A 69,318-nucleotide genomic window follows, 5' to 3' on the forward strand; every position below is an offset into this window, starting at 1 on the left:
CCATTCAGCTGCTAAAGCGATTTTCCTAAAGCACAGGAGTCACTCTCCTACTCAATCAACCCCAATGGCTCCCTACTACCTCCAGTATTCAAATAGAAAATCCTGTTTGGCTTTTAAAGGCCTCCATAACTGGTCCTCCTCCCAGTTTTCCAGTCTTCTCCTACCTGTCTTCCTTGTTATTCCTGGTACATGACACCTAGTCTCCTGCCTGCATTTTCCCTGGTTGTTCCTCAAGTCTGGAACTTTCTTCCCTATTTGTCTCCTACTCCCAGATTGCTTCAATTCTCAGCTAAAATGCCATGTTGTCTTAGAAGCCTTTCCTGATTCCCCTTAATGATGGCACCTTGCCTGTTAATTATCTCTGGTTCATCTTTTCCATAGTTGGTTTGCATGTTGTCTCCCTATTAGACTGTGATTGAGGGCAGGGATTGTTTTTAGCTAGTACTTAGGTACACAGTAGGTGTTTAATAAATGACAATTGACATGAAGTATCTGAAGGACCACGACGACGTGAAGAGAAACGAAATGTCTTATTCTACTTAATAAGGCAGGGATATGACTGTCTTTCAGGTATGTATGAAGCACAACAGGACAACAGGACATGGCCCTGATCTGGCAATTAAGGACAGATCCACTGGGTAGAGGGAACTCCCAGGTGAGGAAATCCCTCTACTAGTACAGGTCAGCACATTCCTGAGATGAGTTGCTTCGAGCACTGATGAATGACTTGCTGAGGGTGACACACTCAGTATGTGTCAGAGACACAGGGATTTGAGGTTGGCTCTCTAGCTTAACTACCAAGCTGCCTGTCTGGGGCCATGAATTAAATTGGAGGACGGTCCCTTGTATGTGCCCTCACAGGGCTCTCTAGCTATTCCTGAACCACTTCTGGGGCTGCCAAATCCACTTCTCCAGGCAGGCAGGCCTAGGGGGCAGTTCCTCTGGAGGGGTCATTACTCTTCAGGAATCTCCACTCAGGAAGTGAGGAGGAGGGTCACTCAGGACAGTGAATATCAAGCTCTATTAACAGCAGGTACAGGCCTTTATTTAGCAGGGTCTCACTGAGGCAGAGGGTGGTGATGGATACAGGGCCGATCCCATCTGGATGAGACACTCAGCCCGTGCTCTCCTTTCAACCAGAGTTTCATCATCCAGGTCACTGCCTGTCCAGTAGTCACCACCCATCTCCCCCGTCCCCGTCCCCCCACCCCCTGCCAGGGCTATCTAACGTGGGAGAAACTTGTTTTGGCAACAATCCTCAAAGCAATCACCCTCCCTTCCTTTGACAGAATGAGAAGGGCAGGATGAAGGTGCAGGGGCCTGATTCTTTTGTTATGCCCCTGTGGTTGCCAGTATCCGGGCTAAGTCCAGGATTAGGGTAGCCAAGGGCTAGGGAAAGGGAGAGAGGAAGTTATTGGGCTACTAGCCACTGCAGGAGAGAAGACCCTCCACCAAGGGGCTGGGGCAACTGTGCTCTGACCCTGACTTCTTAACACCTGCACAACTTTGGGCAAGTCATCGAACCTCTAGGAATTTCTATTTCCTCGGGAAAATCAAGGCTTGGGACTAGATTTGGGGTTCTTAACCTGGGGCCTGTGAACTTTAAAAAATGTTTACTGTTTCCATACAATCGGCTATGGATTTTGTTTTATGTGTTTAAAAAGATTATTCTTTGAGTGGGTCCATAGGCCTCCTTGGGCAGCTGAGGGGGTCTCTGACACATACAAAGAGATGAACCCCCAGACTAGACTATCTCTTAGGTTCTCTCCAAGCAAATAATATGATCCCCGCCCCCCCCCCCACCCAAGGAGAAAGTTGTGGGGCAAATCCTGGAGGCTTTGGAAGAGTCAGGTGTGGCTAAAGACCATAGCTCCCATCTGAATCCCTCCAAGGGAGAGCCCAGGGGCCTTTCTGGACTTCAGGATCCTAACTGAGCCCCATGGTCAGATCTCCACACTCCCCTACCCCTCCCAGCCCCAGTGAGGTTGGTGTCCTCCCGACTCAACTGCCCGATCACACCTGGAATATCCCTCCGCCACATTGGTCCACGTCTCCTCTGGATGAGCTTCTTCCAGCTCGCCTTTTTGGGGATGGGCCCTGGGTGGTTGGGCTTGGTGGTACTTTTGACTCTACTGACCAAACCACCCTCTCCTCCCCTCTTCCCCCCTCTTCTCAAACTCCCTTTTATGTGTACCTTCCCCCACTGAAACGTAAGCTCCCTGAGGGTAGGGACTGAGGTTTGCTTTCTGTTTTTTGCTTGCATTTTGTGCTTAGCAGTGTCTGGCTCAGTGTTACTGTTCAGTTGTGTCTAACTCTTTGTGACCCCAGGGACAGCAATGTGACCCTAAAACACACCAATACTGTCTATGGGGTATTCTTGGCAAAGAATGCTATGGGAGTAGTTTGCTGATTAAGGCAGAGGCTAAGTGACTTGCCCAGGGTCACTCAGCTAGTAAAGTGTATGGAGGATAGATTTGAACTCAGGTTTTCCTGGCTTCAGGTCTAGTGCTCTATCCACTGAGCCGTCCAGCTCTGGCTCATAGAAATGCTTCATAGATGCTTGTCCTGCTTGCCTAGTACAGGAATAGGAAGGAGTGGGGTGAGGGGACTGGACAAAGGAACCAGCTGAGGAGAAGGCTGGGCCAATGCCTACTCCTATTCTGGGTCTGAAGTTGCCAGGTTCCCTCCCTGGGGCAGCCCAGCTTCCCCTCCCCTGCCCCCAACCTGCCTTGCAGTCCCCAGAGCTCCCTCTGAGGGCTCCCACCCTGTGCCCCCCAGCTCCAGTAGGCCAGCTGGCTTGAGAGTGGTCAGCAGGAAACTTACCCCCTCCTCCCCCCAGCTCACTACTGCAGAGGGGCCACAGGCTTCTCCCCAGGAGCAGCTCAGCATTCTCCCAGCCACCATGGAAACCCCCCCCCTGCCCCGCCCCAGCACCCTCAGCAGACAAAGGCCTCGCTTGATACTCAGAAAGCTTGTCCTCACATGGGTCCTTCCCTCCACCTTATTGTTTCTTTGTGGCCTAATTTTAGACAGACAGGCCAGGGGGAAGCTCCTGACATGATTTCCTGAGAAGCCACAGCCCCTGCCAAGTCTCTCCCAGAGGCACAGATCTCCTGAGGGGGAAAAAAAAGATTCAAGGCAAGGAAGGAGGCCCTGCCCCTGGACCCTCCCTCAGCCTACCCTGGGGAGCCTATACCCTGCCTCAGTCATCACCCCCATTAAGACGGGCTTGGGATGGCCTGGAAGGAGGTGGGGAGGAGAGATTGATTTTTACGATTTAAGTAAAGAGAAGCTTCCCAACCAGATGAAATAATGTATGTAAAGTGCTTTGTAAATCTCAGAGTACTATATAAATGTCAACTGGTATTAAAGTACTATCCTCTGATTGATTGAGAAAGTGGTAATATGGCAGAGTCAAGAGTTTGGAGCGACGAGCTGGGACTGAATCTTAATATTTGACATGGGAACTTCTGTGGGTCTCAGTTTCCCTGTCTATAAAAATGGAATGGGTTTGACTAGACTATGAGATCACACAATCACAGATGGTCATGTCCAGAGCCCTCCCAGATCTAGTATTTGATGTCCTTAATAGCCTACATATTTTAAAAGTCAATTAAAGGGATTCTCTTTTTTTGTTTTGTTTTGTTTTGGGGTTTTTTGTAGGGCAATGAAGGTTAAGTGAATCATGACCAGCATGGATTGTAGAAAACACAACCAACATACACAAGGAAATTGTTCAAGGGAATGGATGCCTGAGGGTTGGATGCAATGAGGGTTAAGTGACTTGCCTAGGGTCACGCAGCTAGTAAGTGTCAAATGTCTGAGGCTGGATTTGAACTCAGGTCCTCCTGAATCCAGGGCCAGTGCTTTATCCACTGCTCCACCTAGCTGCCCCAATTAAAGGGATTCTTAATCATTTTTGTGGGTCATGGACCCCTTTGGCAGTCAAGTGAAGTCCATAGGTATACGGACTACTCAGAATAATGCTAATATTTAAAAATACATAAAATCAAATAAATGGGATTATAAAGAAGTAACATTATTCATAACATATAATAATATATAGAAATATCTTTGAAATGGATAGGATTGTTTTCCCACCCACGTTCATAGACATTGTTAAATCCAGGGGGGTCTGGAACCTCAGGTTAAGGATCTTTAGTCTAGGGGGTTATTTACCTTGGTCATCACACTCATTTATCATTAAGATGGGAAAGTGTCGGGGGCAGCTAGGTGGCGAAGTGGATAAAGCACCGGCCCTGGATTCAGGAGGAACTGCGTTCAAATCCAGCCTCAGACACTTGACACTTACTAGCTGTGTGACCCTGGGCAAGTCACTTAACCCCCATTACCCTGCAAAAATGCAAAAAAAAAAAAAAAGATGGGAAAGTGTCTGTCCTGAGTTCCCATCTTGGTCCCAAAGCAAAGCCTGTTGCCATGCCTACCACATCATCTAGAGAGGACCAGGGAAGTCATGTCTCAGGAGGATCTCCCAGTCAGGGGGATAAACACCAGCTTAGGGAGTGTGGCACCATATCACATCTGACTATATCCCTCCTCTCCTCAACTTTGAGATAAAAAGCCTGGTGGTCGCACCTTCCCACAACTGGACTCCAATCTTCCATCTTAAATTTCCTTCACATGGGTAGATTTTAGTGCAACACCCCCTACCCCTGAAACACAGGAGCTCCAAAGCATAGCTGTTCATAGGTTTATTGTGGAGCCTTGAATCATGACCAGCATGGACTGTAGAAAATACGACCAACATACACATGAGAAATTGTTCAAGGGAATGGATGCCTGAGCCAGACATGGATGGAAGCCAATGGGGAAGAATCACTCACACACACACACACACACACACACACACACACACACACACACACACACACCCCTCTGCAGCCTTGGGGACCAGATAAATGCATTTTTTTGCATTGTGTTTTCCCTTCTTAAGTGAGCCCTTTACCCAGAGTGGGGGGGGGGGGAGCAACAGAGAAACATGGAGGTAAAAGCTAAAAAGTAGGGGGGGAATGAGGGAAAAAAAGGTGAGGGTTTTTCCAATCAAACTTCATCATTTCACAGTAAAAGGGGTGTGTATCCAAATGGAGGCAGCCAGAGATGGGGGGGGTGGGAGGAGAGAGAGGGAGAAGGAAGGTTCCTTCTGGGAAAGCCAATTAAAGGGTTGGGGCGGGGGAAGAGGGCCTTGGCTCCCTTCCAGCCCGTGTCTCTCCCACCACAGGCCTGCACCTGCGGGATTCCAAGTGGAACAGTTTTTCCGTCTGCCCTGACTCTATCTCTTCCCCATCCTTGGCTCCCACCCAGGCTGGGTTCTCAGACTGGCTGGGGAAGGCATTTAGCTGGGCCTGAAGAAGCGAGGAGGGGGTCAGGGCCAGCTCTTGTCTTGTTTCCACAGCGAGGCTCTCTCCCGCTCCTAGACTCCGGGTGGGGAAGGGAGCCAGAGGCTGCCCTTTCCCATGGGGAAGGTGAAAAGAACTGAGAATCACACATTCCTTCCCCCCGCTCCTCCTCCTCTCCCCGGGGGTTGGGGTCGGAGAGCGGCCACGGAAGCTCCGAGCTCTCTCACTGGGCCCTTGCACATCTGGGCCCTTTCTGCATTGGTCAGACCCCTCCTGGCCAAACTCAACCTTCAACCCTAGTGCTTCCCTTCTAATACATATGCCTCCCCCATAGGCGGGAGCCAGGAAAGAAACACCTAAAACAAACTTTGGAGGGGAAAAATATTGGCTTTGGAGTCAGAAGTCTTGGGTTCAAGCCCTGCTCTGACACCTGCATCATTGGCAAATTCTTCATTCTGAGTCTCAAGTTTTTCCCCATCTATAAAATGGGTGACAACTACACCACAGGGTTGTCATGAGAACACTTGGTAAACTTCAAATCAAAGTGCTAGAACAATTCAAAGCTAGAATTTTTTTCTTGAAACCCCACCCACCCCCAAATGGAATGGGTGGTAAGGGGGTGGGAAAGGAAAGGGGCCCCATGCTCTGCTCTGGCCACCTGACCTCCAAGGTAGGCCCGTCCAATGAGAATTCAGTGCGAGGCTTCCCCCATCACAAAGCAAGCCACACCTGTTGGAAGCTGTATGTACAATTTAATAAGCTGCGTATTATTTACAGAAATGTACACGGGGCTGTTTAACCCTTCCCATGAAGGATCCCACTGCCTGCTGGGGTAAAGGGCAGAGAGGCGGTCAGTACCCTCCAAAAGGAAACCCTTGGGGGTGGGTGGGGGAGAAGGGGCTGGGCCTCTGTCCTAGGGTTAAAAAGTGGCCAAAATAGAAGGGGAGAAAGACCAGAAGGGGTGGGGGTGGGGTCGAGATTGCCAGGAAAGGATTTTTTATTTGCTGTTTCGAGCTGTGCCCTATTCACTTAATGGTCCCAGGAATGGGGCTAGTGGCCAGCTTCTGCCAAGGCCAACAAAGGAGAGAGGATGGGGAGGGGGCAGCTGGGAGAGAAGACAGCCAGTAGAGAGATCAGAGAGTCCAGCTTCCCAGTACCGTTTCCCACAGTGGCCGGAGACTCTTGTTTACTTTGGAGTGGGGATGTAGGGAGGGGGAGGGGAGCAGATGTAAAGCAGGTCAAAGCAGGAGGAGAGGACCCCCTGGGACTTGGCCCCAATTACTGCGGCCCCTCCCCAGTGTGGCCCTAGCTGCAGGCGGGTGGGAGCCACCAGGCAGAACTCTGGGAGGGAGGGGAGCGGATATAGCAGTTTGGGGTTTCCACTTGGCTCTTCCCATCGCTGGCTGACTGAAGAACTATTTTTCAAGACTTCTTGTGCTCCCTTCCCCTTCTTTCCCCAGTGACCCATTTTCCAGATCCAGCCCCAGAAGCAGGAGCATCCCAATGAGATCACCCCTCTACCTTCCCTGCAGACCCCAGCAGCCTCCCCTCTCATTCCCACGGGCCTGGAGAAGGAGAAGACGGCATAAGGCTGCCAGGTCTAGAGACAGCTTCCTTCTGAGCTGCCACAGCCTGGTGTGACCATTGAAATTGTTTCTGTGGTAGTACCCACTCTGACTGACCTATGAACTCAAACACCGTGGGCAGGGGACCCCAACACCTCTCCTCTCTCCCTGATCACCCTGCCCTGCTACTTCCTGAAGAGATGAAGGAAGACATCTGCAGGGCAGGTAGCCAATGCCTTGGCTCCAAGACTCGGTGCCCAAAGCAACCACCTGCGTGAAGAAAGGGGTGTGTCCACAAAAGGACTGGATAGTCTCAGGCCCAAGCTCCTTCCCTAGATCTGCTCCCACCATGGCTGAGAGGACGTCCAGGAGGGTGGACAGGCCCGAGTAGGCCGGCTTTCAGCTCCTCCCTTGAATTTCTGCTTCAGCCTGGGGTCCAGAGCACCACTTCTCCCAAGTAACCTAGACAGGGAGGGCTCAAGCAAGCTCTCCTCTCAGAGCTGGAGCTGGCCAGAGGACGCTGCTGTCATCGTCCTCATGGAAAGAGAGCCCAGTCTGAGGCATGATGTATCCCTGGGACTGGTGCACACCTTTGGGGTAGGGAATAGAGGGCTTCAACCCTCTTTTGTGCCCTGGAGCCCTCAGGTGGCGGCCTGGTCAAGCCTGTGGACGGGCCCCTTCCCAGAATCCTATTTTTAAAGGCAAAGCCAAGAGTCTGTGAAAAGGAAGGTGTAATTTTTAACCACGGACCCTTTGGGGGTACACGGGCCCCAGGCAGAGAATCCCTGGCAGCAGAAAGAGTGGGCTTGGAATCCTCCCTTGGTTTCTAGCTCTGCAACTCTGTAGTCACCTCCCTTCTGTGTTGTAAGGCGAAGGTATAGGAGTAGACTGCGCTCCTCTAGTACTAAATCTATCCAGATCTGGAATTCTTACACATGGGAAAGTCCCCTGAGAGGTGGGAAAGGCACCCTCAGCGAGGGGGATGGATGAGGGGAAAGGACAATGCTTCCCTAGATAGGGGTGGAGATAGGGTAGTCTTTTGCCTAGGGGTTGTGAACTCTGATAACTAGTCAACCGAATTGGGTTCCTTTGTGATTCTATAGCAGTTTACCTTTTGAATTTAGAACCATGATTCTCAGAAAGGGCCTGTAGGTTTCAGCAGATGGCCTGAGGGGAGGGGCTTGTGACATCCAAAAGATGTCACATTTGTCCCCCTTCCCTAAGCCCCAAATGAGGAGTGAGGGAAGAGCTCACTGAAAGACTAGGTGGCTTCCTCTTTCTTTCTTTTTTTTTTTTTGGTGGGGTAATGAGGGTTAAGTGACTTGCCCAGGGTCACACAGCTAGTAAGTGTCAAATGTCTGAGGCCAAATTTGAATCCAGGGCTGGTCCTTTATCCACTGTGCCACCTGGCTGCCCCGGTGGCTTCCCTTCTTAACCTATTTTTGCTAGGTAGGTGCTAATGATGCCATGCAGGGCCAGTGTCAGGGTCAGGGTCCTGGGGTAGCAATCTGGAGAGGGGGAGATACATCATCCTTCTTCCCTCATGCATCTCTCCCATCTCTCACTACTACGACCCCTGGACACCCATCTCTCCCCTTTCTTTAGGTGATGGGGGGTGAGAACCAGACCCAGGCAGGTGGTGACACCTTGGTGCCTACCATGGGATGAGAGGCAGGGCTTTAGGGGAGAGCCCTGTAGATCTGGTGACACTTAGGACAAAGCTAGGCCCCACCCTTGTTACATCTTGGATGCTATGGAGTAAGCCTTCATACCTCAGAGGGCCAGAGGAATACAGTTCATAACTCCACCCAGCTCTTTGTTCTGCTGAGCCAGGAGAGGCCACCGGGAACATCCAGTCATGCCCTCCCACCCCAAAGTGGGACCCATTCAGGGCTGGGTGATTTCCCAGGCCTAGGGGAACTACTCAACCCAAGGCTTTTTCCTCCGGCAGACTCCCTTGGGCTCCCTGCCTGGCTAAGCAGCTGGTCTCCAACGCAAACAAAGACACCTGGACTGGCCTCTTGGATCCTTGAATATCAGCCCACAATGAGCGAAGGAAGGAGGCCCTCCCCAGGAACCCAGGGCAGTGGCAGAGCCGGGAAGGGCTCTCAGCCTCCATGGCTCCTGTGCCAGCCCCGGCTCCTGTGCCAGCCCTGAGACGGGAAAGGAGGGATGAGGAGCTGGACAGGACCTTGATTCTCACACAGGCGGAGTAGAGGGAGGGCAGGATTTCAAGTCAGAACACCTGGGTTCAAACCAGGGCCTGCCACTCACTCCCCAATGGGCCTCAGTGGCCTCATCTGTAAAGGAAGGGCGGAGGTGAGATGATCACTGCGGGCCCTTCCTGCTCTGAACCCCAGAATGGGACAACACATTCAAGAGCTCAGCCGGGTAGAGAGGGCAAATGTCTGCCCTAAGGAAAGTGAGGAACTGGGGGCATGCCCACCTCCAGCTACTAGGGTAAGACTAGGTGGGGTGGAGGGAGGGGAGAGAGAGAGAGAGAGAGAGAGAGGGGGAGAGAGAGAGAGAGAGAGAGAGAGAGAGAGAGAGAGAGAGAGAGAGAGAGAGGGGGGGGGAGGGAAAAAAGAAAGGAAGAAAGAAAAGGAAGGACGGAAGGCATTGTAGTATAAATAGTTAAGAGGGGAGGGGGTCTCCAGGCCACTGTCAGCCTCTGAGGCTGGCAGAGGGAACATTCATTTGAAGGATGCTCAGAATCCCTGGTGATGCATCAGCAGGGAGCACACACCCACATCCATGGACAGAGATCAATGTCAGTATCTCAGAAGTCATCAACAATCACAGTATATACATACACGTCTATGGGTTAGCACCGTGTGGGGAGGGGTGGGGGCGGGGTGGCGATGGACGGGCGGAGGTCAGACCCACTCCTGCAAGGACCGCTTGCAGTACAGAAGCATCCTGGGAGCACCTTTCCGCTGCATCTGGATGATGACGTAGATGAGGCCCAAAATACAAAGCAACAACACCAAGGGCACCAGCACCATGACCACATTCATGGTCCGTGTGTACTCGTCAATCTGCACCACCACGCGGTTGCCGCCACCCTTGCCGTCGTCCCCATAGTCTCCCTCTTCATCCTCCGTCACCTCGTTCTCCTGTTCCTCCTCCCCGGGCCTCCGGTGGGCCCCGTCTTCCTCTTGCTCCTCTTGCTCCTCCCTGCCTCCACCGTTAGGGTCGAAGGGCGGCCGGTGTAGGTCGGGCCAACGGCGCCCCGCGTCGGGATCGGCTGTCTCCTCTTGGCAGCCCATGAAGTCCCGGAGGATGGACTTGGGGTAGCCAGGCTCCATCCGTAGCCGCTCATTGTCAAATTTCCAGTACTTGGTGCCCTTGTAGAAGTAGGTATAGGCTGGAGGAGATCAGAACAGTGAGTTGGGGTCGGTGACTGGCCACAGGCTATCTGGGGGTCACTGGGGAAGGGGAGCTTTTGGGACTTGTAGGTTATCGGACCATAAGAGCTCTTAGGGCAGAAGACAAGACCTCTCGTCCTGGGCTGCCGAGGCAGGAGGGCCCTGGGATTTGTCGGTTCAGATCAGGGACTATGGAAAGAGGAGCCTTGGATCTGAAGAGGTCCCGGCCTTCATTCCCCGCTTACTTCCCAGATGACCTTAGACAGGCTGGGAGGTCGTGGGTTCCCTGTCACTGGAGGCATTTAAACAAAGGCTGGACCTGTCAGCTATGTTACAGGGGGCATTCTAGATGGGTGCCGGGGTCCCTTCCAATTCTGACAAATCACTTCTCTCTGGGTCTCGGTTTTTTTCTATATAAAATGAAAGGGTTTTTAATCTGGGGTCCATGGACCCTCCCCATGGAGGTCTAGATTACAAGAAGTCCATGAACTTGGAGGGGAAAAAACCACACATCTTTATTGTAAAGAGGCATCTGGCAGCACCATGGATGGAGTGCTGGCACTGAAATCGGGAAGATGCCATCTCCTTTAGTCCTCACATGTTGAAGCTGGATAGGGGTCTGGGTTTCTCATACCTGCATCATTACTTAGGAAGGCCCCCTTGGGTGAAGATGGAACCCCCTTCCAGACGCTGATGGGCTTAGGGTAGCCGGGGTCTCCTCGCTGAGTGTCTTCATTAAAGCGCCAGTACCTAAAGTCAACAGGGCCAAGAGGATGGGTTCCCAGGACCCCAGGAGGCTGCTCCCATCACCCCTTTCCTGATGCCAAGGTTGTATGCTAGCACCGCCTAACCTTGTAACTCTCCGTCCCCAAGCCAGGCTACAGCCTGGACTAGAACCTGAGCCTCCTATCAGGAGATGCCAGCCCTCTGGGCAGAGGGTGGAGAGGTGAATTTCCAAGGCAGACAAAGTTCTCCGTGACAAGGATAAAGTTAGAGAGACGATGGAGCTCCTTCTCTACCATCCGGGCACATCTCCTTCTTAGGCCAGTCGAGATGAAGCTGTGTGCTCCCCTCTCTTCCCGAGTCTCAGGAAGGAGGCCAGATACTTGCTTTTCAAAACCACCAAGGGCTGGGCTTGGTCTGCGGTCTGTTTGGTTGTTTGTAACCCAGTGCTAGTGAGGCCAAGGCTGTGGGTTGGACTCTTCTGGGGGGCCACTTAAGACGGACCCCACACATACCGCACCTCTAACCCCAATTCAACTCCTTTCAAATGCAGAAGGAGCCAGGCGACCCAGTGTGGACGGCTCAGCAGCAAACCTCTCCCTGTGGCCAGATGCCTAACTCCAAAGCCGTGCCCTTCTGCTGGGGGGCACAAACAGCACCTTCACATGCCAAGGATGGCCTTACTGTCACCTGACATCTGGTGCTCACCTGCTCCCATTCTCCTCTCCCAGATCTTTTCTCTCTTTTTCCCCACAACGGGACAGAGGAGTTGGTATGTGTGGTCAGGGCAGGGAGGTTTATGGTTATGGTCCTGTTCTCCCTCAGATAGCTTTATAGCTTCTCTGGAAGGGAAACTACCAATTAACCCCTTGGCAACGGTTTAGTATGAGCGGAACCCTAGAACTTGTAAAGGAAGAAGAGCCCTTGTCTGTACCCATTTTCTGAGCAGACACCTCAAAATAAGTGAACTCCTCCTGGAATTCTGTTTAGGCTGAGCTGCCTCTCCCCACCCCCGCCCCGTGCCCCCACCCTCATTAGGGGCCTTTCTGTACCGCCTGGGTTATAGGAGGGCAAAGGCCCAATCTGAGAAGATTAAAGCTTTGCCAAGGGGAAGAAGCAGATGTCGGAGTACTCCTGCTCCCCTGGCTCTGACCTCTGGCTGGTGACCAGAGCCTCCTCCCCTCTGAGTCCAGACTAGACCCTGTGTGGCTGCTTGGCTCACCTGTCCTCCTGGAAGAAAAAGGTGTGACCCGTGGGCTCCCACCAGATGGCTGTGTCGATGCGGTCGTAGGGTATGCCCAATCCATAGCTTGTCAGAGGCTGGGGGTAACCGGACTCCAAGTTGGCCTCACGGAAGAGCCAATACCGATCCCCTGAGCATGGAAGCACACGAGACTATGAGACGCCAGGACTTTGTATGTGTGTGGGGGTGGTGGTGGCAGGAGAGGGGAATGATTGAAGTTATTTAGGACTTATGATCAGGCCTGAGCTTGCAGAAGATCCCACCCTTCTCACCTCTCATAGGGGCCTCTCTCTCTCTCAGAGGAAAAGGGGGAGGTGGAGACACCATCAGTTTCTGCCTCTGGTGTTTACGGCCGGCTAAGAGACATCCTCAGGCCCCAGAAGTATATAACATCACCTCCACATGGCAAACGTTTACCGAGCAGCTACTGTCCGTGTGTGTGCATGCGCACACATGTGCACACACCCACCCACACCCTCAGGGTGCCCTGCACCAGCTGCAGAGGATTCTGCAGAAATATAAAATACATTCGCTGCCCTCGGCCCAAGCCCATCCACTGTAACGAGGAATCACGAAACATCGACCAGGCACGAGGCATGGGGAGACACAAGGACAAAATGGAAACCTGATCCTCCCCTCAGGAGGCTTACACGCACGCTCCAGCAGGGACATAACTTAGAAATGGGGAAGGCTATTCACGGTCATTAGAAGAGGAAGAGAATGCCAACAAGTCCGGGGAGCAGGACAGGCTCCCCACAGGAGGTGGCCCACAAGGGGAGCTTTGAAAGAGGCCTGGGCAAGGACGGGAGTGTGTTCTAGGCACATGCAAAAGCACATGCAGATGAGAAGTGGACTTTGTGTCTGTAACAGCAAAGGAGCTGGATTGGCTTGAATGCAGAGCATGTGAAGTAGAATAATGTGAAATAAGCCCGGGAAGGTCGGCGGAAACTCTAGTGGGGAAGTTTATATCTTATCCTAGAGGTATGAAGAGGTGCTGGCTGAGGATTCTATGGGGACACGGGCAGAAAGGTCCTTTCATAAGATGCTTTTGGCAGTGGTGTGGGGGATGGACCACAGAGAAGAGAAATTGCTGAGTCCAAATAGACTGTTGCCAGTCCAGGCAAAAGGGGGCAAAGTCCCGATATAGGAGGGTGGTCCCATGAATGGAAAGAAGGATGAAGGAATGTGAGAACAGTGCGGTCTTGGGGAATGGGTACTGGCTTTCTGGTCTGAGAACCTGGGTTTAAATGCTATCTCTGATAATAACTACCTATGTCACCTTAGGCAAGTCACTGTGGGCCTCAGTTTTCTCATCTGTAAAATGAGGGGGCTGGACCACATGGCTTTTAAGGTTTTTTCCAGCTCAAGAACCAATCACTTTTTTTTTCTTCAGGACAACGAGGGTTAAGTGACTTGCCCAGAGTCACACAGCTAGTAAGTGTCAAGTGTTCAAATCCGGATTTGAACTCGGGTCCTCCTGAATCCAGAGCAGGTGCTTTATCCACTGTGCCACCTAGCTGCCCCAAAACATGGGTCTTTTCTTTTCTTTTCTTCTTTCTTTCTTTTGCAGGGCAATGAGGGTTAAGTGACTTGCCCAGAGTCACACAGCTAGTAAGTGTCAAGTGTCTGAGGCCGGATTTGAACTCGGGTCCTCCTGAATCCAGAGCAGGTGCTTTATCCACTGTGCCACCTAGCTGCCCCAAAACATGGGTCTTTTCTTTTCTTCTTTCTTTCTTTTGCAGGGCAATGAGGGTTAAGTGACTTGCCCAGAGTCACACAGCTAGTAAGTGTCAAGTGTCTGAGGCCGGATTTGAACTCGGGTCCTCCTGAATCCAGAGCAGGTGCTTTATCCACTGTGCCACCTAGCTGCCCCCACCTGTTATTTTTTTTCTGAGGATAGAATATACTTGTCAACTGATGGGCTATGAGAGGTGAGGGAGAGAGAAGACTCAAGGATGACTTAGGTCTTTCCTAATTTTACAGTCTGGATACACAGAAGGATTTGGGAGAGCTTCCACATGCAAGAGAGATCAGCTCATCTGGGCCCCAAGGAAGAGGCAGAGAAGCAACAGGGGTAGTGAGGATGAAGAGGGGACCTTGTCTCTGTTCTCTGTAGACTCTCCCACTGGGTGATCTCCTAAGTTCCCACACATTCGGTGGTCATCTTTATGACCAAGTTATCCATGTGCCCTCTTTCCCGAGTGCCGCTCCCCTATTACCAATGATCTCTCATCCATTTCAAACTGGACATTCTGTCGGAGCCTAAAACTCAACACATCCAAGAGAGCTCATTATTCCCCCCACCCCACCCCCGAACTCATTCTTCCTTTGCACTTCCCTGTTACCATCAAGGGGACCACTAACCACCTGGTCTCCCAGGTTTGCAAGCACAGCGCCCTCCTCTATTTCTCACTCTTGCCCACCCCACATATCCAGTCACCCACATGTTTTGAGTCCTGTTATTGTCCCTCTTCATCATCTCTGCCGTCATCACCCTCTCTCTACTCTCTGTCACTGCCACATTGTTGTCGATCGCCTGAACTGTTGCAGTAACCTTCTGACTGGTCTCCCTACCTCCCTGCCCCTACCCTCTCCAATCCATCCTCCCCACAGGTACAAAAATGAATTTCCTAAAGCATAGGACTGCCCACGTGACAGTCCGACTTGATAAATTCCAGTAATTCCCTACGACCTCTAGGAGCCAAAAGAAATCTCTTCACAACTTGGACCCATCCCAGCCTTCCAGCCTTTTAATATACAACTCCCCCTTCTCGACCTCATCATAGTGACCTACCAATGGTTCCTCACACACACCACTATCTCCCATCATCTCACCTTTGCACTGGATGTCCGCCATCCTTGGAATACTCTTCCCTAATCTCTCTTTTGGAGAATCTTGGCTTCCTTTAAGACAGCTTAAATACTACTTCTTCTGGGAGATTGAGACCTGCCCCCACCCCCTGCTCCTTACGTTTTCCCCAACAAAACTTTTTTCAACCTACTCTGTATGTGTCTTGTATGTACTGACATATAAATGTTGTCTCCTTCATGAGACTGTAAGTTCCCTGAGGGCAGGCACCACCTTCGCATTTTTTGGTATCCCTCACATTTCACACAATGTCTGGCACAACATAAGCGCTTAATAAATGGTTGTTGACTGACTGACTGACTGGTCCGAGGGATGATCAGAGAAATGGATGAGAAGTTGGAGGGGGTGGAAGAAAGAGACCCAGATCCTTTGGGTAAGAGGGCTCTGCCTTGCCTTGCCTTCCAGACTGGACACTCTCAGCAGGAGGGAGGGCCACATTCTATTCCATCTACTCTGGCAGACTAAAGGGGAAGGAATTCCTTCTGGGGATCTCAATCCCAGCTCTGACAGGGATGGAGCAGGGAAGAAGAAAAACCTGAGCCATGTCCCTGAGATTCCCCCTTTCTCCTGCCTCAGCCCCACTCAGTGCTGCGGGGCAGAAGCCCCCAACTTGTTTTCTCTCCCTCCCTCCCTTCCTCCCTCCAAGCCTGGCTTGTCTCTCTCTTTGTCTCTCTTTACATTTACAGATGGAGATGACCTCATCTAGCCCATAATGGGGAAAACATGAGTAGGGACTCTCAGGAGCCAGGCTGATACTCACAACGGCAGCCAAGCCAGGCCCCCTCCCCTCCTCTTCCTGCCCAGGGACAGACAAGAGAGGCCTTCGACTGGCCCCTCCCCTAGCCACCCATCTGCACCCCTCCTCCCCAGCCTGGGGGCATCTGCCTTACCTTTGAAGAAGACAAAACGTCCATCCTGACGCTCATAGGCAGCGCTGATGTCACTGGGTAGCCCCCGCCAGAAGTGTCCAATGGGCATGGGGTAATTGTCCAATACCCGGTTGTGTCGGACCCTCCAGAACCAGCGGCCCTAGTAGGGGAGAGTGGACTGTGACCAATGCAGTCCAGCCACTGGACCTCCAGGGGGTTAGGAACTCCACACTGGGTGGGGGAGGGGAAGGATGGGGAAGACTACACATCATATGTGTGGAAGTGGCAGGAATCTCTCCGTGGTCATCAGAGCTGACCCTGACTTAGCATTCCCTTGGGCTGGTTTCCCAGAGGAAACAGACAATATGGGGGCATGAGATGGGGAAAAGGTTTTGGGGACATACCAGGGCAGACTGAACCCACAGGGTATATGAGTTGCATGGAAGAAGAAATAGGAGAATTTCTGTCTGCAAGGGAGAAAATGATAGGGAAGTGAGAACAGAGGAGGACAGTGAGAAGGAAGAAAGGGTGAGGGTAGGGCAGAGGTAGAAGCCAGGCTTAAGAGAAATAAGGAAAGGGAGTTCTGAAGAGAAGGATGACAGCCTGGACTAAAGAAAAAATGGGGAAAGGAGATTTGTCAGTTACCTAAATAATGAATGAAAAAGCATTTATTAAGCACTTACTGTGTGCAAATAACTTTCCTAAAGCATAAATCTAACTTTGCTTTTTTTTAAACCTTCAAAGACTAAAGGCAAATTTAGTTTCCCCTCTTGGTTCCATCTATCAAGTGAAACGGTTGGATTAAAGGTCCTATAATTGACCCTATGGTCTATATGATCAGGGAATTAACTTAGGCTGCTTGGCACCTAATGATAAACACTGTGGAGAGAGGCAAAAGAAGACAAAAATATAGTTTACACTTTACAGCAGCTCACAGTCTAATGAGGAGGTGGGACACACCCACACTCAGGAAAAATGACCAAACTTTCTAATAGAAATACTGATTTCTAAGGTCATGACCAGCATTAAGATGCTGTGCTATCTCAATCCCATCTTTCCTTTCCATCCTTTGGTCTTTGAAAACTGGGGTCTTCACCCCCTGCCCTCACAGGGATTCTCTTGCCTGAGCCCCACTAACAAAGTGCTTCTTTCAGACCCTCCTGATCACATCCAGAGGGTACAGCACCCATAAGCATAGGCAGGGCTAAGGAAATAACCAAGAGAAGGAGGGGTGCTTAAAGGAGCCCTTCACCTTGAACACAAACATCTCCCCTCGCAACATGGCTACAGTGTCAAAGTTCCCATCACAGATGTTGGGGCCATATTGGTCTGGTCGCTCTGTGGCTCGTGGCTGGCTAGGAGGCCCTGGTTTGGGGGGCCGGTCTGGCTTCCCCCCTGGAGGCTGGGGTGGTGGTCTGGGTGGTCGATGATCAGGTCGGCCTGGGCGTCGGGGTGGCACCGTGGGAAGGGGCCGGGTAGGCTGAGGTTTGCCATCTGGGGTACCTGAAAACGGGGGGAGGAATCAAAGGAAGGATGTGAAAGAAGTACCCAAGGTTGGCCACCCTCAAGCCCAACTGAGGGAGCACCAGCCATTATAGGCAGGTGAGACAGAGACAACACGGTGACATGGAAAGAACACTGAATTTGGACTTGGAAGCCCTGGCCCCACTATTTATCAGCCGTTTGAACTCGGTAAGTCACTTAACCTTCATGAATCTGTTTCCTTATCAAAAAAATGAGGGAACTAGAAGTCTATGGGATCTTCTCTATGAGCCTTGGTGAGTGTGTCTGAGAAGCCTTGGAGATGGATAGCCTGGTGGGTAGGGCCCTCTATACACACTGTTTTGTTGTTTTTTTTAAAGTGAGGCAATTGGGGTTAAGTGACTTGCCCAGGGTCACACAGCTAGTAAGTGTCAAGTGTCTGAGGCTGGATTTGAACTCAGGTCCTCCTGACTCCAGGGCTGGTGCTCTATCCACTGCACCACCTAGCTGCCCCATACACTGGATTTTTCAATTTTTCAATTTTTTTGCAGGGCAATGAGGTTGGTTAAGTGACTTGCCCAGGGTGGAATTTAAAACATTTTAATAGTATTTTTTTCCATTTACATGTAAAGATAGTTACACACTAGATTTTTAATCTTTGTGGGTACTACCGACTTTCCCCAGAGCAGAGACCCCAGCACGTTTGAAGTCACAGGGCCTCAGTTTCCTTATCTGTAAAACAAGGGAGTTGGGTTAGGTGATTTTTAAGGTCACTGACAGCATTGTGTCCTATAATGACCCCGTAGCCTATACAGTCACGGGACTGACTTAGGTTGCCCAGGACCTGATGACAAACACTGTGGGGACAGGGAAAGGAAGGGAGATATGGTTTCTACCCAGGAAGAACAAATGAGCTTTATGGTGGAAATAAACAGTGGAATACAAATCAATGTATCAGGAAGGAAGGGCTGGCCTGATCCCCGGGTACCCACTCTCCACAGAAGCCCAGCTCACCGTAGAGCTGCTGGATACCCCGGAGATCATCTTCAGGCAGCTGGAAGTTGTCTGTGTCCATCCATTGATAAAAGGGAGCCATGATAGCACTGGGGTTGTTGGAGTGCTCCAGCCCCAGGGCGTGGCCCAGCTCGTGCACGGCCACCAGGAAGAGGTTGTTTCCTGGGTAAAGGGAGGGAGGTCACGCTCTTTTCCAGAGCCTTGCCCGCGATCGAATCGACCGGGCTTAAGAGGATGTACCAGGGTCTCTGGCCCGTCCCTTAGATTCAAGGAGCTATGCTAGAGGTGAGAAGGACATGGCTGGAGAAGACGGGTTTGTGGCCGAGCCTTCTACCTTCTAGCAAGTCACTCCCTTCCACTGAGGCTCAGTTTGCTCCTGTGTGAGAAGAGGACAATTACCCTCCTAGGTTACAGGGCAAGTGCCTTCTGGGCCTTAAAGCCTCATGAATGAAACTATTACTGGTATCTGCTAAAGAGAAACCTTCTGAAAACTTGTTCTAAGTGATCCTGGGGCTTCTCCAGCCTAAGCCAGTGGGGTGCAAGGTCTGCCAGGGACCACTGAGCTGGAAGGGAGAGAGAGAGGCATGTGCAGACTCGTCATGGACCCTCTCCATGGTCCTGGGATCAGCCTAGCCAAGTCTGCAGAAGCTCAGCATCGAGTTGGTCCCAAAGCGTGGAATTCGAGGGTCACGGAAACTCTCATAGACCATCTACCGATTCATGGAGAGGCTACATCTGGGCATCGATGGAGGGAAACACCCATCCTGATGACGTGACAGGTTCATGACATATTGTTATTATTTTGTTCCAGACTCTACTTTGAACCTTACTTGGGGAAGGCATTTCACTAAACGGCCTCAGTTTCCCCTCTGTCAAAAGGGAAGAGAGATCCTTGACTCACTGTCTCTTTGGGGGAAGGGTTGGAGGATAAAATGAGATCATAGGCATATGAATGAACATGAGAAGAAATTAAGGCAGTCAAACAGACTGCATCCTTTTGGAGGGAACCCTTGCTTTCCAGTAACTGCTGCTCTGAGATGGCTCCAGACCCCAGGACATAGTTGCCCCACCCCCGCCAAGTGAGATGGGGACCACCCCAGCCTCCAACCTCTCCACCTTCCCCCTGCCAGTTGGCCTCACCATGTAGGTCAGTGTTGGAGAAGGTCCAGGGCTCATCGGCATCAAAATGGGTGTCTCCGCCCATGCCCGGGCCAGGGAAGTAAGCGTGGGCCAGAAAGCCTCCCACACCATCAAAGGGGGAGCTGTCACCATGGAAACCAGAGGCAAAGAGCACCATGATGTCTGCCTCCTTCTGCCGCCGTTGCCGGATGTCCTCATAGGGGATCTCTTGGAAGACCAGGGGCGTGGCCTGCTCCCACACTCGGAAGGCCAGCCGTACGGCCTCCAAGGAGTTGTACCAACCCAGCTTCTCCGTGTAGTTCTGGATGCTAGGGAGGATGGAAATGGTGGGGAGGAAGGACCCGCCATATTGGGAGCCTCCTCTCCACAGGCCCACGGGCAACCATTCCTACCAGGGAAATGTTCCCACTGGAGGGGAGGTTGGGAGGGAAGAGGTTCCTGTAGCTGCCTGGGGGACAGGGATGGGAAACCCTCAGCTAATGCCATGTCCTGCTTCCCCCAGCAGGGCTTTAGACTCAACTCTCCCTCATCTTGGGCTCTGGTCCTTTTCTGGACCCATGGCTTCCTGGGGACCAGGGCGGGGGGCTCACCCATAAGGTGCTTCTGGGGCTGAGGGGAGCACTACAAAGGAATTCGAGCTGGAGGGGCCTGAAAGATCACCTAGACTAATCCTCTCATTTTAAAGATGAGGAAACTGAGGGAAGAGAGGTTTAATGAATCTCCCAAGGGCACACAGGTAGTGCTCAGCAAAGATGGGATTTGAACCCAGGTCTTTTTGCTGATCTAACCATAGCTCCCTCAAGCGCTCAGTGCTCGACTCCTGGATGCACCAGGGCCTGGCCTAGCTATTCTCCCATCCAACCCTCCATTTCTAGGTTTTTATCTTCATCCCCAAGACCCTGGGGCACTGGGAAATGCTTCTAAACAGGCCTGCCCCTCCTTTCAATCCTTGCCTGTCTCAGAATTAGCCTAAAGTCAGGTCTGGCTTGGAACTCCTTGGGAAGAGCAGCTGGGAAGGTGGGGATGGGGTTTCAGGCTCATTTGGGAGGGCCCAGGAAGGCCTGAGCCTGCCATAGGCTGGGAGAATACACAAAGCTGAGCCTCCCACAGAGATGCGAAGGCCCCTTCCCATCAGTGTGTGAAGCCGGGCTGGGGCCCAGCGGAACTCTCATGGAGGGGCTGTGGTGGGAACAGCCGGGGGAAGTGTGGGAAAGGAAATCCCCCAGACAGGAGACACTAGAGGCAGGACTCAGGCCCCTGGGGGTCCCAGGGGATACGGAGGAGCAGCCCAAATGGGAGGGCCATCTCCCCTCCCAAGCCACTGGACGGGGCCAGCAAACTACCTGAAGGTCAGGTGGTGGCTGTTCCATTTCCTCCCAGTGAGCGCATAACGCTTCCGCCGCATGTTGGCTTTCACCCGTACCCCAAATTGGTCTGGCACCCCACAGCGAGGCCGCTTCATCCACCTGCAGAGAACAGCACACTGTCAAGGCCCCTGGGAAGGGAGGGAACAGGGAGGGGGGGCGCAGGCTCCTGGAGGAACTCTGCTCTCCCCTTCCTGGCCCCCTCCCCCTCCTGGCCCCCTCCCCTCTGTACTACACCCCTGACTCATGCTTCTATTCCAGCCAGGTTGCTTTTCTCATCACACACACTTTAGGTCCTCTCTGTCCCTCCCCACTAATTTTGTGCTTTTGCTTCCCAAGCTCCCCAGAAAACCAAGGACATCTTGCTTCTGTGTTACCAAGATGCAGCCCCCTCTGTCGTCACCTCCTCCTCTTCATTTGGTGGATCCCGTCAGCTAACAGCCATGAGCATCATTGCTCACCCACCTCTCCCCCTTAATAGTTATTATCTGGGTGTTTTTGTTGATCTTGAGGTTCTCCTCCCCACTCCTATTTTCCCAATCAACTCTAAGCTCCCTGAGGGCAGGGCTTTGAGCCTCTCTTTATCCCCAGTCCCCTGTACTTAGTATTGGGTCACGCATTTGCCAGCAGCTCATTCAGGATTTGCCGGATGCCTGACTGATAAAGGCCAAAGGGATACGGGGAGAAATGCCAGGTACCAACAAGTGGGGGTCCAGGAGGGGATAGGCCTCAAGAATCCTCACCCCCTAGGGAGGCCTCGGCCAGCACTGGGTTTACTCTGGGTTTCTCAGGAATGCCGCTGTTCACGGTGAAGGGAGAAGGGCAGGAGGGAGTGGATAGGGTTGGACGGAAGGCTGGCACACTTGGGGGATGAAGAGCTGGTTCTCCTGGTCTCTGTATGAGACCTCACTGTCCTGAGCTGAGGGGAAGGAAGGGCAGAGAGCAGTGAAGGGTCCCTGGCAGAGGGAGAGAGAGACTTACGCTTTGGTTTCCTCGTCCAGCACGCCTGTGACGGTGATGCCATAGAAACGCTGCATCTCAGAGATGGCAGACGCCAGGATCTGGGCGGATCTCATGGTGGACATCTGGCGGCTGGGTTGGGGGAGGTAGCCATAGAAACGCAGCCAGTTCTGTGGGGAGAGCCAAGGCACCAGGGTCGATGAGACCACAGAAGGGCAACATCCCGGGGTTCAGTGTCCCCCTACGCCCCAACCTCAACCTCAAACTACTTCTTGGTGTGTGAAGGATGGAGGTGAAGGGGAGGAGATGGGACAATGGGGCACGATGGGCAACGACCATCCCTGAGATGCCAAAGTGGGGGTCCCTAATACAAAGTGGGAGCCTGAACAAAAGCAGCTCTGAGCCAGAGGATCCAGAACAAGCCATCTGCCCTCTCCTGGGCTTCATCTTCCCATTTGTAAAATGAAATGGCCTGGCTCCTGGTGTCCCTCCCAATGCTGATGTTCTGTGCCCCACCAAGCAGATACAGATAGGAGATAAAAGGAACAGAAGAAAGGCCCGGGGCTCTGGTAACTCCCACAGTGGTCAGGATCCATAGAGGGGAGGGGGCAACCCCCTCCCCCCCCCACATACACACACGAACACACTCACAAACTGACATTCCTGAAGCATCATCACTGCCCTGCTCAAGAAGCATCTGTAGCTCCCTACTGGCCCCAGAATAAAATACACACCCTGCAGCTTCCCATTGAAAGCCTTTCACAATCTGACTCCACCTCCTATTTCCTGCTCATCACACACCTGCTCACTGTGCAGCCACTTTGGCCTGCAAAACATTCAGTCTCTCATGCCCATAATTTTACATGGGCTTCCCTTCCTCTTGGTATCCCCAGCTCCCTTCAAGGCTCCGTTCAAATGCCATTGATAAGAGGACTTTCCCAGGTCCCCAGCTGATAGCATCCACTACTGCAAAGTTAATTTGTACAAGTTTTGTGTATCCATTTATGTTTTATATATGTACATATTTGCATCTTATTTATATTTTCTTATATTTTTTTCTTATCTCCACACACGTATTTTGTTGCCCACCCTTCCTAGCATGCTGCTTGTAAAAGTTAAGCTTGGGGCAGCTAGGTAGTGCAGTGGATAGAGTACCAGCCTTGGATTCAGGAGGACCTGAGTTCAAATCCAGCCTCAGACACTTAACACTTACTAGCTGTGTGACCCTGGGCAAGTCACTTAACCCCAAATGCCTCACTAAAAAAAAAGTTAAGCTTGTCTTGGCCTGAGTTAGCTTTGATTTTATCTTTGTAACCCCAGAGGGTTAGCACAGTTACTGCACATAGTTGGTGCTTAATAAATGCATGCTGAACAGAATGGACAGGATCAAGAAATGGAGTGCAGAAAGGGAGGGGGCACTTATTAAACATCTGTGCTGTCAAAATATTATCCTCATTCGATTCTTTCAACAACCTTGGGAGTTAGGTACGATTATTACAGTTGGGGAAAGACAGACAAAAATTAAGTGACTTGCCCTAGGTCACATGGCTAGACAGTGTCTGAGGATGCATTTGAACTGTCTTTGTAACTCCACCCACTGCACCACCTGTCTACGATTATGTGAATGGGAGGAATAAGAGATGGAGGTTGGAGGCTGGAACAAGGCTGGGGGTGTTTATAAATATGAAGGACAGGAGGGTTGTTTTTTGTGGGGGGCGAGGGACTGACAGGGCAGAATGATCCCCATTTTACATATGAAGAAAGTGAGGATTCCGGGCAGTGACAAGTGTCCATATCACTGCAATTCCATTTCTCTTGTCTGACCATTTCTTTTGTTGTTGTTGTTGTTGTTTTGTTTTGTTTTGTGGTGCAATGAGGGTTAAGTGACTTGCCCAGGGTCACACAGTGTCAAGTGTTTGAGGTCACATTTGAACTCAGGTCCTCCTGAATCCAGGGTCAGTGCTTTATCCACTGAGCCACCTAGCTGCCCCTTGTCTGACCATTTCTGAGCAGAAATCCTCTTTACAACATCCTCAGCTTGGATAGTTCTAGCGACGGGAACCTCACTACCTTCCAGGCCAGTCCCTCCCATTTGTGGACAGCTAGAATTGTAAGGTCCTCTGTTCTTACAGAATCTTTGTCTCTTCAGAATCCTTTGAATCTGTGTCTCCGCAGCACTGGAGCCTGGAAATGGCTCAGATCTTTTGGATCCGGAAAGTTTTCCAGATCTTCCATTGGGAAGATACAGAATCACAGACCCAAGGACTCAGGACCTTGGCCACTGGCACAACGGCATCCACCCAAAAGTCTAAATACGGTGCCCGCCTGGCGTCCGGCTCTGGGTGCAACTAAAAGTCCACAGGCGAGGGTTGTGGCCAAGTTTCCCTGCGGCTGTGAGATTAGGCCCAGCCAGAGACGTCACTTCCGGCTCCCCAAACACTTTGCTCAGCATCACCCACGGGCTGGATCAAAGAGGCAAGACCAAGCTTGGCAACACTGGGGCCCTGGCCCACAGCCAGGCCACCAGCATGGAAGGGACACTCATCCTATGGTGGCTCCGCTGAGCTGGGCCTCAGCCAGGGATGGATGACGGCCGGGGCAGCTGCTAATGGAGGGATACGTGGAAGCCTGACCGGGAGCAACCCAGCCTAGCTGGGGAATGAGACACACTGGAGAGACCTGCGGCCACCAGCAATGCCCAGAACGGGCCCTGTCTAATGCTTTGGGGTTTGCACAGCGCTTTCCACAGGTTATTTCATTCAAGTTCCTAGGAGGAAGGTGCTATTATCACCTCCATTTTACAGATGAGGAAATGGAGGCAGACAGAAGTTAAGTGACTTAAGCCAGGGTTGCACTGTTAGTATCTGAGGTAGGATTCGAACTCAGGTCATTCTGACTCCGTGTCCAGTTAGTAGCCAAAGATTAATGGCAAGATCAGGGGAAGAAACTAAACTCTGGATGGACACAGGTCCCCAAAGAGCAGCTGCAGCAGCAGCCTGAAGACCAAGCAGCATGTGGTCCCAGGAAGAAAGGGACTGGACTCCCCTAAGCAAGCCAGTGGAAGACCATTAGCCCCATGGGACTCTTGCTCTCCCCAGCTCTAAAGAAAAAGGACAGGGCAGCTAGGTGGCACAGTGGATAGAGCAATGGCCCTGGACTCAGGAGGACCTGAGTTCAAATCCAGCCTCAGACACTTGATACTTACCAGCTGCGTGACCCTGAGCAAGTCACTTAACCCTTATTGCCCCCCCAATAATAACAACAATAATAACAATAACAACAACAACAATCATAAATAAAAGCAGCTGACCTTTATATAGCGATTTAAGGGTGTTTTTTTTTTCAAAACTACAGACTTATTTGAGCTTCTCATAACCCTCTGAAGTTGGCAATGATGGGTTAAGGTTTGCAAAGCACCTGCCTGATTCTCACCATACCCCTGTGAGGTAGGAGGTATTATCACCCCATTTACAGAAGAGGAAACTGAGGCTTAGAGCCGTTCAAAGATTTGGGTAGGGTGGCACAAGAGGAAGTGTCTGAGGCAGGTACTATTGGCATTGCGTTTATTTTGCAGATAAAGAAACTAAGGCTCAGGGGCCCCTAGGTGGTGCAGTGGATAGAGCACCGGCCCTGGATTCAGGAGGACCTGAGTTCAAATTTGACCCCAGACACTTAACACTTACTAACTGTGTGACCCTGGGCAAGTCACTTAACCCCAATTGCCCCACCAAAAAAAAAATTAATTAATTAAAAAAAAAAGAAACTGAGGCTCAGAGGGGATAACTGATTTCTTCCCTCTCCATCCACACACCCGCGCGCGCACACACACACACACACACACACACAAAGGTGCACACAGATATCCAAGGTGGGATTCAAACCCAGGTCTTCTGGCCTCCTAGCAACCACCATGGAGAGCCTGCAAAGTCACAGGAAGCTGTTTACAAAGGGAGGCACTGGGAACAGCTAGGGAAGAAGGGAAGAAGTGTAGGGAGACAATGGAATCTCATCAATTAGGAATCTCAGGGAGAAATGCACAGCCTGGGAAAGCAGGAAGAGGAGGTTGGCCCCCTCCCCAAAGTCAGAGCCAAGGAGGGAGCGGGTGTTATTGACAGGCCTGGAGCAGCTCCCCAGGAGGCTCATTTGCATAAGGCAAAAACCCCAGGCATTAGAATGTCATCACGGCAGCAGATTGGCAATGTTTGCCGAAGGAGGGAGAGGGAGAGGGAGGAGGAGGAGGAGGATTTAACCAATTAAGGCTATTTCCTCCCCAGTTTGGAGCCGAGGATCTGAGCGCTTCAGGGGATGAGGCATCTTGGGAATGGAAAACACTAGATTTGTACCCTGAGGCCCTGGGTTTGGATCTCAGTTTGCCTATGGCACCTCTGTGTCCTGGGGGAAGCTACTACCCCAATAAGGGTCTCTCTTTGCTGGGAGGGAAACAAACATTTATTAAGCACCTACTATTTGCCAGGCACTGTGTTAATAGCTTTACAAAAATGATCTCATTGGATCTTCATGACAACCTTGGGAAGTAGGTGCTATTGTTGTCCCCATTTGAGGGTGCTGTTGTTTTGTTGTTGTTTGTCCTTCGGAGGACCACGACATCCGGAGGTGATGTCATGACTTGCAAATTGGATTTAAGTGAAGCGGGGCTGTGCAAGGTCACCAGCCTCACTCTCTCCTCCAGAGCCATCTGGGTCCAGTGGCAAGAGATAGATAGATAGATAGATATATACACACATATATACACACATATATGTATATATGTGTGACGATATAGATATATATCAGAATGATTGAAGATGGCCCTAGATGTTTAAAGCAATTGGGGTTAAGTGACTTGTCCAGGGTCACATAGCTATTAAGTGAGATTTGAACTCAGGTTCTCTCAACTTCAGGGCCAGTGCTCTATCCACTGTGCCACCTACCTGCCCCCTCCCCAGTTTAGGAAACCAAGGCAGACAGAGGTTAAGTGACTTGCCCAAGGTCATACAGCTGGTGTCTGAGGTCACATTTGAACTTGGCTTCCAGACTCCAGGCCCATCATCTACAAAGAGAGAAGCCCCACTGCTTCCTTTCAGACCAGACCACACACCAGCTTTGGTGACTGGGGTGAAGGAAACATCCAGGCTCCCATTTGAGAGGAGAGCCCCCAGCCCAGAGGAGAGATGGACACAGGGGAGGGACGGCCCTGGAGGCCTAGGCTGAGGCCAGGACAGTGAGGGAGGGGAGGGTGGCCTCGATCTTCATTTCTGCTCTGGTCCCATTCTGTGCTCTGAGATGGACTGCCCTTTGCCCTGTGTACCTCTCATATGTACAGACAGCCACACCTCAGAGAGATGGCAGCCTCACTTCCAGGCTGCCACAATAAAGCAAGTCACAGGAACTTTTTGGTTTTCCAGTACATATAAAAGTTATGTTTACACTCAACTGTGGTCTATGAAATGAGCAATATGTGTATATTATTGCCCAAGATGCGTGTTATATCGAAAGAAATTGTGCATTCCTTAATGAAAAAATGCTTTATTGCTAAAAAGAATGCTAGCCACTGCAAGCCTTCCTCAAGGTGTGATCTTCTGATGGGGGAGGGGAGTCTTGCCTCTGTGTTGGTGGCTGCTGAGGGTTGGCGTGTCTGTGGAAATTTCTTTGTTGTTGTTGTTTTTGTTTTTGTGGGGCAATGGGGAGTTAAGTGACTTGCCCAGGGTCACACAGCTAGTAAGTGTTACGTGTCTGAGGCTGGATTTGAACTCAGGTTCTTCTGAATCCAGGGCCAGTGCTCTATGCACTGTGCGACCTAGCTGCCCCACCGGCAATTTCTTAGCATAAAGCAACGTGAAGTTTGCCACATCGATCGACTCTTTCCTCTCCATTGGACACTTAGAGGCACCTGTAGAGTCATTAACTGGTCTAATTTCAATACTGTTGAGTCTCAGGGAATACAGAAGCAGGAGGAGAGGGAGAGATATGGGAGAATGGTCAGTCAATAGGGCAGCCAGAAGCCACACAACACTTATCAATTAAGCTCTATGAATGCCGGTTTGTGGTACTCAAAACAACTACTATAGTAACATCAAAGATCACCCATCACATATCACCATAACAGAGATAATAACAATGAAAATGGTTGAAATATTGTGAGAATTACCAAAATGTGGCATAGAGACAATGATATGGGCACATGCCCTTGGGAAAATGGCACCCAGAGACTTGGTAGAGGCAGGGTTGTGGCAAACTTTCAATTTGTTTTAAAAAAAAATGCATCCAAAATTCTGTAAAAAGAAGTACACCTGTAGTTATCTGCAAGTACTCTCCCCTAAGACTGCAAGTGCTTTGAGGGCAGACCAAGTGCTGACTATGTAAGCCAAAGAAAACTTCAGGCTGATGGTAATACAAAGCAGGTTATGACAACTAAGCTAGGGGCAGCTAGGTGGTACAGTGGATAAAGCACCAGCCCTGGATTCAGGAGGACCTGAGTTCAAATCCAGCTTCAGACACTTGACACTTACTAGCTGTGTGACCCTGGGCAAGTCACTTAACCCTCATTGCCCCACCAAAAAAGATCCCCAAAACTAAGCTAATAAAGCTGAAATTTAAGCTTAAAAAAAAAAAAAGACAAGTGTTAAATAAATGTATGTTGCCAGCTACCAGATCACTAAGGAGGGGATTTGGGTATAATCCAGGTGGTTTGGGGACTAGAGATGAAACTGTCCCTTTTCCCCAGGGCCTTGGGTGTGCACCACCTGTGCTCCCCCTGGAGCTAGGAGTGTGTGCTCCCAGTTTCCCCAGCACAAGGAGCCAGTGAAGAGACTACTTCACTTTGGGAAGGAGACAGGCGGGCATTCAGAGGCAGTAGCTGATGTCAGGGAGAACAGGAGGGAGAGGCACTAGCTTGGCTTCTAGTCCAGAGGTTCTTAATCTTTTTTCTTTTGTGTGTGTGTGTGTGTGTGTGTGTGTGTGTGTGTGTGTGTGTGTGTGTGTGATGGATTGCTCTGCTGGTCATTCTGGTGAAGCCTATGGACCCCATCTCAGAAACATGTTTTTGAATTCATCAAATAAAATACCTAGAACTTCAAAAGGAAACTAATTATATCAAGATATTTTTTTAAAAATCAAGTTCACGGGGCCCACATTAAGAACTGATACTTTAGTCCCTTGGGTCTGGACATGACCTCTCAGGAGCCATCCCAGGCATTGGCACACAGTGGGGCAGTTTTCAGAGAGTCCAGAGCTGGGGAGGGGGGCAGAGAGGAAGGGATGTCCCGGAGTTGGGAGGGCCCTTCTTGTCTGACCCTTTCATTTTCTGTGAGGAGAAAGGGCAGGTTCAAGGGTATAGAGCTGGGACTGGATTCCAGGGCTCTTCAGTTGCTGGGGAGTCCTCTCTATGTGACAGTGGCTAAGGGACCTGATGGGGTTAATGGCCTCAGAAAGGCGAGGGGGAGGGGCAGGGTGGAGGAGGAGGTCAAATAATAAAACATCCCCTCCTGAGCTACAGAAAATGGGGTCGTCTTCCCCCTCCCCCACAATTCCCCCCCAGAGGAGATGCTGGCATGAAAGGACCACCACACTGACCTGTTCCTGAACCCCACCTTTTTCAGGGGAGTGGAAGAAGAGGGGGTACATGAAATAGTGGGGCAGGGGAGGATGGGGAAATGAAGAAGGGTGGAACTGAGTTCAGAGACAAAGAGAAGAAAGCTGATCAATTCGGCTCCGCTCTGCCTTTCCCATATCAAACCCTTGCTCGGGGTGGCCGGATGCCAGGTGTGTATAAATCAGGCCCAGACACCGGCTCATAGGATTGGCGCCTGCGGTAGGGTTTCTTCTTCCTTCCTTCCTCCGAGTCCCTCTTCAGGAGTATCCATAATGAAGTTTCCTGAGATCATGCAAATGGGCTTCAACGGTAATCAGGAAGGGGAGCCATTCTTAATAAGTGAGAGGAGGGGATGGGGGCCTGCTAACCAGGCATGGGGTAAATCACTGTGTGGCTGGCAGTCTCTGCTTTAAATAGACTCATCTCATTGATAGAGCTTGGCTGCTTGCTGATGTCGGAGGATCTGCCTCCCACATGAGCAGGAGGGAGGAAAGGGCTTAGCCCTTCCTCCACCAAACCATCCCCCCACTCCCTAGGCAAGCAGTTAGAAAAACCAAGATGGCGGCTCCCAAGTGACTGAGGCTGTGTGGGCTATGGGCCACACTCCTAGTGGAGGTCAGGGGGAGAATCCTCCCTCCAGGGAGGGGTGCAGGGCACAACATAGGACCACCTAAGGACTATGCCATCCAGGGGAGAAGTCTTCTTTCCCCCCTCCTTCTGAATCCAACATGGCAGTCAAGATTGCTGGGGCTCAGTTGGGCAAGCCTTGAACCTCTCCCCCACCCCTGGATAATGACAATAGGGATTGTTTCAGTCTTTCTATTTGTATGCCCAGTGCTGAACACAGGGTCTGGCACAGCACAGGAATTTAAGAAGTGTTTGCTGTTTGCCAGATGTCGGCATCTATCAACTTGAGGCTGACATTTCATTAAACAAGGATGCACTGGGTACTTAGGGTCCTATAGCAGCGTGGAATGCTGGACAGAGAACCACTCTGGGAGCCAGAAGGCCTTGGTCTGAGACCCAGTCAACAGCAGCAGAGACAGAGTTTGAACCCGGGCCCAATCATCCTACCTGCCCCACCTGACAGGGTTGTTTTGTAAACCGTGGAGTGCTTCAGCAATGTGAATGGAATTCTTAGAAGTGCTATGGGGTGGGCAGCTAGGTGGCGCAGTGGATAGAGCACTGGCCCTGGAGTCAGGAGGACCTGAGTTCAAATCTGGCCTCAGACACTTGACACTTACTAGCTGTGTGACCCTGGGCAAGTCACTTAACCCCCATTGCCTCACCAAAAAAAAAAAAAAAGTGCTATGGGGAAAGGCAAGTGTCCCACTCTCCTGCCCTCAGGACGGGAAGCTTACAAGCTAAGGAGGGAGATGACTAAATCCAACCTAACCTATGAACCGTTCAGTACCTTGCAGTGACCCATTCAATTCTGAATGAGCCTGGCAGGTGATGGACCCTAATGCTTAGGAAGAGGAGCCCACCGGGGGCTGGAAGGATGGGAAGGCTGGAACTGAATCCAAAAGCTCTTGGGAAGAAGGCACTGAGGATGAAGGAGACAAGGCAGGACAAGCCCCACCCTGATGCCCCAGCTTATCTGCCTGACACTCCCCCCTCACTGAATGGCCTTCCCTGGACTCTAGGCCTGCACAAAGGCCCCCATGGGTGGTGAGCACCCTGAGGCTTCCCTGGCCTCCTAAAGAGGGGCAAGAGAAGGGTCTGCCAGGGGTGGGCTGGGGTTCTCTGAGGGGGCTATCTTGGGAATGTTGTGGAGTGGCCCAGTATCTTAGAAAGGGGCCTCCAACCCCCTGCTGCCCACCCAGGAAGTGTCTTGATATCCCTAGGCCGGCATTTCTGGGTGTGGGGAGCAGTATGGGGGCCGCCTGCGGTGAGGATGGAGATGATCTCTGCGGGAATGTCTGGGAAGACAGACGCCCGGATCGATAATGATCGATAATCCACATCCAGAAGGCCAGCCTCCCCTCCCTCCAGAGCCAGAGCCATCTCAGAGCCTTTCAAGGCTCAGCCAGATCCCCTGAGACAAAGGGAGCTCCGGGCAAAACTGCCTCTGCCCAGCCTCCAGACCTGGGAGCTTTATCTAGGCCTGCCTGATAAGAGCATTCTGGGCCTGGGCCTGCACCACTTCAGCTGATCTATCCTGACCCGGTGGAGGCTGAGGTGGGGGCTGTCCCTCTCCTGGTCAGCAAGACCCTTTCCGGGAACAGGAACCATGCGGGTGGGGGTGGGGGGAAGCTACTCCTCCAAATTCAGAGTGGTACCTTCTCAGCTCAGCCCTTGCCCAGGAGACCAGAGGAACAAAGCAGGTCACAATCCAGCTGAGATCTGAGTGGGAGGAGGAAGAAAAAGAAGGGGGGGAGGGAAAGGAAGGAACTTGGATTTGGGGGAGAAGCCCTGACAGAGATGAGGGAACAGGGCCCTGGGCAGACAAGAGCCTAAGTCTCTCCTCTCTGATGTTTTCAGAGGTCATCTATAAGGCCCAACAGGCCAACCCCCAGCAACCAGAGCCCTGGGATTGGAGGTGAGAGCTCTCCCGCACCCCTCTTAATAGAGGAAAAAACCCAAAGAGGCCCTGTAGCCTATGGGCGAGGGCACGGGTGGGGCTGAGCCAAGATGTCTGTTTGCCCACAGTTTCTGTGCTGGCCGTCAGCCAGAGATCACGAGGGCTCTCCAGGTTGCCAGCGGAGGGGTGAGGGGCCCATCTCCGGCACCACAGACCCATGCTGGTGTTTACTTTTCTTCCATTGCTCGGCCCCACCCAGGAGAAGCTGCTGATGTGAGAGCCACTGCTGGAATAAGGGGGCATTCCAGGTGCAGAGCGACAAATCAGTTCTGGGGTCATAGGACCGGGGACCAGAAAGGACCTTGGCAATGACTTCGCCTGATCCTCCCTCCCCTATTTCACTGAGGAGCAGAGATGAAATGACAAACAAGGGGCCCAGGAGAGTCGGGGCTGAAGCCACCATTCAAAACGAAATCTCAGTGTATCCGCGTGTGTCCTTAAATGGGGCGCTCTGAACTGACCCCAACACTCCTCACTTTCTTGGTCCTCTGAATGCAGCATATCCTCCAGCAGCCCTCCTGGCCGCCAGATCACACTGTTGACTCATCTTGAGTCCTGTGACATCCAGTCCTGCACCATTACGCGTGGGCCCCTCTGTCCTCTTTCTCATCCGGGCTTTGGTCCAGCTCCTGTCCCCCTTCCCTTGGCCATTAGCACTCACTGTCTCTGGGGTATTTTTTATAATCACTGGGCTCATCCATTAAACTCAAGCTTCTGAGTGCCCACTATGGGCCAGGTGCTGCTGGGGACTGGGGGTGAAAAGTCCAAAGTGTCCCTGCCTTCAAGGATTTTACATTCCACTGGATATGCCATGTGAGTTGGGATTTGGGGGAAGAAAAGGATTCTGGGAAGGAGGGAGGAAGAGAGAATGCATTCTGAGCAAGCAGGAGGCTTGGGTGGATGTAGAGAGGGAAGGGGTGGAGAGCCAAGGTGGAGGAACAGGAAGGAGAGTGATAGGAAATAAGGATGGAAAGATAGGTGGCAGCTAGTTTGGGGAGGGGCTCACTTTAGCCAACACATAATGGGGAGCAGCACAGTGGATAGAGTGCCAGGCCTGAAGTCAGGAAGACTCATTCCTGAGTTCAAATCTGGTCTCAGATGCTTCCTGGCCACATGACCTCAGGCAAGTCACTGAACCCAATTTGTCTCAGTTTCCTCATCTGTAAAAATGAACTGGAGGGGCAGCTAGGTGGCGCAGTGGATAGAACACTGGCCCTGGAGTCAGGAGGACCTGAATTCAAATCCGGCCTCAGACACTTGACACTTACTAGCTGTGTGACCCTGGTCAAGTCACTTAAACCCAATTGCCTCACCAAAAACAAACATACAAAAATGAACTGGAGGGGGGAAATGGCAAACTACTCCAGTGTTTCTGCCAAGAAAACCCCAAATGGGGGCAGGAAGAATCAGACATGACTGAAATGACTGAAAAGGGAAGAGGGTGGGAGAAATGTTGGGGACTTGAGGAACCAAGAAAAGATTTAGAACTGCTGAGTGGATCCAATCAAGGAATAGAACTAAAGTCATGAATCCGAGCTGAAGATACATTAGAAATTTATATCATCTAACTTCAACCAGGCTTTCATTGCAGCAAAGTGATTTTAAAGATTCCTTCCTAATTCATGCTCTATCTTTCCAACCCTCCCCCCCTCCCTCCAACCTTCGTAAAGAGGACCTAGACTCCATTTACTGAAAAAATGTTGACCATTTGCTATGAGCTTCCTTTTAATTTCCAAACCCCTAAACATCATTCCCCCCCCCACCATGAGATATTTATAAAGCACTTAGCACAATGCCTGGCACATAGTAGGTATTTAATAAGCTTGCTTGCTTTATTCCTCCCTCCCTCTCCCTCCCTCCCTTCCTTCCTTCCCTTCCTTCCTTCCTTCCTTCCTCCCTCCCTCTCCCTCCCTTCCTTCCTTCCTTCCTCCCTCCCTCTCCTTCCCTTCCTTCCTTCTTTCCTTCCTCCCTCTCCCTCCCTTCCTTCCTTCTTTCCTTCCTCCCTCCCTCCCTCCCCCTCCCTTCCTTCCTTCCTTCCTCCCTCCCTCCCCCTCCCTTCCTTCCTTCCTCCCTCCCTCCCTCCCCCTCCCTTCCTTCCTTCCTTCCTCCCTCCCTCCCTCTCCCTCCCTTCCTTCCTTCCCTTCCTTCCTTCTTTCCTTCCTTCCTCCCTCCCTCCTTCTCCCTCCCTTCCTTCCTTCTTTCCTTCCTCCCTCCCTCCCTCTCCCTCCCTTCCTTCCTTCTTCCCTTCCTTCCTTCCTTCTTTCCTTCCTCCCTCCCTCCCTCTCCCTCCCTTCCTTCCTTCTTTCCTTCCTTCCTCCCTCCCTCCTTCTCCCTCCCTTCCTTCCTTCTTTCCTTCCTCCCTCCCTCCCTCTCCCTCCCTTCCTTCCTTCCTTCTTCCCTTCTTCCTCCCTCCCTTCCTTCCTTCCTCCGATGAGGTGGACATTTACCTTTTGCCCCATCCCCTCCCAACCTTTCTAGCAGATTGCTCTTTATTCTTCTTTTCAATTATCCCTGTCTCATGCTTCCTTTCTTACCAACTTTAAACATCTGCCCTTCTCCCTAAAAACGAAAACAAACAACCCCCTCAAACCCTTTTTACTAGCCACTACCATTTCTTCAAATTTATACCATCCCTTTTCTCCCCCTCTCAACCAAACACCCAAGAAAAATTTGCCCATACTCCTAGACCATCTGCTTCCTTACCACTCACTCTTTAACCCTTTCTAATCTGGTTTCCATTCTCATCCCTCAACTCAAACAGCCTCCCCAAAGTGACCAATGATCTCTCAATGATCTTTTCTCAGCCCCCATCCTCTTGGACCTCTTTGTTGCATTTGATAATGTTGACAACTTTCTCAGCAATAAATTCTCTCTTCTCTGGGCTTTAGGGATACTATTCTCTCCTGCTTCACCTCCCATCTAACGCTGGATCATCCACCCCACACCCCCTAATTGTGGCTATAATCCTGGGGTTCAGTTCTAGTCAGTGCCCACTGTCTTGTCATTGCCCTGCAGTCGGTGATGACTCACAGATGTGCACATCCAGCCCCAGTCTCTCCTGAGCTCCAATTCCACATCACTAATTGCCAAGCAGACGTTCCAAACTCAAGGTCCTAAAGACACCTCCAAATCAACATGTCCAAAACAGAGCTCATTATCTTTGCCTGCAGACTCTCCCCTCTCCCAAACATCATTATTTCTCTTAAAGCACAGCCATTCTTTTAGTACCACAGGTTTCTAACCTCCAACATATCCAATCAGTGGCCAAATCTTGCTGTTTCTCCCTCTGTGGTATCTCTCCCATATTTTCCCTCCTTTTCTCTCATGCAGCGGTCCTCATCACTTCTCTCCCAGGGTACTGCAGTGAGCTCCCAACTGGCCTTCCTGCCTCAATCCTCTCACCACTCCGACCCATCCTCCCTACAGCTGCCAAAATGATTTTTCTTTTCTTTTTCCTTTTTTTTTTTTGCAAGGCAATGGGGGTTAAGTGACTTGCCCAGGGTCATACAGCTAGTGAGTGTCAAGTGCGTGAGGCTGGATTTGAACTCAGGTACTCCTGAATCCAGGGCCGGTGCTCTATCCACTGCGCCACTTAGCCACCCCTAAAATGATTTTTCTTAAGAACAGATCTTGGGGCCGCTAGGTGGTGCAGTGGATAGAGCACCGGCAGCTAGTGTCTGGCACATAGTAGGTTGATGCTTGTTGATTGAATAAAATTCTACCAAGCCAACTACATGTCACACTGCGCAATCTGGATGGGGTGCCAGCAAAAAGAACTAGTAGAGGGGCAGCTAGGTGGCGCAGTGGATAGAGCACTGGCCCTGGAGTCAGGAGTACCTGAGTTCAAATCTGCCTTCAGACACTTAACACTTACTAGCTGTGCGACCTTGGGCAAGTCACTTAAGCCCAACTGCCTCACAAAAAAAAACCAAACAAAAAAAAAACCTAGTAGATAGCTCTCAGATGTCCCAATTGGGACTCTTTTCTCTTCCTCACTAAACCTGCACCTTCCCTAAACTTTCCAATCACTCCTTCTTGATGACCTTGGTTCTAGACTCTTCTCTCACTCACCCATCATATCCAATCATTGGTCAAGTTTTGCCAGCTCTCCCTCTATTGTCCCCTTCTCTCTGCTCATGAAGAAGACGCCCCTGTAGATCACCTCTTGCCTGACCCATTGTAATCATCTCCTAGTTGCTTTCTGTTTCTAGTCTCTTCTTTCTTCCATTCAAACTCCATGTATTTCCCTAAAGAATACTCTGAAGAAGAGCTCGGACTGACCCAGAAGCTTTTGCTCCAGCTCTCCCTGACCTGGCATTTACTCTGGCTCCCACCTAACCCTCCCAATCTCCCTTTGTTTGACTCATCTTTGAGATCAGGTGTTGCTTGTTCTGAAAAAGCCTTCCTTTCACTCGCTGCCCTTGCAAGCCAGGACAAGCAAGGTCACAGACAGCCTGAAGGGAAGCCTCCATCCCTTTATTTCCTAAGTGTGGATGGCCTAGCTGGTATATTCTTAGCCCAGCTTTAGACTGGAACGGTGTCTGAAACAGAAGCATGAGTCCCGGGATGGCTATCTGTAGCAGAATTTTTAAATGCCTCTACCTTGGGGTACAGGTAAGATGAAGCACCCATGAGTATTCTACATCGGGGTCTCGGACCAAGGTTGGGGGCTGAACCCTGGTCTTCTGTGGAGTACTCATGATTTGCTTTTTTTAATAAGCATTCTATTCCTACCATGATCCCATTTGAGGCATCGGGGACTACAAATAAAAAGTTATCCAGAGAGGTTTATCAATAAGTAAACTATGGGTTCTCTCTTGGCCCCTGTTGTCCACGGGCCATTCTCAGGCGACTTGGGTGGCTCCTTTATGGAAGCCCAGGTAGAAATCTGAATAGGAAGGCAGCTAGATTGATTGCCAGGCCCTGATCAGACTATGATTTTACCCCATTGCTGTCCTAGTGCAGGATGCTGCTGCTAAATATTCCTTAAAAGTGGAGATACCACGCCAGACCGATGAATGACCATCTGTTAGTAGTTTGTACTCAGAGGCCTTCTTCATGCCAGCAGCCACGGACAGAGGGGCCCCAACCAACGGCACGTGACGTGTCTCAGCTGTGCACGAGAGGCAGACGGACGACGGACAGTGGCATGCCCGAGGAATAAGATCACAGGACTCACAGCCAGAGGGGTCCTGAGGGATCATCTGATCCAATCTCCTCATTTTATAAAAGGAGAAACTGAGGCCTGGGGAGTTATGGGGACCCAACGTGGGCAGTAACAAAGCCACTATTCCAACCCAGACTGCTTGTTTGACTCCAAATCCAGTGGGTCACCCCCACCTCCCACTATTCCATGCAGTTGTATGGTAGCTGTGCAAGAATACCCGGGATCCTGGACTCTGAGTCAGGTGATAAACATTTATTAAATGCCTGTGGGGCGAGACAGGTATGGAAGAGTCCCTCTCATCTTCCCTCATTGCATTTCCCACTGGTGTTCAGGAATGAGTCCCACCCCACTCACATGTTTCCAAATCAGCAGCACTGTTTACACATAGGCTTTGGAGGAAACAAGTTCAGGTGTTGACTTTCTTCTCCAAAGCTCATCTACCATGGGCCCTTGGAGCTGACCTCCCTCCTAGAGTACCCTCGTGCAGGGGAGATCTCTCGCCGATGGATGGCCCTAATTTGACCTTGGTGAGCAGGCTTCTAAGTAGGTGGGTCAGGGCCTAGATCGGCTGACCTCTGTTGGATGAGATAAGATCAAGTATCCATAACTGGGCCCATCCCACTGGGTCAACTGCGGCTCGTTGCTATCTGGCTGCTGTTGCTCACCCATCTCAAGTCCCTTTTGTCGGTGCCTTTTAAGAAGCCAGGCTTGTGCCTGGGGTCACGGCTGCAATTTGCAGCCAAAACCAGAAATAAAGCAAACAGATCCTGCCCGTTGCTCAGCGGTATTATCCAGTTTCAAAGGTCGCTTACTCTCCCAAGGCTCCCCTGGGGTGAGTAATCGAAAGGTGGGGGGAGTGTGTTCATGTTTCTGATATCTTAGCTCTCCACCCAGAGATCCGAGCCGGTGACACCTGGCTGAGGGTGTTGGTCTGAAGCTGGCTTTGGGATGGGGGGGGGGGACGTTGGGGGAGGAAAGCTGAAAGGAGCGGTCCTCTTGCCCCCTCTGGGGGGCAGAAGGAAATATTTGGTTTGGCCAAAGAAACAAACAAACAAAAACTCGAGAGGCTTAAGTGACTCCAGGATGCCTTAGCCAAAAAGCAAAGTGAGCTCCCTGGACCCAAGCTCTGGAAGAGGAGAGCCAGAATCGACAGCCCAGCTGTCCTTTCCCTAGACTTTAGTCTGAGCTCGATGGCTGACCCTTCAGCTAGTCTAACTCCATTACTGCTGAGGGATCCCCAGATCTGGGGGCAGTAACGGGGCGGGGGGGGCTGCTATAGGAGGTCATGGTTGGCAAAGCGCTCGTTTCCAACAACCCCAGGGAGGGAGGTGCTATCTTTGTTCTCATTTTACAGATGAAGGAACCAAGGCTCAGAAAGGCCAAGTGGTCCCAGGCCACACAGCCGGTATCTAAGGCAGGATTGGAACCTTGGTGTTCTCTCTGCTCTGCTGCCTGGCTACCCAAAAGGCCCCTTCTCAGCTCTCTGTGAAATGTCTGTGGTTCAGGTTGCCCTTCTTGTTCAGTCAAGCGTGTGGCTATTATTTCCTCCTGAGAGGGCAAGGAGGTAGAGCAGTGTCAAATCTTCGGGGGTCTTTGGGGTGATCCGCCCCCCTACCCAGAGCCTCCCTCTTGAGGGAGTTGGGAGGATGGACAGAAACATTGTATTTTAGGGTGTAACGGAAAGAATTAAGCGACTGCACATAGATCAGGTGAGCGAGGATGGGAGCCTTGTTCCATAAAGTCTAGGAATGTGAATCTTCTCTATCTTCAATCATGGAAACTCCGTGTTGGCCGGCCTGACACCTAGAAGGAATGGCCCACCCACCCCAAGATCCTGTCTCTGACAGAGGCACCAAAGGATGTTGTATGGGAGGGCGGGGTTATCCTCCCTTGCTCACCATCTTTGTATAGTCTTGGGTTGGCGGATGAGGGTCACATTTGCCTCTTTGACTGGATTCAATGCACTGGATTTTAGGCAGTCAGGTTCCCTAGGTGCCCCTAGCCTAATCGCTTCATTTTGTGAAGGTACAGCAAACATGTCACTAAAGGACAGACGGATATTAAATGGCAGTGTCAATGCTTAATTCCTTTTGGTTTTATCTCCCTACAATAGACTGTAAGCTCATTGAGAACAGGGATTGTCTCATTCCTTGGAATGGCACGCCCAGCACATGGGAGAGTACCCTGGTGCATCAGAAGCACTTAGTATGCTTGTTGATTGACTCCAGGTGCAATGAGGTTGCTATGACACCATGTCCATCCCTGTCACATATTAGGGTATTCTAGAGGCTGTGCCCAGGGCACACTCAACTGTTGACTAAACTTAGAAACCCAGCTGATCTTCCAGATCCTGAACCAAGGCTCTCTCCTCTTGGGGGTCCTTGGCTCTGGAAAAGAAAGGGAACCAGTCAGCTGCCCACTTTTTTCATAATAATTCAGAGGACAGAAAGGGGAAGGTGGGGAATACCAGGGATTGTCATTTAGATATCAGCAGAGGGAAAAACCAGGCAAACTTACACCTCCCCTCTCAGTGAAGTACGCCGGTAACAGGCTGTCCAATATAATGCTGAAGCCAATGAGTCAGTCAGCAAGTATTTATGAAGTGCATATTATGTGATGGGCATTGTGCCAAGGGATGGGTATACAAAAAATAGGCAAAAGCATGGGCCCATGGGAGTCAGGTGGTACAGTGTAGAGAATGCTGCATTTGAAGTCAGGGAGACTCAAGTTCAAACCCAGCTTCAGACACTTTCTAGCTGTGTGACCCTGGGCAAGTCACTTAACTTCTGTTTGCCTCAGTTTCCTTAACTGTAAATGGGAATTATAATAACCTATCTCCCAGGGTTATTGTGAGGATCAAATGAGAGAGATATTATTTAAAGCACTTAGACCACAGTAGGCATTTAATAAATGCTTGTTTCTTTCCTTCCCTACCCTCAAGGAGTTCACATTCTAATGAGGGGAGACAACATGTATATATTCAGAGTAAATGGAAAGTAATCTCAGGCGGGAGGAAAGGCATTAGGAAGGGGGGGGGGTTCAAACGTTGAGAGAAAGGAACAGGAAGGTGGAGAGGGGTGAGGGAGAAAGGCATTTGAGCATGGAGGGAAGCCAGTGCAAAGGCAAAAGGCAGGAAATGGAGAGTCCAGCACAAGGAACCACTAGTAGGGTGGCATTGATGCACTGGAGAGGGGGGAAAGGGACCAGTGGATCAAGAGCTTTCATGTCAAACAGAGGGGTATCCATCTGATCCTGAAGGTCACCGGGAGCCACTTCAGCTCCCTGAGTGAGGGGAGAGACACAGTCAGGTCAGTGCTTGGGGTGAAAAATCACTCTGGCCACTGGGTGGATCAGAGAGGGAAGGCTCGAGGTGGGGAGGGAAAGCAGTTGAAGATTTTTGATGATCTAGGAGAGAGTGGTGACTGTGGGAGTAGTCAAAAGGAGTCTTTAATAATAACGATAATTATTATTATGAGAATAGTGCTTACTACATGCCAGGCACTGTGCTAGGTGCTTTACAATTGTTATCTCATTTGATCCTCCTAACAACCATAGGAGGTAGATGGAAAAACGGAGGCATATATAGAGGTGAAGTGACTTGCCCAGAGTCATATGGCTACTAAGAGTTTGAGGTCAGATTTGAACTCAGTGCTCTTTCCATTATACCCCTGAGTTGTCCATATATGACACAATCATCATCTTATTCTCCAATCAAGTGTGTGTGTATCTCTTGTTCCCACTCCTCGATTATAAACTCCAGGTGGGCAGATTCTTTTCCTTCAGTATCATCACCTCCACAGTGCCCAGCAGAGTGCTAAGACCATACTGGCCAATTGCAGATGTCGAACAGGAGGGAGTTGAATCCAAATTGCTCATTCTTTCACATTAGGGCAATGAGACCCAGTGAGCTTGAGGACATGTAGGTAGTAAGAGGCAGAGATGAAACTCAACCCAGGGTGTCCTGACCACAAATCTGGTGCTCTCTCCATTGGGCCATGACACAGAGAAGAGGCCAGGGTTCATTATAACACATGTGCCTTACCAGCCCATAGATAATAAGATACGGGTAAGGAGTATAATGAATCCTAGGAATATCCCAAGGCCAAAGCTTTGGAGGTCAAATAGACTCTTAACATGAGCTGGGCCTCCCTTTAGGGCTGTATCAGAAGCTTGGCCTTCATCATACTACACTACACACATATGAGAGAGACACGAGAGCGCGCACACACAGAGTGGGGGGCTGCGCTCTCCCCCCCCCCCCATGAGCCTCAGCTGGCTCTCTGGTGTAACTGGAGCTTAGGAGGAATTCCCTGCCCTTCCCCAGAGGAGTTTATTAAAATAGGTCAGGAACCAGCTGGCTTCGATCGGAAAAATCTCTGGGGCGGCAGAGAAGCGGGCTAAGGGGAACTACCGGGCAGGCGGGCAGGCAGGCAGGGTAGGGAATGAAGGGAGGGCCTTGTGTGAGGCTGAAAATAGAAACAGTTCCCAGGCCTGAGATCCAAAACCCCAAACTGGGCCGCTCTCCAGAGACCTAGCTTGAGGGTATCAATGGGCTAGGGAAAAAAGCACAGGGAAGTCCTCTCCACATCTGACCTCCTAGCCTGTGGCGGTGAAACCTAGACACCTGGCCTCCGAGGTGAGCCTACACTGCCTGTGCCCGGAGTCTGTCTCCTCCCCACCTATCTGCAACTGCTATCTCTTCGGGCCCACTTCGGTCTCTCCATCAGGAACAAGAAAGACTGAAAGAAACCCGGAGCGTCTGGACAGTCAGCAAATACTGCCCAGATCCTCCCTTTCTAAATCTTGAAGCACTCTCCTTTGCCGGCCCCAGGCTTGCTAAGGTGGGGATATGCTCTGTATGGAGTCAACTCTGTTCTTATTTCAGGCAGAAGGAAAAGATGAAGTTTCACAGGGCGGGAGAGAGGGTTATATAAATGGTCAGAGATCGGGCCCTGAGTTGGAGAAGGATTTCAGGCAGGTCCTCGGGGGAGTAGCAGGCATTGGCTCAGACCTCCCTGCTCCTAATTGGAGCCTTACATGGAGTTCTGGTCAGGCTTCCCACAGCTGGGCCAAAAGGGGGTAAAGGCCTGTTTCTGCCTGAAGCCCCTTATGCCCAGCCCCGGCCCCGGCACACTCCGGGCTCTCTTGGGTATATGTGCAGAATACACACGTATTTGCTTCTCTGCTGCCAAAACAATCTAAAGTACAGGTATGATCTTGTCTTCTCCCTGCTTAATACCCTGGTCTGCCTACTGAAAATCCCTTTACCCTGACATTCAAGGGCTTCCAATTGAACCCAAACGTTTATGTGCCTCTTACCGGCAAGGAATGGGGGATGCAACAAAATAAAAGGCAGTCCCTGTGTTGAAAGAGTTTACATTGGGAGGGCAGGGGAGTAGAGCAGGAAGAGAGACACAACAAGGAAACGAGTCACCAACTGCAGCTTGAAGAAGGAGAGAGCATAAATGACTAGGGGGGAATCAAGCCGGGTAGGGACTGGCACCTGGGATAAGCCTTGAAGGCAGCAGACGATGCTTTAAAAATGCCAAGATGAGGAGTTGGGAGATGACAATACCAAGTAGGAGAAACAGCAGTTAAGCAGGCCAGCGTGGCTAGAATGTGGCACGTGGGAAGGGGGGAAAAGATAAGAATGAACACATCTGGCCACAGTCTTCTTTTCATGGCACCCTCAGTTTCTGGCCAAACTGGGCCATTCGGTCTCACCCTCTCCCACCTCCAAGCTTTTGCATGCACTGCATCATCTGCCACTCCTTCCCTCCATATCTTTGATTGCTGATCCCTTTCTCTTCCTTCAAGGTCCAGGTCAGGCGCCCCTGGTTAGCAGGGATCTATCCTACTTACTCTGAATCTTCCCCATTTCTTCTCTCTTTGATTTCTTTTAGGCATTTCTCACTTAAACTTGTCTTTTAATTACTTTAGGTATCCCTCTCATCCCCTTACTAGATTGTCAGCGCCCTGAAGGTAGGAACAGCATCATTTATCCCTTATCAGGCACAACCTACAGCAGACCCTTTCAAAGAGCTGAACTGCACAAAAGCTCACGTTAAAAAACAAATAAACAAACTGCTTTCCGGTTTTGTACATTTCATTTGGTCACTGAATGGAACTATTTTCCAGCCCCATGGGATGAGCTTTTCTAAGGGAGGAAGTGGGCACTTTGAATGAATAGGCAGATGCCATTTACCAAAGGGTTATCTGCTCCTTAGTTTATTCCTTGGTCCCAAAGGCAAGGATTAGAGACCTCTGGTATGCTCCTCCAGTCCCCAGAAGGCTGCAGGAAGTCCTTGGGCACCTGTGTTAATCAAGGAGCCTGAAGCTCACAGCTTTCAGGGGTCCTGGATTCCTCCCTCCAGCCTGGGGTCAGAGCCCAGCGCTCTCCTTGGCTCCCCTCCTCTGCTCCCATTACTTCATAAGGTGGTTGGCCATCACTCTGTCTCTTTCCTGAGTACTCTGAGTGCCTAGCACTGTGCTAAGTGCGGAGGGAGGGCCTTTGCAGACACTACAACAGACACCCTTGCTCACGGGTTGGCCCAGTCCTAGCTCTAACACCCACCACTGTTCTTGACTGAGACCAGTAGCGCCCCCCCCCCAGCCTGCTCCCAAGCCCAGGGCACTCCTCCCTTCACCAGGCGAGGCAACATCGGACTGGCTGGTGGCTACAAGGACGGGGGCACAGAGAGGGTTAGCTAAATGCCCAGCTCCGAGGCATTACTGCCTGAGGGCAAAATGGTCCAGATAATGGAGGGGAAGGGACGAGTAGATTCCTTCCCCTCAACCCATTCCCTTGCACAGACCCTGCTGGCAGGGCAGGGCTGGGCTAAGCCGGGCACAGCCGCAGGGGTCCAGCCACCACCCAGAGAAAGCTTCTACCTCGGGGGGGGGGGGAGATCCTCTCCCCCAAGGCCAGGCAGATCAACCTAATCCAAACATTTATTAAGCAAGGGAAGAATGGGGGGGGGCGCAGGATGCAAAGTTTAGCAAAGAAGACAATCAAAGCGAAGGAAGGAGGAAACGGATAGGGAGGTTGGAGGGACGAGCCCCCCAGGAGGGAGCGTGCTTACTGACCTCGGCGTTGACTTCGCTGTCCCCGGCTACCCCGCTGCAGCTCAGGGGGCCCAGACATAGGAACAGCAGCAGCAGCAGCTCCCCGGTGCCCAGGAGGGTCCCGGCCCAGCCCGGCCTCCGGGGCTCGCCCCGCCCGGCCCCGCCGCCGCTCATGCTCGCGGTGCTGGCTCGGCTGGGCTGCGGAGGGGGTCCGAGAGCCCCGATGCCCCGGCTGGGCACGGGCTTGAGGTTTCCCGGCTGGGGGCTCGGAAACTTGGAGAGAGCCCCGCGAGGGCCGGGACCACCCCTCCGGTGCTCGCCTTCCCTAGGGGAGCTCTTAGGCACCACCAGGCAAGTTCCCAAGGCTCGGCGTGGAGAGCCCGGCGGAGGGCACGGCGAGGGGGGCGAGCCCGGCGGCCAGCCAGGTGCGGGCGGCGCTCCCGGCTCCTTCCCTGCCGGATGCCGCCTTTGTCTCGGGCTCAGCCTCGGGGCTGCCCGGGGCCGCTGCGCTCCCCAGGGCTCCGCGCAGCGCGCCTGCGGCTGCTGTCCATGCCCGGGGCCGGCGAGGCGGAGGCGTGCGCTCCCGGGGCCCCGCGGAGGCGGCGCGCACGCCCCCTCCCCGTGCCCGGGGCACCTCGCCCCCCGCGGCGGGGTCTGCGGGAGGGGGATGGGAGGAGGGGGCCCCCCACGGCGTCCGGCGGGGCGGGGCGGGGCGGGGGAGGGCAGGGGGAGCCCGAGCCCGAGCGAGCGCCGCGCGTCCTTGGGGCCGGATCGGCGCAGCTCTGAGCCAGCTCCTGCGCTCGGGGCCCGCTCCCCACCCCCCTCCCTCTCCTCCTCTCCTCCGCGGCTCTTAAAGGGACCGTGTGTTCACTCGGCCGGCCGGCCAGGCGGCGGGGAGGGAGGGGCTGCCGGCAGGGCCTAGAGGGCAGCGCCGGGGGCTTCCCCAAAGGCAGGTGTGCGGGTGGGAGCCCGCGCTCCCTCTACCCTCTTTGGTTTGAAAACTCTCCACCAAGTTTCCCCAAGAGACCTGGGGGAGGAGTGTGTAAGATATAGTTTGACCCCGCTCCCCGCGGAGCCTAGAGAGAGGGGCGGGGCCTCAACTTGAAACCAACAAAATCCTGCCCCCTCTCCCCCTTTCTCCTCAGCCCTCAGGTACTTTCAGTGTGGTTCCGCGCAGGAGACAAATGTCAGGGATTTAAAAACTAAAAACCTTGACCTTTGCTGCCTACGCTGCCCTTTACCCTTGAGCAACGATAGCGATAGCTCGCCTTTCTATAGAAGGAAACTGAGGCAGACAGAGGTTACGTGACTTGTGTGCTACCACCACAAAGGTAGTAAACACATGAGATTATATGTGAATTTAGGGCTGTGAATTCAGGTGTAGCGCCGTCTCAACGGCGCCACCTAGCATTGGAGGAAAAAAAAGAATGAAAAAAGAAGAAAGGAAGGGAGGGGGGGGAGGGAGAGAGAGAGAGAGAATGGGAGAGAGAGAGGATGGGAGAGAGAGAGAGAATGAGAGAGAGAGAGAGAGAGAGAGAGAGAGAGAGAGAGAGAGAGAGAGAGAGAGAGAGAGAGAGAGAGAGAGAGAGAGAGAGAAGGAATGAATATTCATAGACTTCCCTATCCACCCACTTTTCTCTAGCTAGATCTATGAACGACATCCTGGCTTTCCAAAGCAGTGGCTGGCTTCCCACATCATCCCAGTAGCGACCACAAACGTAAGTTAGCTAGTACTCATTTGCAAAAGGGACTCAAGTAGCCAATTAGTGAACCAGCCCTGGGCAGATAAAGGGTAAAGAGCTCCCCCCCCCCCCATCTTTTTCTCCAGAATGGTTTGACGATGTACAGAGACTTTTACTGTCTTCCTCCATCTCCTCAACTGCTGACTTTTGGCGTAAGAGTGTGACCTTTTTATCAGGTGTCAGTTTCCACAAGGCGATCTTTGTGGCCTTCAGAGAGAGCTGCATTCCCCTTTTATGTGGCAGTCCCCAGCGGGGCCAACTTCCCCCAAACTGGAGCTGGCTGGAGTTTTGGACATTGTGTTGTTTTTTCCCTCAGAGTATGTTTAAAACTGACCTGTCAAGAGAAGAAAAAGACACAGACCACTGAAGATATCCTGCATGTACATTTGGCTAGAGAGCTCCTCCCAAGACAATAGGAGCTGACTAATTTTATTCCCCCGGGGGTCCTTCTAAAGAAAAGGAATAAGAAATGATGGAGACAGTGGTCCCTGATTCCTTTGGGATCAGCTCTTTGATAAGCAGTCTTTCCAAATCCAGTCCCTTCCTTTGCAGTTTGCACAGAGGCCATCAGAAAAGGACCACTTGTGCTTTCAGGTTTGACGGAAATATGTTTTAATCATTAACAATAACATTTATTCAAAATCTACCACATTGAGAAAAATATTTGGCTTGATGGAAGCTGTTCATTTACACTGCTTGAAGAAGGGCCCTGAATATCATAAACAGTGAACCTCAGCACCTTTGATGGAGAAAGTTTGCAAAGTCGTTATTTCTGATGGAATTCTCCCTCTTAGAGTTCACTCTCCTCCGGATCGCTTTAGCTTTGGGGGCATATCATCTCTCAACAGGATAACTATTGCAAAATGCCCAGACCTCCACTCTGACTGGTCTACAGGGCCCCGGGATTGGGAGCATCTAGGCAGATTTTCGGAGGTCAGTTTCAGTCAAGTTTAACAAATGTTTCTCAAATGTTTGACAATGAGCAGGGAAATGCCGAGGAACAGAGTTTCTGTTGTGTTCCTGGTCCTGTTTAGGCAGAAGGGCCTATAAAGTATAAGTAAGTCCTGTCTGTCCTCAAAGTACAGGAGAAAGGCTGCTCATTTTCAGAGCCAGCAGACCCGAGTTCAAATCCCAGCCCTGACACTTTTTCCCGGTGTGATCTTAGCCAAATCACTTGACCTCTCCGGGCCTCAGTGTCCTCATCTGTAAAATGAGAGGGTTGGACTAGTTGACCTCTGAGCCAAATCCAGGGGTATTATTTTTCACACAAAACACTTGTGCTGTGTAAACATTTAGCCAAGAGTGTAGGACAATCAATAACAAAGGGAGTGATTTCTTTGGGCTATTATCAAGGGAGGGCACTGAATGTATCTAGTGTTTCCTCAAAGGTGTCCTATGTGAAGGAATGCATAACTGCAAGGTGGTGGCCCAAACTGAGCTGCCCTTTACAAGACACTCCTTGAAGCTTGGGACAGAAAAAGGACTTTTCCCGGGAGGGAGCCCTGGAATGAATGAATACTTGGGGAGAATCACAGAATTTCAGGGTTGAACAGGATCTCCTCAGGCATCTAATCCAGCCCGTACCTGGAAAAGAAATGCCCTTTGCATTATAGCCAGTAAACGTCCACCTAGCCTTCCCCAGAGATCTCCAAAGAGAGGGGCCTTCGCTGCCTCCAGAGGCAGCTCACTCCACATGTGGATAGCTCCCTTAGACATCACGCTTAAATTTGATTTTTGGCAAGTTCCACCCCATTGCTCACCCTTCTGACTATACTCAGGCCAGCATTGAATCCCTCTTTCATATGAAACTGTAGTAGCATATAGTCCTATACAGTCTGGAGGGCCAGGTCTCCTCTCAGGGTCTCATAGAACCCCTCGCTTTATTACTTCTAGGATTTCTTTCCAAAAGCTGTTTGCATTTCATGGTGGGGTTCTGTTTTGTTTGTTTTCATTTTGAGACCCACTACCTGATAATCACTATTACTGCTTTGGGGCCTGGCCCCATCTTCATCTTTATGGAGCTCTACCTACAAAGCACCCCCTGCTGGGTATTCAGGGCTTGCACCCTAAGGAGCCTTGGTTAGGGGTTCTGGCTCCAAGAGAAAGAATAAACAAATAAGTTGTGTTAATTTCCCTTTTGAGGATACAGGGCTGGGGGTGGTCCGAAGAGGCTGGGTGTGAGAATGGCATTTGCCAAACGTAGAAGGACCACCCCCAAAAAAAACAACAACAAAACGACCGGATGATTTTCATACCCAGCAGAGAACATCTGAAGGCAGAGTCAAGATGTTTTGTCGTTTCTTTTTGGTCTTCATTTATTAAAAAAAAAAATGGCAGGGGTTCGGAGGATTGTAAAATGCCTACTACATAACTGAAGATTTTATCTTTCTCCTTTTGTGATCTCAGCGGGTTAAAATGTCCCCCTTCTTTTCCCCTTTTCTCCATCTTTCCGAGGTGCTGTGATCCTGATGGGTTTCCGCCCAGCCCTAATTTTCTTCCAAATCTTTTTATTTTCCTCAAATAGTGAGCTGAAGAGCCCTGAATTCTGTCTCTTCTAGAGGTGCACAGGGCTGGGTAGAAGCCAAGCTCCCCCCACTGATCCTCCATCATTCTCCCGCTTGGCCAGCCTCCCCATCTCTCAGTGAATTTCCTATTTCCTTCCTCTATCAGCACCTTTCCATTCTCCCATTGATTTTGGCCTGCTTCTCAAAGTCATGCTGCATTCTCATTCCCTATTCAACCCCGCTGAGCTCCCAGCTCCACCCTTCCCAAACTTGATTAGTAAAAGCCATCCTTGAGCTTGTTAATGGAAATGCCCAATAGCATCGGGCAGGCCTCTCCGGAGGGACCTGTTTCCTAGAACACACTAATAGCATTTGTCTTTGGCAGACTGTGTGTTCCCAGTAACTGCCCACAAGTGACTGTGGAAAAGCACAAGTGTCAATGAGTTGTCAGATGCTGGCTGCATCCAGATGGTGAAGGAGCAACAGGGCGACCAGGATGGGTCTGAATCAAACAAGAAGGTTAATTGGGGTGGGCCTGGCCCCCTTAGTTTGGAGCTTTCTACGGCTATAACTTTTGCTGTGGAAACTGGGCGTGCTTGGCCCCCCTCAAAGTCTACCATAAAGGATCACTCTTCTCTTCCAGCAGAAGCACACGGTGTAGGGCTGGTGACCCGTCAACCTTGAGCTCTCACCAGCAAAGGCAGCCAGAGATCTGACAAAGGAGGATTCATAAAACAAAGCCGTTTACACCATCTGCTTGTTTCTGCCTATCCCCAAGATACTGCTGACTTTAAAAAAATGAGGGGGGGGGGGGCAGCTAAGTGGTAAAGTAGATAAACCACCAGCCTTGGAATCTGGAGGACCTGAGTTCAAATATGGCCTCAGACACTTGACACTGTGTGGCCCTGGGCAAGTCACTTAACCTTCACTGACCCAGAGAGAGAGAGAGAGAGAGAGAGAAAGAGAGAAACGACCTGGCCAGGACTTGGAAGCAATACGGTAGATAAAACTGGACTGGATATTAAGATATGAAAGTTCCCTCACCATGTGACCTTGGTTTGGGCAGATCATTTACCCCCGTTTTCCCATCTGTAAGATGAAAATTGATAATGCTTCTCACCCTACTCACCTTCCTAGGCTTTTATGACAAAGTCAGGTAAGACCTGAAGGGGCCTTAGAGCTCAGAGGGTACAGCCACCTCACTTTATAGATGAGGAAACTGAGGCAGAGAGCCTAAGGTTACAAAGGGAGTGAGCGGTGCAGTCAGCATTCAAACCAAGAGCGCTGTCCATTGTGTCAGGAGAGCTCCGCTGTTATTAGAGACGTTTGTTGTTGGATTGTTAAACAGAGCGTACCAAGACCATGAAGGCCCTCAAAAACAGGCCCATGCTACCGTGAATGGTGACCTGGTGAGGTGGAGATGGTAACAGGGAGAGGGGAACGAAAAACACTCCTCCTTTTACCTTGTTGATGATGCGTACTATTGCCACTGAAGCCAAGAAGCAGAAATAAAATATTTATTTCATTTAACATAATTTAAATATCCATATAAAGTCTCATTATCTAGTACCAGAAAGGCAGGTGGCAGCTGGGTTTGTTCAGGACAACCCACTTCAAACAAACAAACAAACAAACTGCAGTGAAGGCCTGAAGGAAAAATAAAAGGATTTTTTCCCCAACTGGCCCTGGACACTTTCCTGCGAAATGTCCTTGTTGCTTGTCAGGCAGAAAGGGGCAAATGGAGACAAAGCATCCAGGAGAGGGGCCTCTGGGAGAAAGGTTCGTTTCCTATTTTTTAAAAACATAAATGTGGGAAGCCAGAGGCTGGGGAGTTTGGAAATGGGCACAGCTCTTCCCAGACAGCCAAGCCTGCAAGAAGCATCTGGCCGAGTTTTCCCCTGGCAACTGGTGAGGCTCATGGGAGAGTATGAGGGGGGGTGCTAGAGGACACTGGTGCAGAACTGCATCTCAGGCTAGGCCTGGGTGGGACCAAGGGCAAGAACCGAGAAGTCACTGAGAAGGGCAGGGACATGGCCTGAAGACACCTGGCCAGGCAGGGCAGGAGCGGGAGGAGGTGTAGAAAGGGTTCTTCAGCTTTTGGTCCCAGGCCAACGGTGCAAAAACATAGGCACAGCTGAAGGCGATGAGGAAGGGTGTGCACCTGAAGGAGTGCCTGGCCAGAGGACCGTGTGCACAGAGCACTCTGGCTAAGCGTGGGTGGGCTCACCGAGTGACCCCAAAGATTTCCCAGCTGGGATGGGTGGCCCAGGCAGAAATCACAGTCTGCCCTGCCCTCTACTGGTTATCTTGTGGAAATGACCACCCCGCAGCCACCCGGTTAGATGTACTCAAAACCCTCTGAGGAGGGAGAGGAGCTGGGCCCAGGGCCTGGGCAGACAGTGCCTCCAATGGCCATAACTGGGGCTCTCCAGTTAGGCACTGACAGGGTTCGGTGGGCCCTCGCCCCACCGCTGGGATGGGCTAGGAATCATAAGGCTGAGGTCACGGCTCTACTAGAATTCCCTCTTCCTCCGGCAGAGGAAGGCTTGTTGTCCAGTGGGTGCAGGCAGGAGGATCATGGGCCAAAGGCCCATCCCTTGCTCACTCGCTCACTCTCATTTTAATGGGAAAGAGAAGAACTTGTTCCCAGACTTGCACCGGACCTGTTCGGCCTGCACGCGCAGCAGTGGAGCTGAGTCTTCAAAGCCGTCCACTATTTCCTAAAATACACCAGAGCAAACAGAAAGGTCCCAGAGCCATAGCCAAGCAGGGGTGAGACCAGGATCACCCCTCCTGTAGGGTTGGGCAGCTGCCTGGGGGCTCTCGGCGTCCTCAGGACTCCCTCCCCACCCTCGGGACCAATGTGCTTCCCAGCTACCTTCCCCTTTGGGGTTGGGCCAGAAAAACCTGTGTGCTTGCATCTCCCCCAGGAAGGACCCGGATCCCCAGGCTCCTACCTGAAGCTCCTGGATGACCCGCTCCTTTAGCTGGGACCTCACATCTCCAACACACCAGGCCAGGCTGACGTGGAAGGAAGGCTCCTAGGAGAGAGGGACAAAGACTCACTCAGGCAGAATGCAGAGTGGTCCTTGGGGGAGAGCAGCCCATGAGGGAGGGCACGGCCTCCTGTTCTCCTAATGTGGGAATAATGCAATATGCCTAATAACCCACCCCCACAGCGGATGGCCCTCTCAGTTTTGGTAGGGCAGAGTGGGGATCAGGTGAGCTGTCAGCCGAATGGGGCTCAATGCGCCTGGGCAATGGGCACATAGAAACTTTTACAAAGCTTTTTTTAAGGACAGTTTTTTCCCAACAGAAAATTCGACTCTTCATTACCTCGATGGGCACCTATGATAAAGCAAGTCACATCCCCCATGCCAGGGTCGATGATGACAAACTGATATGGTAATGATAACAGCTAGCACTCAGCCATCGCTCTCAATTCTCAAAGCGCTTCACACCTTGTGTCTGCTTTATCTTCACAACCACCTGATTGAGGCGGGTGCTCTCATTACCGTTCCCATTTTACAGATGGGGGAACTGAGTCTGAGAGCCGATGAGTGACTTGGAGAAAATGGACTTAGGTCTTCCACCTCCTAGTCTAAGAGTATTACTGTGCCTCAAGTAAGCCTCATGCCCTATGAGAGGGACATGGGCTCTGGAAGGTCCTGCCAAGCTCAAAAGCCTTCCAGGCACGGGCCCTCAAAGTCTGAAGAGGCTCAGGACCCCAGGGCTGGCTGCGTAGCCCCTGCTCCTCCCTCAGCCACCAACCAAGACCAGCAGGGGCCAGGGCAAGGCAGGGCTCAACAGTCCTGAAACAAGGGCAGCTCCCCCCCCCCCCACAATGGGCAGGGAGCAGGGCCGGACACCTTGAAGACCCCCTGCTTGTGCGTGCTGTGAGGAGACCCCAACAGAAGCATGGTTGGCCTTTTGTCTTTAAACAACGAAAAATGGCCTCTAGTTTCAAGCTGTCCAGGGTCCACTCCTGCTTGTCCCTGCTCTGGTGAGGGCCTGGGTCCCAGGAGCCTCAATTCCCACATAGCCCAGAGGCAATACGCTAATGCACACTGCCCAGAGGGTGCAGGAGATCACTCAGCCAGGTTCATCCCAAGGGGGCCTCTTCATAGAACGCGTGGGTCTCAAGTACAAATGGACAATTCATCTCCCCTTTTGTTTAAACTCTACCTAGTTTACAGGGACCTGCTTTTAAAAGGTATGTTAAAAGAGGAATAAGAGAGTGGCTATGAGAAAAAAGGAAAATAATAAACGCTGGAGAAGCTATGAAAAAATTGGAACACTAATGCACTGTTGGTGGAGCTGTGAACTGATCTAACCATTATGGAGAGCAATTTGCAACTATGCCCAAAGGGCTATACTGTGCATACATTTTGACCCAGTAATACCACTACTAGATCTGTTTCCCAAAGAGACCATAGAAAAGGGAAAAGGACCCACATGTATAAAAATATTTATAGCAGCTCCCTTCGTGGTGGCAAAGAATTGGAAATCAAGGGAATGCCCATCAACTGGGGAATGGCTGAACAAGTTGTGGTATATGAATGTAATGGAATACTATTGTGCTGTAAGAAATGATGAGCAGGTAGATTTCAGAAAAACCTGGAAAGACTTAAGTGGATTGATGCTGGGTGAAGTGAGCAGAACCAGAACATTGTACACAGGAACAGCAAGACTGAGTGATGATCAACTGTGATACACTTAACTCTTCTCAGCAATGCAATGATACAAGACAATTAATTCCAAAGGACCCATGATGGAAAATGTTTTCACATCCAGAAAAAAGAACTATGGATTCTGAATGCAGATTGAACCATACTGTTTCTACTTCTGTTTTTGTTTTTACTTTTTTGAGGTTTTCTCCTTTTGTTCTTCTTGCACAACATGACTAATGCAAAAATATGTTTAATGTGATTGTACATATATAATCTATATCAGATTGCTTTCTGTCTTGTGGAGGGGAGGGAGGGAGAACATTTTGGAAATAAAAATCTTATGAAAACAAATGTTGAAAACTATCTTTGCATGTAACTGGAAAATAATAAAATAATTTTTAAAAAAGGCGGGGGGATGGGGGGGGCGGGGATAAGAAGCATCTCACCTTGTAGAAAGTTGCCAGGTCAAATTCCTCCATTACTCTGTCTACTTCCGACACCAAGTCTAGGAACTGAGTGTGCCCCACAGTGACCTCTAACCCAATGAAGGTCCTGGGCAGAGAAAAGGGGTAGAGAGCATGAGGTCTGGCATCCATCAGACAGGGAGGCTGGGGTGGGGCTATGCCTTGACAGGGAGGCTGCTGGGCCCAAAGTGAGCCTTCCCTCCTCTCCACCCTCTAGTCTCAGGGGCTCACTTTCAGTCAATTAGCATTTGTTAAGCACCTACTAGTACGGGGAGATTCACTAAGTGCTGGGGATACAATGAAGGTCAAAACCCCACCCAGAATCCAGCCCTACTTTCACTGAACTGCCCCTTTCTGCTGGTCAGCCCCTGGAAGGGTGGGCAGCTTGGCTTAAAGCCTGGGTAATGCTAATTGATCACATCTATCTAGCACCTTCAGCTTTCCCCAACACGACTGTCCCTGAGGCTGGCAGGGTAGCCTCATCCCACAGCCTGCCTGACAGCACCAAGAGGCTGACCACGAAGCTCCCCAAGGCTTCCCAACGCCTCCCGGCACTGGGAGAAAGAGAACCCAGGCTGGTTCTTCCTCTTCCAGCCCCAGGACATCCCCACTGTCCCATGCTGCTCTGAGGCAAGCTCAACTAAGCCGCTGACTTCTGCAAACATTCAGAAGTGGGGCCGGATACAGTGCCTGTTTTACATCTCTTCCAGAGCAGCTCTAATCTGCAGCTTCCTTTGGAATACCCCCCCCCCAAAATCTCCCCCCCCACACACCTTGTCTTCTCTTGATTTGTGTAAACCTTCACCAGGTTGGCTGTGTACAAGAACCTGAAATTTAAGAGGAAAAAAAAGAAAAAGATCATTTTCTTAGAACAGGAAAAAGCAAGAAGGAAAATGGATGTAGTATTAAATAATAAACCAGAGGATTCTGGAGCCTCTCAGAAGGCAGTCACCTGCCTTCACACCCCTATGGCTGGCTCACATGGTCACATAAGGCCCAAAAAGAGAGTTCAGGGGGAGGCTCATCTGTGGGCAAGAGGGCCTCAATCCTGCTGGAGTCACTTACATCTGTTCTGAACCCTAGAAATGGGACTGTGTAAGAACCACCTCCTAACTCTGTAATTAGATTTTAGTCAACATTGAAAGGCTGGGTTTTATCAGCAGATCAATGGGAGGAGAAGATGTCTCATCTACCATTAGTAGGTAATAATGTAGATAAAATAATAGTTTGTTCCATAGAGGCTAATAGAACTAGATAATGAAGATTTAGTTTGAACAAAGGAATATCAGGGAGATAGAGGACACTGTTATCTTAACCTGTACAAAGAATTTTGAAATTATGTACTTTTATCTTTACACACACACACGCGCGCGCGCGCGCGTGTATGAGTACATATTGCCAATGGAGACCAAGAAAAGGCAGGGTCAGTAAGGGAAGCTCAGGTCAGGAGTTAGCAATGGGAGATCAGAAAATGGGATTGCCTCAAAGGGATTACCGGCTCCTCCATTCTCAGTCACACAGGAGCAGGAGAGAGTCAAATAAAGTAGGACATTCCCTTCCCTGGCTTTGTTTGTCCTACTTGTACACAGCAACAAGCCTGAGAGACAGGCTGGAGTCTGGCCTTTTGTGAGTAACCGGGCTTTGAATCTTGGGAAGCTCCGCTGGCCGTCTGTGGTAATGTCACATGGCCCAAGTGTGGAGAAGGGGGAGGACACTTGACACTCTCACCAATTTGATAACCTTTCACCCTGTTTCTATAACCCAAGTAGTGACATTCACTGAGTCTAGGGAGATCCTGGGATCCTCGTCCAGTGCTGCTGGGAGTCACACTGGGCACTGGAATGAGGGAGCAGAGGGAAGATAAAACAGGACTGTTTTCATACCCCTTCCTCCACCACTTATATCAACATACAGGGCTCTTGTTACTTATAGTGGAAGCCTAGATAAAACCATTTCGGGGTATGCCGGGAACACTACGCCGACCCCCCAAATCTACTGACTGAAACCTGTTGCAGAGCCTGAGGTTCTCAGCCTTGTTTTCGCATGACCACAAATGAAGCACGCCTTACTACCTTTGGGATACTCACTTGTGTTCAGACCTTTGGTTTCTACTTGCCTCAGCTTTGCTGCCTGTTCCTCATCTAAGTTTTAACACCCACATGTGCTTATCAGAGATTCATTCTTTAGTGTTCCACAGACTTGGGGAGCCTTCAGGGCCCGTTAGAACATGAACACTGTGTGTGTTGGGGGTGAGGTGGGAGCCAAGAGGACAAAGGCAATTTCTGCCCATCTCTTTGCCACTTGCCAACATGACCAACAGGCTTCCACCATGCCCTGTGGGTTCCCATAAAAGGTTACATTCTGCCTCCATTCCCTGGCTCTGGGGAATAAAAGGACTGAGCAGTATCCAAAGGGGGATGAAAGTCCTCAGTCTTCTAGCTGATTCCCAGCAGGAAAGCCAGGAAGCCAGCTAAGGGGGTCAGCAAGGAGACTGAGGCACACCTGTGGAAGGAGGCCACTCTGCTCTTCAGAGACTGCACGAAGGGAGTGATCCAGTGGTAGCGCAGGACCACGCTCTGGGACAGACTGACGTGGAACTCCTCCATCTTTACTAGCCGGGGCAGGACCTTCTGGGCCTGGGTCATGAGGAGGTCAAGCAGGTCAAAAAACTCTTCCTTGGCTTCATCTGGAGGGGAAGGCAACAGAGAGTCATGTTCTTAGTAAAGGGCCCTCCCTGAACAGAGGAACACGATTCTCGGGGTGAAAGACGACTTCTCTCCCTTTTAGAAAGAAGTCATTTAGAGGGCAAACCATGTTTATTTAACTTAAAGGATATCAAGGACAGGATGTCACTGAAGAGTGATGAAAAGAAAGACATCCTCTCTAAAGAGGAAGTAACGGAGGAGGGCCAGCCAGGCAGTGCAGACCAAAGGTGGCGCTGCCACACCATCCCACACCAGCTCCCAGGATGACCTTGAGGTCCCACTGACGACCTGCCTGTGAGCCTGGGAGGCCGGCGGAGATGACATCAGTGCATCAATTCAGAGCCCAGCCAGATGTTGGGAAATCTGGGTTTCCTGGCTTGCCTCCCTCAGTGAACACTGAAAAGGCTCCTCCCACTCCCTGGGTTGGGGAGACCCACTGTCACTTACAGGGCACCCAGACGTGGGTGGCCCAGATACCCCTTTCGTGGGGGAAGGTGCGTTTTCTGCCACCGTGTTTTTCAACATCATCCACAAGCCCGTCTTCTGGATCTGGAAACATGTTCAAGACGCTGTCTGGAATGGGCAGCCGAGGTGGAGGAGGAGGGCATCTGCAGGAGCGCAAAGAGGCAGCACACGCATTCATCTTCACCCACGATCACTCCCTGATAACTGGGCCCACAAGAAGAAATCACTTTCCTTCCTGGAGACTCGCTCAACTGTTAGTGCTGGGGATGAGGGAGTCAGGCCAGGGAAAGGGAAGGTACCTCTGCTCACGGCCACCCCAAGGATGTGGGTGTTCTGCCTGGCTGCTTGTTAAAGACACCCACGCTCTACTTTGCTACCCAAGCCTGGAATCCAATAGATGGGGAGGACTTGGGTGGAGTAATGTGTATGCAACCTATGAGCCTGGGTCAGTCCTGGGGAGCTGGGGCCCCTCCTTTCCAGAGCAGTCCATCTCCAGTACCAAAAGGTACACAAGCCTCACCCTGCCCAACTGATCCTTTTATGGGGACCCCAAAACCTGCCTTCCAGCACCAGGGTCCGCCAGGGTGGCCTCGACTCCCTGATTAAACGGACCCGTTCCCCCTTCCTCCTGTCGCAGACACTGAGTCACATCTACCGGGGACTCTTCCTGGAGTCAGGAGGGCCTGGGTTCAAATCTCACTCCAGACACTTAAGTGTAACCCTGAATTTCTCAGCTTCAGTTACTTCACCGGGGGTTCGATTCGTGGCCCGCGGGGTCCCTTCTAGCTCTACATCCATAACGGTGACATGAGCATTCATTCATTCATTCATTCATTCATTCATTCATTCATTCACTCATTCATCCATCCATCCATCCATCCCCCAGGGCTGGGAGCATCAGTTTAGATGAGGTCCCTGTGCCCACGGAACTTACTCTCTGGTTGGGGAATGAGGCTCAAATGCCTGTCATTTTAATGCACAAAACTCAAAGGGCAAGAAGGGGCTTCGGCCTGGGCGGGGGGGGGGGTGAGAACGCCCCTGAAGCCGAGGGAATTGGGGAGGGCATCATGAAGGAGGCGACATTTGGGTCAGGCTTTAAAGGACTGGGAGGAATCCAAGAGAGGAGGGAAGCTCCTCTTGGCCTCCGTGCCCCCTCCCCTTGCAGCGGACTCGGGGTCCAGCCTCGGCCGCCCCCCTCCCCAGGAAGTGCAGAAGCTCAAAGCCACTAAACTGCGGGGCAGAGGCTGTCATTTCTGCAACGCGCATGCGCCAACTCCCCGCTCCCCCTCCCACCGCCAGAAAGTCACTTCTGGTTCCGGGGCCGGGACACTCGTTTGTTCCTTCCCGGCCGGAAAAACGGCTTCCCCTCAGCGCCTGTTCAGGCGGCTTCTTACCCACGACTGCCGCCCTCCTTGAGCTCTTCACCGGGCTCGGACCCATCCTCGCCTTCTGAGCCACTGCTGCTGCTGTAGCCCACCAGGAGTGCGGCGCTCATGAGCCCTTTCTGCTCCCAGACACGATGGGTGCCGCGCTCATTCCCTTCCCCCGGAAACCTGGGCCCTCCCCCCCGGAAGTTCCGCCTCCAACAGCCCGCGCGGCTTTCCTTCGCCCCTCCCCCTTCGCTTCTTATCGAGGAAGATCAAACCGCTATGTGGGTGCTAGTTATTAACACTTCCAACTTACCTCCCTCTTCCTTCTCTTCTCCCATCTTCCTTCATCCTCCCCCTTCTTTTCCTATCCCTCTCCTCCTTCCTTCTCTCTTCCCCTTCATTTTCTCCCCCTCTCCCTTGTCTCCTCTCCGTTCCTCTTCTCTTCCCTCTTCTCTTCCTTCTTTCCTCTCCTCCCCCTCGTTCATCTCTCCTTCTTTCTTTCTCCTCCTTCCTCTCCCTCTTCCCTTCTCCCTTTTTATTCCCTCACCCCTCTTATCTCCCTCTTCCTGCCATCTTTCCTCCTCCTCCCATCTCTTCCTCCTTCCCTTTCTGTCCCTCTCTTCCCTCCTCTTCCCATATTTCTTTTCTTCTCCTTACCTCTACTCTCCCTCTCCCCCGCCCCTCCCCACTTTGTTGGGGGCCTGTGGAATATCTAGAGGTGTAGTGGGTGAGATGTGGCCTTTGAATCAGGAAGTCCTGGGTTCAAGCCTGCATCAGACACTTTAGTTCTGTGACCACGGTCAAGTCACAGTCTCTCAGTACCTCAGCAAAATACCCAGTCAACAGGCATCTTAAGCCAGTCACATGGTGGTGCTTAAAGGCAGCTAGTGGAGAGAAGCAACGGGCCAGTCAGAAAGACCAGAGTTCAAATCCTGCCTCAGACATTTACTAGCTGTGACCCTGGGCAAGTCACTTGACCTCTACCTGCCTCAGTTTCCTCAGTTGTGAAAATGAAAATAGTAATAGCTCCTACCTTGCAGGATTGTTGTGAGAATCAAATGAGATAATGTGTGTAAAGTGCTTAGCACAGTGCCTAGCATGTAGCAAGAGTTTAATAAATACTAATTTCCCTCCCTAGTAGGCACTGGGATATAAATACAAGAAATAAAACAATCCCTAATCTCAAGGAGTTTGCATTCTAATGGGGGAGACAAGTAGATAAAGAAATATATGCAGTAGTAATAACAGGTGAATAAATGCCAAATTGTACAAGGTTGTTTGGGAAAGGGTACCAGTACTTAGGAGGACTCAGGTAATGATTCCTCAAGAACTGTTTTTATTAGTTGCAGAACATGTAACGATCCACACTGGCAGAGGAAGTTCCCTATACTGCTGGTCTGGTCAAAAAAAATTTTTTTTATCAACTTATATTTGTGGTCCTCTCCCAATAGACTATAAGTTCCTGTTTCGGTTTTTGTATCTCCAGCACTAAGCACAGTGCTTGGCACATAATAGGTGCCCAATAACTGATTGTTGATTGATTGGGACTGGCCCCTCTTTCTGACAATTTCTATTTCTATTTCTGTCAATATCACCCTGTTTGTATTATCTTCCTCTCTCCCCTCACATCTCCACCAATATCCAGTCAGAAAGAGATTTAGATTTGGATGTGGGAGACCTGAGTTCACATCTTGGCTGCATCATTGACTACCTGTGTGATTGTGGACAAATTGCTTCACTTCTTTGAACCTCAGTTTTCTCATCTGTGAAATGATCTCTGAGGTCAGATCACAGAATTTCTAGAAGCCTCAGCATCTATTCCAACCCATCCCCCCAAAGAATTCTCTCCACAATGTACCAGACAAGTGTTCATCCACCTTTTCTCCAAAGATTCCAGTGAGAGGGAGGGGATCCACCCCCACTGAAGCAGCACCTTCTACTTCTGCGGAGCACTGATTGTTAGGATGTTTTTCTTTACACTAAGCTTAATTTTAGTCCTTTTCAAATTCCTATGATTCTGTCAGTCTAGCCCCAGTAGCAAAGGTCCTATATTTTTCCTAGCTTGAGTAAGCCTCAGACAATTGTTGCTTCCAATGCCTTTTCTCTCAGTTGAACTCTCTACAGTTGTTTCTGACCTCATCATTCACCTGAAGCTGCTCTCACCAAAGTAACACATGATCTCTGCCCGCCCCCGGGCCAATGAGGGTTAAGTGACTTGCCCAGGGTCACACAGCTAGTAAATGGCAAGTGTCTGAGGCTGGATTTGAACTCAGGTCTTCCTGAATCCAGGGCCAGTGCTCATCCACTTCACCACCTAGCTGCACCCCTGGCCCCATGATCTCTCTCTCTCTTTTTTGGTGAGGCAATTGGGGTTAAGTGACTTGCCCAAGGTCACACAGCTAGTAAGTGTCAAATGTCTGAGGCTGGATTTGAACTCAGGTCCTCCTGACTCCAGGGCCAGTGCTCTATCCACTGTGCCACCTAGCTACCCCTGCCATGATCTCTTAATTGCCAAATGTAATGGCCTTTTCTCAATCTTCATCTTTGACCTTTCTGCAGTCATTGACATCATCTTCTCCCTTGATATTTTCTTACTCTCTAGATGTCCATAAAATAGTTCTGCTTTTTCTACTTGTCTGATTGGTCCTTCTCAGTCTCTTGCTGAACTTTCATCCTGGTTGGGTCCAATAACCATGAATGTCGCCTAAGGCTCTATGCAGTCGACTTCTTCCAATGCATTCCATCAGGGAATTGCATGAACTCCCATCTTCTCTATGTAGATTATACTCAGATCTATCCAGCCCTAACCTTTCTCCTGAACTCCATTAGGGAAGGGATGATATGTAGATTTTGCATCGTTCCTCAGTGCCTGTTTGTTATATTTAATTCATTCTTAGGATGCTAGGTCTTAAGAGCTGGTGGGGACTGGAGAGACCACCTGGTTTAATACCTTCATTTTCCAGATACTGAAATGGATCCCCAAAGATAGCAAGTGATATGCCTCAGGTTATAACTTTTGCCTGGAATATACAGGCAAGTGAATTCTGAGAACATCTCATAGATAAGGGACAAGCCAGGAGATGGTTTTCAAAGATAAATTGATAAAACTATCAAAGCTTAACAAAGATTAGTAGCTTTTGTTTTTACATCAACCACATTTCCCACTATATCCTCTGATTCCAGAGAGACAACTCTCATTATGAAGAATTTAACAATAGAAATACAGGAATTTAAGAATACCTTGAAGGACCAAGCTGTATCAATTGCTGCAGTGCAACAAGGCAAAGAAAATAGAACTTACAGGATGAACATTTTTATATTAAAGTTATACATTTTTGCATCAGTTGGCATGCCTGGTCCTTCTAGTGTTGAGGGGGGGGGGAAGTCCATGAAACTAATAAATCTGTAAAAAAAAAAAAAGTCTGATGTGATACATACCATTCCACACCCATAATGTACCACTCCTGCGAAGAAACAGGAAAGTAACTTCTAAATGTCTCTTCCTGGGACCAAACGTGACTATTATAATTTTGCACCATTCAGTTTCTATTGCTTTGTTGCTGTTTCCATTTATAATATGCAGCCTAGTGCAGCCTTGTTTCTATTGTATTTTGTATCAGTCTATATGTCCTTACATGCTTCTCTGTATTCATTATATTCAGCCATTTTTATAGCACAATAAAATTCCATTACATTTATGTACCACGACTTGTTCAGCTATTCCCTACTTTCTAGTTCTTTACTAACAACAAAAAAAGTGCTGCTAGAAAGGTTTTTGAGTGTCTTTTTGTCACTGACTCCCTTAGAATATGTGCCTAGCAATGGGATATCTAAGTTAAGAGCATGAATATTCTAGTAACTTTCCTTACATAACCCAGAGTGGTTGTACTGATTATTTGTACCGTCACCAACCATTCACTAATATTCCCATCTTTCCATTGCTGCTCCAGCATTGACTATGACTGTTTTGGGCTGAATGAAACCTCAGGGTTTTGGTTTTCACTTTTCCTTAATTTTTATTAGAGATTGGGAGCGTTCTTTTATATATGGTTGTTTATAGTTTACATTCCTTTTTGAGAACAGCATACATAACATTTAACCACTTATCTAGTCAGGAATTGCTTTTGGTCTTGTATATTTGATAGTTTCATATATCTCTTGATATTAGACCCAAATCAGAGATTTAGGGCTTTGGAGGGTGAGGGTAGAAATTTAGAACTTAAGTTCTGAACCCTTGTTATTTTCTTTCTCTTTGTGTGTTGAGTTGTATTTGCCTGATCTTATTTTGTATTTATGTTCCCAGTGCCTAGCACAGGGTGTGCAGTTGTGCGCATATTAAGTGTTTGCTGAATTTGATTTTCAAAAATTTCTTTTGACCATAACATATCACTAGAATTTAAACAGAGGCAAGCATCAAGATAGGCATTCTCCTAGGCTAAAGAAAAACCAAGGGAATTTTGGTAGCAGCATTTTTTTGGTGTGGTGATGATGGTGGGATCGTAATGGTCAGGACCTAGACAGTGGGATTGATTCTTTATTGCCCAATTGGTATGTAGTTCCTAAAAAGATGGAAAAAATCAACACTGGTATAGGGAAATAGGTACAGTAACTCAGTTGCCTGAACTATGAAATTAGGTGGTTGGACTAGGTGACCTCTTTGGTTCCTTGTAGCTTTCCACATCCCATCCCATGATAATTCTTTGCTGTGATGACTTGGTAGAACCCTTCTGGAAAGCAATCTATTGATCCCACTACTGAGTTTTTGCTCCAAGGACTTCAGTAACGGAGGCCCACAGTACCGAAACACCATAGCAAAAAGCTGGAAAGAAATTATGTCCTCAACATTTGGGGCTACAGCAACAAGGTTGTGGTGCATGAAATATTGTTCTTTGAAGCATGATGAAGAATTCAGAAAATCATGCGAATGATAGCTAGCATTTATATAGTGCTTTAAAATTTGGAAAGCACTTTACAAATACCATCTCATTCTGTCTTTAAGACAACCCTGGCAGGTAGGTGCTGTAATTCTTGTTCTCATTTTATGGTTGGGGAAACTGAGGCAGACAGCAGCTAAGAGACCTATAATTCACTATGCCACCCAGCTGCCTCTAATCCTTGTTAAAGCCAAGCTCAAAGTGCAGTCTACAAAATAACTATGATACTGTTAAAAAAAAAAAAGGTATCAGAGGCAACAAAGTGTCATAAGCAGAAATCGATCTTGATTGGAGTCCAAAGCCCAAGGTCCCAATCTCACGTAGCTCTGCTACAACCTTGACTCTACAGTTTCCTTATCTGGAAATGAGGATGGGGCTGGCCAGATGGTCTCTGAGGCAGGTCCCTTCCAGCCCTAGGCTTAGGGTTCTATGATCCGGAGTCAATTAAGCTAGCTGTGGGACTGAGTTCCTTTTCTCTAAATGAGGTGCCTCTGAGGGCCCTTCCTGCCCTAAATCTATGATCCTAAAAACACAAAGGACAGTCAGTGCTGGCTCCTAATGACTGTGGGCCAAACCCAAGTCCTTTCTATTTACAAGTAGCAAAGTACAAAAATGGGAAATAGCACCCAAGTGGAGAGTTCCTGTGTCAGGGATGAGGACAATAGGATTTTTAGGTGCTTTTGCTGAGCCTTTTATGGGAAACTACCTTGGGGATGTGGGGGGGTCAGTAACTGACCGACCGGTCCAGAGCAAAAGCAACTAAGAAAACGAGTTTTACTTGGTGTGTGGGTGGCTGGGAAGCCCCGGCCCGGATCCGACCCCAGATAGGACCACGTGCACACGGAAGAGGAGGGGGCGGGGAGAAGCCCTCCCTCCCTCTCTCCCCAGGAGTCGGCTCTGCGGAGAGGGCGGGGCCTTGGGTGGGCCCGGAGGCGGCCCTGGCCTAGGCCCCGCCTCCTCGCCGCGACCTGTGCCGCTGCCGGGCGCCCGGCAGGGGGCGGCCTCGCCTCCTGTGCTCCTCGCTGCTCTGCTCGCCGCCCGCTCCTCCTCCTCCTCCTCCTACCCCCGCGGCCCCGCCTCCCGGCCCCGGCCGGCCCCGCGCCCGTCACTCACCCTGGCTTGCACACTCACTCACACTCACGCCCGCCTCGCACGCTCGCCCTCGCCCTCCGCCCCCGCCCCCGCTCCTGCCGACGCCGCCCCCCGGCCCGGAGCCCGCCGGACCCGCTGCCGCCCCCGAGCCCCGCCCGGTACGCGACGCCGCCGCCGCAGCTGCTACTCGAGGCCGGGGATCGGGAGGGACCCGCAGGCCGCGCCCCCGACCCCGGCCTGGCCCGGCCCGGCTCCGGCTCCGACCCGGCAGCGGAGGACGAGGACGAGGACCAGGAGGGGGAGGAGCCGGAATAAAGGGCGGCGAGGGAGGGAGCGAAAGGGGAAAGCTACCCCCGGACCCCCGGCGGGCCCCAGACGAGCCGCAGGTGAGACCGAGGGGGGAGCCCGGGACCCGGAGCCCCTTCTCTTCCGCCGCGCCGCAGGCCGCCCCCCGGAAAGAGGTCCGGGCCTCGGAAAGACCCCGATCCCCCAGGGACCCGGGACCCGGGACCTGGGACCTGGGGAGAGGCCCTGGGAGACCTTAGTCCCGAGGAGACCCCGGCCCCCCCGGGCTTCGGGGAAAGAGACCCCGGCCCCCAAGAGACCCTGGCCTCAATGGAGACCCCGTCTTGGAGGGCCCCCGGCCCCCAGGGAGACCCCGCCCCTGGAGAAACCTCAATCAAGCTCCCTTATCTCCCCATCTCCTGCCCCGTCCCGTCTCTCCCCCAAGCCCCTTCCCCACTCACCCCCTCTCCATAACCATCATCTCCCCCTCTCTCCCCAGCCCCTTCCCCACTCATCATCTGCTCTCATCTCCTTTATCTCTCGGCCCCTTCTTCAAACGCCCCCTTCCCTCATGTCCCTCCACACCCGGTGCCCCCTTTCCCCCTCCTCCTTTTCCCGGAGATCCCCCCACCCCCAGCCTCCTGCCTCCCCTGCCCTGCCTACGCCCCTTCCCCAGCCCAGCCGCTGCCCCTGGAACTTCCTGCTGCCCACGGCCAGAGAGGAAGCGGCAGCGGCCGGAGGCAGCCTCTCCCGTGTCCCCTGGCAGCCTTTTCTGCTGTGGTTTGTTATCTGCCCTCCTTCCCCCTCCAGGGACCCAGGCAGGAAAACCCGAGGCTGGTCCCGGGGGGAGAGGAGGCCCCGGGCTCCCACTGTTTATTGTGACAGATCATTGGGGGGGGGGTGGCGTGAATAGGGCAGTGGGAAAGCTCCGCTCCCTCCTTTAAAACAAAACCCGACCCCTTCTCCGGGGGCCTTCTTGGAGCGTTGTTGTCTGTGCTTATTGAATTCCTTGTCCCCTGTTTTCGATTCTGTCCGAGTGGCAGCTCAGCTGGGCAGGGCAGGGCGTGGGGGCTGGGGAGCGGGATCAGCTTTCACCGGGATTCAAAGGAAGGAGAAAGGGCTTCTGGAAGGCTGGGTGCGAGGCTGGGTTTTACCTTTTCAGAAGGCTGCAAATAGAAGCCTGCCCGACGCTCAGAGACACCCAGTCAGCCATGGGCATTCCCAGGGTTAAATCCTCAACTGGCTGCTTATTAAATGTGTGTGTGGGGGGGGGGGCGAGGTATGTGTAACCTCAAGGTTAGGACGGACTGAAAAGCCAAGATGTTGAATAGAGGAGAATGTTTGTGTTGGAGCAGATCTCTCAGAATCCCGGCTTTCCTGTGCTAGGGACTTCCTTGAATTCTCTTCTTTCCTGGGAAGTTTTTGGAGTTTTGAGTGAGTGGTGGTCCGGCCTTTAGTCCGACTCTTCTCTTCCCTCCCCACTCCCCAAGCCCCTGCTTGCTGCTGCCTTCTTGCATCTAACTAAGGGAGGCAAGGTTGCGTTCCATAGAAGATTTCTATTTGCGATCCTGTGTCCCCACGGCCACCCACAGATGAGAGTGAAGGTTGGAAGTTGTGTTTTTCCTTCAGAACTGAGTGGGAGGAAAAACCCCAGGACTATAAAATGCATAATATGTTAATATGGAAGCTAGAGAAGAGTGGGAAATTGGAAGATGTTTACATCTTGTTGTGTGATGTTCTTCCCGTTTGAAATTTCTCTCACATGGTTGTTACCTTAGACTGCCACAAAGTGGTGAGCTAACCATTAGTCTTGGCTTGAGATTTCCTGCTTCTTTTTGGAGACTGCATCAAGTCATACAGATTTAGTGTTGGGATGGGGGGCTGCTTTCCGGGGGTTTTGCTGTGGAGTCTATTTTCCTTCCTATGCTGAAGAAGCAAATTCATAGACTGTTTGCTTCTTTATTCCACCAACGTGAGGCACACCAAGCCAGAAGCCGCTCTAGTTTGTTATAAGTCTTGGGTTAATTCGAAAGGCCCAGGCCATTTATTTCCTAGAGAGGACAGGATCGAGGCATTGAATTGGCTTAGAACTTTAGATGTTGGCTCATGGGGTCTAGGGCTGAACAGCAAGGCTCCTAGGAGAAGTCCCCACCGTAGGAGGCTGGGCAGCCTCACCTAGTAAGTGCCTTGCAGACGTGTTCATTTAAAACAGAGCATCTCCTTGGCTCCAGCCTTCTGGATTTTCAGCTTGGTCCAGCCAGTGTCCCACACTATGGATAGGTAGCTCATGAAGTCAAGAGGCAGGCTCTCATTTGACAGAGCCAGTGTCCACGGCAGCGTGCTGCCTTTGAGGGAGCTTCTCTCTCTGTCCTGTAGTTTAGGTCTTCACTATTATCATTGCAAAGGCAGCTTGGACCTTAGATCTTTAGGAGATGGAACTGAAAGACCTGCTCCTTCCTCAGACCCTAGCAAAGGCTTTACGACTCCCTCAGTAAAGAAGGAGAGGAGGGAGAAAGACACAGGGACTTCTGAATTGTAGCCAAATCACCCAGACTTTCATTTGTAAAACAGCTGATTAAGAGGGCACAAGGGAAGTGTAAAGGGAATATGTGGGTTGCAGAGGAAGCAGCAGGGAGGCCAGTGTACTCTGGGGAGGATGGTGAAATGAGGGCATATGTCAAGGCAGCTGCTTTATAGTGAGCTCATTGGGTAGCCAATGAGGAGAGTGGACCTCACTGAGTCATGAGCTCCTCTCTCCCCCCTGATGTGATGATTCTAGTACCTGCTACAGGTTGTGATTCTTAGGTAGACTTTCTTCTCATGTAGTCAGATGGATGGAGGCAGAGTGATAGGCAGCTGACGCCCCATGATATTCTGATTTCCTGTAGTCCATGTCATTTGACTGTGCTTTCTCTATTCCCTACAGAACAATTCATCGTAGGAGCCCAGCTCTTCCTGTTCACCCCATTTGGCACACCACTGATTTAGGAATGTTTGCCAGTCCACCACAAGACACTGTCTAGTGTTTTTGGGCCTACGGTCAGTGACTTGAGAATTAGCTTCAGAAGGAACTTTTTGCTGCGCCTCTGTTGTCTTAGAGATTCAGCTCTGGACCAAGGCTTCTGCCCCTGACACAGGGCAGCTCTTTCTGTGTGTTGAGTCACTTCAGTCGGGAAACTGAAGCCGTTACTGTCCAAACCCTGTTTCCTCTTCCCAAGCATGTCAGAAAGCTGGCAGCAGCCTCCACCTCCCCCGCCGGCCCCCCCACAGCAGCCCCCGCCTCCCCCGCAGCAGCAGCAGCAGCAGCAGCAGCAGCAGCAGCAGCACCATGCTGAGCCTCCGCCGGCCCTGGCCGAGCACTCGATCCCTCCAAGCGCAGCAGAGAATCCCTTGGGCTGCGCAGTCTACGGCATACTCCTACAGCCAGACCCTAACATGCAGCACCACCAGCACCCCCCCTTGCAGGCTCCCGCGGAGCCCTCCCACAAGTGTGGGGTGTGTGGCCACGATCTGACCCACCTGTCGAGCCCCCACGAGCACCAGTGCCTGCCCGGCCACGACCGATCCTTCCAGTGCACTCAGTGCCTGAAGATCTTCCACCAGGCCACGGACCTCCTGGAGCACCAGTGTATCCAGGTGGAGCAGAAGCCCTTCGTGTGTGGGGTGTGCAAGATGGGCTTCTCACTGCTGACGTCCCTGGCGCAGCACCACAATGTGCACAGCGGTAGCGTGATGAAGTGCTCCATCTGTGAGAAGACCTACAAGCCGCCCGAGGCGGAGCCGGCACAGCCGGCCACAGCGCCTGAGCCCGTGGAGAAGCCCTACAGCTGCTCCATCTGCCAGAAACCCTTCAAGCACCTGTCGGAGCTGTCGAGGCATGAGCGCATCCACACGGGCGAGAAGCCCTACAAGTGCACACTGTGTGACAAGAGCTTCAGCCAGTCCTCCCACCTGGTGCACCACAAGCGCACGCACAGCTCCGAGCGGCCTTACAAGTGCACCGTGTGCGAGAAGACCTTTAAGCACCGCTCCCACCTGGTGCGCCACATGTACGCACACTCAGGCGAGCACCTCTTCAAGTGCCCTGCCTGTGAACTGCACTTCCGGGAGTCCTCAGAGCTCCTGCAACACGCCTGCACGCCCAGCGGAGAGCGGCCCTTCCGCTGTGGCGAGTGCCAGAAGGCCTTTCGGCGGCCCTCGGACCTGCGGCAGCACGAGCGCACTCACAGTGAGGAGCGGCCCTTCCAGTGCGACCTGTGCCAGATGAGCTTCAAGCAGCAGTATGCGCTCTTGCGGCACCGGCGCACACATAAGGCCCCTGGTACCTCACCCGAACCCTTCAAATGTGCCCTGTGTGAGAAGGGCTTTGCTCAGCCTGGCCATCTGGTCTACCACCAGCACGTGCACAGCCTCGAAAGCATCTTCAAGTGCGGTGTCTGCCAGAAGGGCTTTGACCAGTCGTCAGAGCTGCTGCGGCACAAGTGTGCCCAGAGTGCCGAGCGCCCCTTCAAGTGTACTGTCTGCGCCAAGGCCTACAAGCGCGCCTCAGCCCTGCAGAAGCACCAGCTGGCCCACTGCGCCGAGAAGCCCCTGCGCTGCACACTCTGCGAGCGCCGCTTCTTCTCCTCCTCGGAGTTCGTGCAGCACCGCTGTGACCCAGCCCGAGAAAAGCCCCTCAAGTGCCCCGACTGTGACAAGCGCTTCAAGTACGCCTCGGACCTGCAGC

The 69,318-nt window shown here is 51.2% G+C and overlaps 3 protein-coding genes across 4 annotated transcripts in view; 1 reads left to right on the top strand and 2 right to left on the bottom strand.

The window, feature by feature from the left end:
* Nucleotides 1-6,089: 6,089 nt before the first annotated feature.
* Nucleotides 6,090-45,058, bottom strand: MMP15 (matrix metallopeptidase 15). The gene is made up of 10 exons (XM_043984768.1): nt 44,383-45,058; nt 21,976-22,124; nt 20,974-21,096; nt 19,631-19,938; nt 18,491-18,652; nt 17,247-17,497; nt 16,016-16,154; nt 12,236-12,386; nt 10,925-11,040; nt 6,090-10,289 (listed from the first exon to the last, which is right to left on the bottom strand). The coding sequence occupies exons 1-10, from the start codon at nt 44,533-44,535 to the stop codon at nt 9,799-9,801; spliced, it is 2,043 nt and encodes a 680-aa protein (XP_043840703.1). The 5' UTR covers nt 44,536-45,058; the 3' UTR covers nt 6,090-9,798.
* Nucleotides 45,059-50,148: 5,090 nt separating this feature from the next.
* Nucleotides 50,149-58,459, bottom strand: USB1 (U6 snRNA biogenesis phosphodiesterase 1). 2 transcript variants are annotated; one of them, XM_043985414.1, is made up of 7 exons: nt 58,306-58,459; nt 56,894-57,054; nt 56,244-56,427; nt 54,515-54,568; nt 53,724-53,829; nt 51,565-51,648; nt 50,149-51,327 (listed from the first exon to the last, which is right to left on the bottom strand). In XM_043985414.1, exons 1-7 carry the CDS (start codon nt 58,404-58,406, stop codon nt 51,223-51,225), a joined length of 795 nt encoding a protein of 264 aa, XP_043841349.1. In that variant the 5' UTR covers nt 58,407-58,459; the 3' UTR covers nt 50,149-51,222. The 2 variants fall into 2 exon arrangements, with proteins under 2 accessions (XP_043841349.1, XP_043841350.1); XM_043985415.1 differs by having other exon boundaries at nt 56,894-57,115; nt 58,306-58,433.
* Nucleotides 58,460-64,338: 5,879 nt separating this feature from the next.
* The window catches only part of ZNF319 (zinc finger protein 319), a 7,108-nt gene continuing 2,128 nt past the window's right edge, over nt 64,339-69,318 (top strand). The window contains exons 1-2 of the mRNA XM_043989829.1: nt 64,339-64,693; nt 67,519-69,318. The exon at nt 67,519-69,318 is cut by the window's right edge and continues 2,128 nt beyond it. Coding sequence (XP_043845764.1) covers nt 67,812-69,318 — 1,507 coding nt within the window. The 5' untranslated portion in view covers nt 64,339-64,693; nt 67,519-67,811. The remainder of the gene's footprint in view (nt 64,694-67,518) is intronic.

The sequence above is a fragment of the Dromiciops gliroides genome, chromosome 2, assembly GCF_019393635.1.
Source record: "Dromiciops gliroides isolate mDroGli1 chromosome 2, mDroGli1.pri, whole genome shotgun sequence".
Lineage (NCBI taxonomy): Eukaryota > Metazoa > Chordata > Mammalia > Microbiotheria > Microbiotheriidae > Dromiciops > Dromiciops gliroides.

What these genes read in the sequence shown, in the direction of transcription:
- MMP15 (XM_043984768.1), bottom strand. Translation starts at nt 44,535, where the DNA reads ATGAGCGGCGGCGGGGCCGGGCGGGGCGAGCCCCGGAGGCCGGGCTGG. An exon ending in GGGAGATGTTTGTGTTCAAG is followed by an intron (nt 16,155 to 17,246) that starts GTGAAGGGCTCC and finishes CTCCCCTACTAG; the next exon opens with GGCCGCTGGTTCTGGAGGGT. An exon ending in ACGTTTTGTCTTCTTCAAAG is followed by an intron (nt 12,387 to 16,015) that starts GTAAGGCAGATG and finishes TTCCATGCTCAG; the next exon opens with GGGATCGGTATTGGCTCTTC.
- USB1 (XM_043985414.1), bottom strand. Translation starts at nt 58,406, where the DNA reads ATGAGCGCCGCACTCCTGGTGGGCTACAGCAGCAGCAGTGGCTCAGAA. An exon ending in ACCTGGCAACTTTCTACAAG is followed by an intron (nt 51,649 to 53,723) that starts GTGAGATGCTTC and finishes CCTCTCTCCTAG; the next exon opens with GAGCCTTCCTTCCACGTCAG. An exon ending in GGGTCATCCAGGAGCTTCAG is followed by an intron (nt 51,328 to 51,564) that starts GTAGGAGCCTGG and finishes GGTGTATTTTAG; the next exon opens with GAAATAGTGGACGGCTTTGA.